Raw genomic sequence first — 72,089 nt, forward strand, 5'->3', positions numbered from 1 at the left:
GCCGCCGTGTTTTCTGCCATGGACTAACCCTCTGAACCTGTAAAAAGCCCACAATTAAGAACTTTCTTTTTTAAGACTTGCCTTGGTCATGGCATCTTTTCACAGCAATAGAACGGTGACCAAAACGCCATACTTGGCAAAGCAAAATTCAGAGGGTTTTTTTTTTTTTTTTTTTTTTTTTCGGTTTTGTGTTGCTGTGTGTTGTTTTAAGGAGAGAGGTTCTAACAAAAAATGCAAAGTTTAAATAATAAACCTACAATAGGGGAAGAAAAAAATAATCTCACCAGAATTCTAATTCTATCCTTATCTTTACCCTTAAATATTTTTAGAAATCAAAATCCAGAAAACAAAAAATTAAGAGGAAAGAAAATGCATTGATGAATGTATGTTTTAGAAAGATCGCAAAGAGGGGGCATTAATTTAGAAGTGTGTTAGAGATTCGGGCTTCAACATCGTGGAGAATCGACCTTTAAGGTGTCTTCGGGAAATTAGCCTTGAAAAAAAGGGGCGAAGGAGGACAGAAACACTTGGCTCGCTTCTCACGTGTTTCAGTGGCTTTCCGGTTCCCTCACGCTGCACTTCTCTCACCTGTAACGAACAACGACTGCACTGAAATTAGACAGGAAAATAGCACAGAAAGGCTTTGCAGCGACTCAGTCAGGCCAGCCAGGAATAAACAGCTTCACCCCAGGACAAAACGAGCCTTTCCACCAGCGGAACACCGGAGCCAAAGTCCGCGGTCCACCCTCCGGCACTAGTCCCGCCCTACCAGCCCCACCTCTCACGCATGCCCCGCCTCCCGCACTCAGCCCCTCCCATCGCGCACGCCCCGCCTCTCGCACCCGGCCCCTCCCATCGCGCACGCCCCGCCTCTCGCATCAGGCCCCTCCCCTCACGTACGCCACGCCTTTCGCACTCAGCCCCTCCCATCACGCACGCCACGCCCTTGCCCGGGTTCCGCTACACTTGCTGCGAACGTTCTGCGCCCGCACCCGAGCTTGCAGAATGGCGAACCAGGTATGGAGGCACGCGATGGGCCGGAGCCGAGGAGGGGAGCGCCAGGGTAGCTCGCTGCCCCCCACCGGGGATGACCAGCGCAGCCGCAGCAAGGCCAAGGAGGCTTTGTTTCGGCCACGCGCTTAGAGAGCAAATTTGCTTTGTGCTCTGTTCGGCCTGAGCTGGTGGGAAGAGGCCCGCGCCCTCCACACGGCATGGAGTAGCTTGCCCGGGTCGCACTTGCAGGATGGCGGAGCTGGAGCCCGGGCTGAGCTCAAAACTATCAAGCAAAGTTAGTCTCTTCCTTTGGCTTTCGCTTCCTGTGTGCAGCACCATGTACATGTTTCTTTAAATCACGGTATTGACTTTTAAGCCCATCTCCTATAAACCCAGTGACTTGCAACCTTTATTCTGTCAACACATTTCGTAAGCATCAAGTGAACTGATCAAAACCCAACATTCTTCATTAGGCTTGCCTCCGCGGTAAGGAAGGCCTACACTGAGTGTAAGCGCTGTGATAGCTCATTGTTTTAGGGGCACGATTTAAATTGCATATGGAATTTTAAACTTTCCGGCAAACACATTAAGAACACATAAAATTAGTTCTAATGGTATGTTTACCCAGCCTACTAGTCAAAACAGTATTTCAACATGTTATCAGTATTTTTAAATATTTTTACTCTTAGCCAAGCGTGGTGGCACACGCCTTTAATCTCAGCACTCGGGAGGCAGAAGCAGACGGATAGCTGTGATTTCGAGGCCAGTCTGATCTACAAAGCGAGTCCAAAAAAAAAGTTTTGGTTTTTTTTGTTAGGGTTTTTCGAGACAGGGTTCCTCTGTGTAGCCTTGGCTGTCCTGGACTTGCTTTGTAGACCAGGCTGGCCTCGAACTCATAGCGATCCGCCAGCCTCTGCCTCCCGGGTGCTGGGATTAAAGGCGTTCACACCATGCCCAGCCAAAAAATATTTTTACTCTTCTATACTTTCAAAATTTTACATTTATAGCCGATCTCAGTTCCCACTGGCCTTTTTCTTATGTTCAATAGCCACCCATGGTAAATGGCTAATGCAGTAGCTAGCACAGTTTTTAAGAGATAGTTGTGTTTTTGCATATCCCGCATTAGGATATTTCTTAGGATCCTTTCCACTGTGCAGTTTTGCAGTAAGGCAATGTTTTATAAGCGATCCCAAGGAAAAGATTATTAGGACACATAATATTAAATTTGTGATTTCATGAAGTACTTGCCAAACCTTCTGACAGAACCCGGAAAGGGGGATTTTTTTTTTTTTTTAATGTTCTTTGCTTGTCTTGCCTTTTGCTGTGTGTGGGATCAAATACAGGGCTTTGTGCAGTCACGACAGATGCTCTTCCACTGAGCTACATCCCTAGCTTAGGACCTGTATGCTGTATTCATTCTTCTCTCTCTCTCATTCTCTTCCTCCATCTTCTACAGTTTCTCAACTGTGTGTTGTGTGTGCCGGTGTGTGTTTATACACACCACATGCATGCAGGAGCTTCAGCAGCCAGAAGACACAGGTCCTCTGGAACTGCAGTCACAAGTAGTTGTGAGCATGTAAATGTGGAGCACAGAACTGAAGTCCTCTGCAGGGGCAGCAAGTGCTCTTAACCACTGGACCATCTCTCCATTCCTTCATTTAATTACACGCGCGCGCACACACACACACACACACACATACACGTTGTTGTGGTTGGTGGTGGTGGTGGTTTTGAAGGGAAAGGTTTGAGATGGCTGTCTCTGTGTAGCCTAGGCTGTCCTGGAACTTGAAATGTAGACCAGGCTGGCCTCGAACTCACAGAGATCCACTTGCCTCTGCCTCTAAGTGCTGGTACTAAAGGTCTACCTCACTATACCTGACCCTTTAATTATATATTTTTAACTATATTATTTATATGACACCTAAAAACAATTCTCCATTTCACGTAGAGGTAATACATCTTGCTGTGAATGTGCTGTTCCCTTTATTTTAGTTAGTTTTGCATGTGTCTGAGTTTGTAGTGTGTGTGAGTGTGTCTATGTGTGTTCAAATGTAGGCACATGGAGGTCTGAGGCTGACATCAGGCGTCTTCTTGCAGTTGCCCTCCACTGTGTGTATTGAATCGAGATCTTTCACTTGAACGCGCAGATCACCAGTCCATTTAGTCCAGCCAGCCAGCTTGCTCTGAGGAGCCCATCTCCGGCCCTCAGGCTTGCACAGCCAGGGCTCTGCTCACTGGGCCACCTGCCCCACCCTGGCAGACCCTTAACATTAGCATTCATCACCATCTGAACTGACCACGGAGTAATTATTAATTTAGGAGGATAAAGCGTTTACTCCTGTTTCCCCCGCTCCAGGTGATCAGGTGCAAGGCTGCAGTCGCCTGGGAGGCAGGAAAGCCTCTCTCCATAGAGGAAGTAGAAGTGGCCCCTCCGAAGGCCCATGAAGTTCGAATTAAGGTAATGTTACAGCTAAGGCACTGTGGGGAAAAGCTTACGACTAGGTCTCCGGATAGAGGAGTGGAGCTGAAGCCCACAGAGGGTAAACCCCAAAGGGCAGTCAGTGTCTGGGAGAAAGCACTGGAAGCCTTCCAGCTACAGAAAGTCACGATCCTTCTCCCACCTGCCCCCCTCCCTCACAGCAGCCCTCCCTCTGCATGTCAGCTCTGGGGCTGAGAAGCCAAACCTACAGATTAGCGGGTTACCACAATATAACTTTATAGTTTAGGTTTCAGGTGGCTTTACACGGTCCACACCCCACCCCCACCCCCGCCGCCCCCTTTCTGCCGATCCCCGTAACTCACAAAGCATGGTTGTTGGCGTTAGAACCAAAGAATAGACACAGCCTTCAGGTTTGCTTCCAGAAAACTACAGAGAGGTTCTTGGCTGTTTACGGCAATGGACAGATGAAGTTCCTGTGCCTAGAGAGCTTTAAAGTGCCCTGCCCCTGATGGTTGTGAGCCTGGCCTTTAACGGCTGAGGCATCTCTCCAGCCCTCCTGCCCCTGATGGACAAGGTAGGGTGCCCTGCTCCTCACCCTCCACTGTGACTAAGAAGTGACCCCCAGAGAGAGGCAGAAGATAGCATTCCCAAGACCTTTGACCCCTTGACATTTATAAAACTTTGTTTTTCCCCTCTGCTCCCGGCTTGTTTATGATAGAGTTAATGCTTAAAGTCATAACTGTTGTATGTGTTTGTTCCTTAACATTCTGGAAGAGTGTTTCCCGCAAGGAAAAGAGTCACGGCTCTCCTGCATCATCATGCCAGGACTGTGCACACTAGCCTGCGTCCCAACGTTCGCACGTATCCGATTGAGACACACAAAACCTTTTCAAGGCCCTTTTCAGCCAGGGTCTGAGAATCTGAAATGTTTTAATACTTTGTGTTGCTTCCCTTCCGACCAGCGGAAAGTAAGGACACGACCCGAGCGTTCTTCTCCAGGCAGTTTATTCAGGAACCTTTTCAGCAAGCTTCTTCTCCCGCTCGCTCGCTTCTCCTCCCCCAACACCTCCGCGCCCCTTTATATCCTCTGTCTCACCCAATCAGCAGCCCTTACATCGGTAGCTCCAATTGGTTCCCGACAAGGCGGGATGCATACGTCAGAGCAAAGCACGGCCCACAACCCGAATAAGGACTTGTTTACCAGGAGCAGAATTGCAAGTCATCCTGCCTGGCAGGTTGCCAGGTGCCATCTTAGTGAGGGCAATAGCTTCAGCTTCCCACAGTTCCCCCTTCTTTGTTTTAAAACGCAACAGGCAGGAGTAGAGGTCTGATCTCCAGCCTCTTCGGGGGCGTGGGTACTTGATGGTGCTGTCGCAGATGTAGCACTCAGGCATCTGCCAGAACTTGTCGCCATCCCGGGACATGTAGATGACCTCCCGCAGGTTGATGTTCATCCAGTTGTCGCAGTTTACCAGGCGTCCGTTGTACGTCTCCCCATTTTTTAGCTCCACCAGCATGGGGTGATTCTGTGTTGTCTTCAGCAGCGACAAGGGGAGCATCTTCTCAGCGGAGACACCTCCGCCGCCGCTCAGCCGCTCGTGCTCCCGCCGGCGGCCTGCCGCGCGCCACGGGCCCGGAGGCCTTGTCCACTGTCCTGTCCCTGAGCCATTCTCTCGAACGTAGGGAGGAGGCCGAGGCAACTCAGATAGAGGCGGCCCAGGAGCCGAAGGCTCCACCCTGGATTCCAGCTTCTCCATTTTCCAGATCAGCTTTTCTACTTCCTCTTCTGAGTCCTCCCCCTCTGAATCTGATGATGTTACAGATTTTGCACCTAACAAGTCCTTAAGTGCGATAAACATAGGGCCGAATGGTAAATTTCCCATTTTACTTTCTGTTTTACTTCGTCCTCTACCGGGAACCTTATTGCTCTTACCGAGTCTTTATAGTCCTAACCGGAACCTTATAGTCTCTGTATCCGAGAACTTTATTCGTCCCTCGCTTACCAGGGAACCTTATAGTCTCTGTATCCGAGAACTTTATTCGTCCCTTGCTTACCAGGTAACCTTATCGCTCGTACCGAGTCTTTATAGTCCTAACCGGAACCTTATAGTCTCTGTATCCGAGAACTTTATTTGTCCCTTGCTTACCAGGGAACATTCCAGTCGACTGCCCTGACCACCAAGAGTTCTGAGCGCTTGTAAATGACAAGCGTCCCCGTACGGGCCACCACTTGTCGCGTCCGTTCCGACCAGCGGAAAATAAGGACACGACCCGAGCGTTCTTCTCCAGGCAGTTTATTCAGGAATCTTTTCAGCAAGCTGCTTCTTCTCCCGCTCACTCACTTCTCCTCCCCCAACACCTCCGCGCCCCTTTATATCCTCTATCTCACCCAATCAGCAGCCCTTACATCAGTAGCTCCAATTGGTTCCCGACAAGGCGGGATGCATATGTCAGAGCAAAAGCACGGCCCACAACCCGAATAAAGACTTGTTCACCAGGAGCAGAATTGCAAGTCATCCTGCCTGGCAGGTTGCCAGGCGCCATCTTAGCAAGGGCGATAGCTTCAGCTTCCCACAACTTTGGGTATTTCTGTTCATGTTTGGAAGCTAAGCTGATTGTGCTTTTGCCAGTAAAGAAGGCAGCTTGTCCCAGATGAGCTAAAGATGAGTAGTGTGGCTAGCGACAGCTTCCTCCCCAGGAAACGTCTGGCTTACAGCAGAGAGTGAATTCGTAGGACAGAAGCAGAAAAGCACACATACAAACAAGATTTTGCCTTTAATTGATTTTTTTTTTTCTTCAGTGTATATGTTTATGTGCCTGTATGAGTTTATGTGTGCCACATACATGCAGGTGCCTGAGGAGATGATAGAGGGCACTGGAGCCCAGAGGAGTTGCAGGAAGTGAACTGCCTGTTGTGGGTGCCGAAAACCAAAAACTGGCTCGTCTACAAGAGCAGTAAGCGCTCTTAATCACTGAGCTGTCTTTCCAGCCCCCAGATATAATTCTTAGAAGGCAGAGAGAGGCCAATGAAAGGCTTATGTGAGTAGAAAGTGTGCATGTTAGCAAAAAGGACTCAGTCCCACCAACAGCGGTATAAGCCAGACAGGCTTCTCTCAGAAATAGTGCCGTCTTAGGCATCATGTTCCCCAAGTTCGAGGCCAGCAGTGGGATGGCCCCAGCTGTTTCCATCCTCTCTACAACTGCAGAAGGCACAGTGCTGGTGAAGCCACCAGCTTATCCCCACTTGCTCACGTTGCACCAAAAAGGAAACTAGCTGTGCTGCACCGCCTTGCATTACAAGGGTCACTACAAGGTCCTTAAGGATGCCATGGTTGTAAGCATGCTGGCCTGGGAGAAGTTAACCAGTAAAAGAAGTGTATCTACAGGTGTGCACAGTGTGGCATGAAGCACGGGACCTTTTCCTTGACTCGTGTCTCTAGCTAAATATGCATGCACACTTAGATGCTTTTCTGAACATCCTGGCAGATCATGGCCACTGCCGTTTGCCACACCGATGCCTATACCCTGAGCGGCGCTGATCCCGAGGGCTGTTTCCCGGTGATCTTGGGACATGAAGGTGCTGGAATTGTGGAAAGCGTTGGTGAAGGGGTTACTAAACTGAAGGCAGGTAAGGAAGGCGTTTAAAGCACTCTAATGGCTTTGGCTTGTTTCTGTGCGGACACTACAACTATTTATTTATTTATGAACAGTAGTCGAGGTTAATTTCACTCATCTTGGAAGAACAAGTATTTGGGTTGATTTTTTTCCCCGTCTGATTTTGTAGTATATTCGTTTTAAATACACTGCCAAAAGCAATTCTGGCAAGTTAAGCAAGAATTTATTGGAGTCATATTAGTGAGTTGATATTTTTGAAATACGTCGTTATCCTCCACAATTATTTGGAGTTTCATTTAGATCAAAAACTTTGAAACCTACTTTTGTGCATGGCTAGTCAGTGTCTGAGCCGTGTTCTCTAGTTAATGTCCCTGAAAGCCTTGAGGTTGTTCCTTTCCAGAGTCATCTGATGAGAGTAATCGGACTGCCATGGCCACTTAGAGCAGTGGTTCTCGGCCTTCCTAGTGCCACCACCCTTCAATACAGTTCTGATGTTATTGTTACCCCCAACCGTAAAATCATCTCATTGCTACTTCCTAACTATAATTTTTCTACTGTTATGAATCATGAAAATAATTGATGTGCAACCCCTGTGAAAGGGCCATTCAGCCCCCAAAGGGGTCAGGACCCACGGGTTGAGAACCACTGACTTAAAGCCAGCTACACCATTTGAGATGACAATTTTACATTTGCTTCTCAGGTGACACTGTCATCCCGCTTTACGTCCCACAGTGTGGAGAATGCAAATTTTGTCTGAATCCTAAAACAAACCTTTGCCAGAAAATAAGGTTAGTATCTTTTTATATTTGCATATATGTGTATGTGTATATATATATATACACACATACATACATATATACATAAATACATATCTTTTTTTTAATTGTGTGTATATGTGCCCATGTCTGTGATATATCCTGGGGCCACAGTAGGACATCAATGAGGCTCCTACCCCCTACCCCCTTGCCCCTGGTGTGTGGCAAAACTTTTCCTGGGAGACAGCAAAACACATCTATTCATCCCAGATATGAAGCCCACAACAGACCAAAGTTCAGCTGCCACCAGAGTCCACCTTGGTGAGCCAGCGGGTTTTGTTGGGGTTACTTAGAGGAATATGGGTGAGGGGTTCCTTAGAGGAGCGGAAACACTCAAAAGACAGCTGCATCAGCCTGCGCTGGGTCAAGGTCGCCAGATATGGCCTTGAGAAATTAAGTCAGGGCGGCTGGAGAGTCCACAGCACTGAAGCTGTTTTATTGAGAGCAATCAGATATTGTACACCTTTATCTGAAACAATATAATGGCAGTTGCCAGGATACAATGTACTTTGCAAGCTACATAGAGTACACAAGCTTAATGTCTAAGGCCAATTGTCCTGTAAGGCTTCTGTGCTTCCCTGATTACTAAGGGAACACAGAAACACAAAGAGACCTGACTACTGCCTGAGGGAGTGTGCATTGGCCTCTCGGGAGCTGGAAGGCATATCTAACCTAAAAACCCATGACACAATCAAGGCAGCAGACCAGGCCAGCTCCATGGCTCCCTTCACCAGCAGCCTGCTCAACAAGTCAGAGAGTGTCCTTTCCAAGAGGCTCCAATTTAAACCTCTCCTTCCAGCCAGCGCTCTGGTCTGAGAGGGTTCTTGGCAGCTTAGCTCTCTTGTCTGGGGGATACTCAACTTTTATTGCTTCCGCTGGCAGGGAGGGGGCCTAGTGGATCTGGCAAGTTCCAGGGACCTCCTAGTGCCAGTTTGAGTTGTTTGCCTTCCAGCTAAGGAATTTCCCTGCAGAATGAAATGTTTCAATCTCAGAGAAGACTGTCACATAGCCTCCCCAGCCCACGCCTTTGGCCCAGGGTCTCTTACTTAAACTGAAGCTCTCTGTTTCAGCTGTGCTGGCTGGCCGGCAAGCTCCTGTGTCTGCCAGGCTCCATTCCTCCCTCCCCTCAGCACTAGGGTTACAAGCACACGGGTTGGTGCCTGGTGTTTTACATGGCCTCTGGGCTTTGATCTCAGGTCTTCATGCTTGTAAGTAAGTGCTTCTAACTGCTGAACCCTCTCCCCAGCCCTCTCATTCATGTTAACTATAGTGCTAGAGCGATGGCTCAGTGGTTAAAAGCACTTGTGCAAGCTGCCCTTCCGAGGACCCAGGTTTGATTCCTAACACCCACATGGTAACTCACAACCATCTTTAGCTCCAGTCCTACAGAAAACACCGCCCTCTTCAGGGTGTCAGACACACACACGGTGCACATACATGCATACAGGCAAAACACCCATACACATACAAAAAAAAGATCTCAGTGTAGTGATTTATACAGCACATATACAGGAGATAGTTAATGCTGTCTTTAAAGGGGCCTTCCCTGCTGTCAATGCTACTGAGCTCTTTCATTTCAAGCATGAGAAAAATCAAGCCTCAGCAATCTCAGTTTGCCCATAATCACCAGCCATTAAGATATAAAACAGAAGCTTGTTACAAGGCATGGTGGCCCAATCCTGTAATCTCAACACTCAGGAAATAGAGGCAAGAGGCTCACAGATTTGAAGCCAGTCTAGAATACAGATATGGCCTTATTTCAAAGATTCAAACAAGGGGGGAGGAATCAAATTTTTCTCTTCCTGTAACAATAAGCTAAATTTGCAAGGAAAGACATGTTTTTTGAAAGTGAAATGAAGTCCTTTTTATGAGCTGTTTTATATTGTCTGTTAAAGCAGAGTAATAAAAGTTACCACATAGGGCGAATGTGACGCTTGTAGGACATAAGAAATCCCTTGACACAGAAAGGGTGCTTCTGTTGTAAGGGGTGGCCCGCCATTTGAGGACCCTCTGAGGCCCTTTAGAGCTTGTTTGTTGCCTTTTTTTCTTGATGTAGACCATGCCTTAATACAGGACTCACTGCTGTGGCCAATTTAGAAGTGTGGCCCAATAGATACTTACTACTATGCTATAGCTATGATGGTGGGTCATATTAGCTAACCCACTTTTACAATCAATAAAGAGACAGACACCTGATGTATTTTAGAGTAAGCCTTTAGCTAGGACAAGGCAGATATTACCTCCTAAACCATCCTCCAATAACTCCCAGTCTCTATCCCATTCCATCTGCTTCTAATAATTTCTATTTGGGCTACCTCCATAATCCCATCCATAATGCCAAAATTCTTGCTAATGTTCTGCATTTCTTTCCACGTGGAAGTTCAGACTTCCTCCTTCTCTGGGGCCATGTGCCTCCTTTCCTTCCCCATAGCGATTCTCCTCCTCCCTCCTCTGTCCTATCTTCTCTCTCCCAAGATCCTCTCTGTCTTCAAAGCCCTCGAACCTTAGGCTCTATCCCATTTGCCTGCCCAGGTGTGTTGGTCAAACAGGAATAAGTTTGTAGACAAGGTTGCATAGCAAAAACTTGGGGCACATTAAAAGCCAGCAAGCAGTGGTTAGCATCAAAATACACCAGACCAACCTCCAACAACTCATGGTACACAAACTGTAAATGTGCAGCCTAGTTGAATGTTTGCATGTGTGCGTACCTGCTGGATGGACAGACGCTTCTCCCAGATCCCTACCAGCATCCCTCTGTTTTCTACATGTCCCTTCCGAATTCACACCTGACTCCTGCAGAGGTCGCCGTTGTCCTGGTAGCTTTCCCTGTAGAACTTTGTAGTTGGAACCAGGGCCATGTGCTGTCAGGTTTCTTCTTCCATTCCTGTCTCTGAGCAGTGTGCGAGTTCCTATTGCAGGTCTGTGTTGTGTTGCTCTGTCATATTCCACTCCAAATAACCAAGGTTTGTTCACTTGCCTGTTGGTGGGCACGAGGTCATACCACCAAGCAGGACTGTTAACACCAGTGCTATGTTCTTAGGTGTTTCATGTTGGGTATGTGTCTACCTTCCCCTGCGATTTGATTGGCTGAGGTGTGAAGTAGACACACATAGCTCTCCATTTGTGTATTTATTCATGTTATATATGTCAAAGTGTCCATCTGAGTGTACATTGGGTTATTGTGCTTATTAGAAAGGATGAACATTGGTGGCTCAGTTGGGAAAATTCAGATCCCCAGAAACCACAGCAGAGCCACTGCGGAAGCACACATGTGTGAACCCGGCATGCCCATAGGGAAATGGGAAGAGGAGACTGGCCAGTCCGGACTAACACAGTAGCAGAGACCCTGTCTCAAACAGGGCGGAAAGGCAACGAAATTGATGTTATGGTTGGAAGAGCGATGAAAGGCCAGTAATTAGCATTAGAATACACAGCACCAGACCAACCCCCACCAAGGAAGGTTGAGAGCCACTGCATTAGAAATTAGGGAATTTTGTCCTAGTAATGCTTTTCTGAGTATTTGCTGATCATTGTTTTTAAAAGCGATTTCTTTTCCTATTGTGGGAACTGGACAAGGGCTAGCTTCCCTGAGCAGAAGCCCCCTCCCTGCCCTATGCTCAATCAGCTTGAAGTCAACTTCCCTGGGAGCTAGACCAGGGGCTCACTTCCCTGAGATCCAAACACAAGCTGCTAGACCAGGGGCTCACTTCCCTGAGATCCAAACACAAGCTCACTTTATCAGATTAGGGCCAGCTTCCCCTTCCCCAGTTGTGTGGGAGACCTGCAGTGTAACAGCTGCAGCAGATGAAAAATTTAGATAAGTGTCCCCCTGCAGCATGGCTCAAAGCTCCTCTGCCCTGTACCTTATCAGTTAAGGCCAACTTCCCCTATGCCCCTTACCCAATTATGTGACTCCAAGGCTAGAAAAGCCCCACTTGCTGTTTCTGCCTTTAAAAACCTTGTATTGGAAGGAGTCAAGGCCGCCCACCTTCCTGAGCCTCTGGGGAACCGACTGTCCTTGCTCCGGAGCAAGATCAATAAAAAAGACCCTGTGTACTTACATTGCGTCTGGCTGGTCTCTGGTAGTCTGTGAAGTCTCGTGACTTGGCCATTGCACTATAGAGTTAAGGAAATGAGTCTACGCTTCTGTTTCTTGTCCTCCTTCAGAGTCACTCAGGGCAAAGGATTGATGCCGGACGGTACTAGCAGGTTTACCTGCAAAGGAAAGTCTATCTTTCACTTCATGGGAACCAGCACATTTTCCGAGTACACAGTAGTGGCTGACATCTCCGTTGCTAAAATTGACCCTACGGCGCCTTTGGATAGAGTCTGCCTTCTCGGCTGTGGCATTTCAACTGGCTATGGTGCTGCTGTGAACACTGCCAAGGTAAGAGACCGGCTCCTGGCTTCTGCTTCTGCCTACATTCAGTTCAGTGAGACCTTGCTTGAACCCCATGGCTGGCTGGGCGGGGAGGCTGTGACCCTTCGCAGGCTGCTTACAGATGGTCTCTGACGGTAGGTGGAGCCCGGTTCTACCTGTGCTGTCTTTGGCCTGGGAGGAGTTGGATTGGCGGTGATCATGGGCTGCAAAGTGGCTGGTGCATCCCGGATCATTGGTGTCGACATCAATAAAGACAAATTCGCAAAGGCCAAAGAATTTGGAGCCTCCGAATGTATCAACCCCCAAGATTTCAGTAAACCCATCCAGGAAGTCCTCGTGGAGATGACGGATGGCGGTGTGGACTACTCCTTCGAGTGTATTGGCAACGTGAAGGTCATGGTGAGCATGTGTGCCTTTCCTTTCTGCACTTACACTACTTTTTTTAAAATGCAGTTTACTTAAGATTAAAGGTTCTTTTGTTGTAGAAGGAACAGCGTTGACAGGAACTAATTCTAAAAGCAGGGGATGGAAGTAGCTACTTGGACTACTGTGGCTATTTGAATGGGAAATGATAAAACAAGGGCTCAGGGAAAGGTGAACAAATGAAAACTGTTTCCAAGAACCAAGGACCATCATCCACGCGGGAGCCCAAATTCCCACCTGCCAAAGCCCAAATCCCCACCTGCTCCATCCCTTCTTTTTTCTTCTTCTTCTTTTCTTTTCTTTTTAATAGAGACAGCATTTCCTCTGTAGCCCTGGCTGTCCTGGACTTTGTAGACCAGGCTGACCTTGAACTCACAGAGATCTGCCTGCCTCTGACTCCCTGAATGCTAGAATGTGGCACCTGCAGCATCCTTAGCTGCCTCCTTTCCTCCATTTTCATATAATTCCCTTGTGTTGGAATCAGAATCTCAGAAGCTTGAGAAGTCTGTTTAAGCCCTTCTTCTCCCCCAGTGCCCCCCCACCCCCTCCCTTTTATGTTCTCTACTGGCCTTTTGTAAGGATTGTGTTTGACTATCTATCCCCACCACCACCAAAAAAAAAGTCATAGTGAGTGGTTTTCTTAACCGTATTTAAAGCCAATGACCAAGCTGAGGCCAGAAGGGTGGACAGCTCAGATAGCTCCTGTTCCTTCTCCTTTCATGCTGAATTCTAGAAAGTTCTTCTGCAACCATTCTGATAACTGTCGTTCTTACTGGAGTGGGTATGTTTTGGTTTTGAGTCCCTCTAGTGACTAGTGACGCTGAACAGTGTGTTCCCTGTACCTGTTTACATCTGTGTCTAGTTTTGAGGGAAAAAAAATTTTTTTTTCTGTCCCTTGCCCAGGCTGTTAGTTGTTGCTAGGTTTTTGGGAGTTTCTTGTAAATTCTGGGTATCAGCCTATTGTCAGATGCATGGCCTACAAATGGTGTGTGCAGTACCTCTGCGCTCTGTTGTTTTCTGAGATACTTGTTAAAACATAATTGCTCAATAAAATTAAAATAGCTAACCATGAAGATTGGGTATTTGTTTGTTGCTATTTCTTTAAAAGGTTCTGTGTCGCCCCTGCTCTACTTAGGTGTCTGGGGACAAGGGCGTTCTCAGTGCGGTTCATGCATTATCTCTGTGCTTGCAGAGAGCGGCCCTTGAGGCAGCCCACAAAGGCTGGGGCGTCAGTGTGGTGGTTGGTGTAGCTGCTTCAGGTGAAGAGATCTCCACTCGTCCGTTCCAGCTGGTGACAGGACGCACATGGAAAGGCACTGCCTTTGGAGGTAACACAGCGGATGAGTAGATTTTCCCTAGCCTGTTTCCAGTGGCATAAAGTAAATCCCAGTTTCATTTTCTTGTATTAACACATACCATTACGAGTTGTCTGTATCATGAATTGTTTCATGGGAGGCTTGAAGAGGCTTTCAGAATCAGCCAGTGTTGACTGCTGGTGCTGGGGCAATATTCAGCTTCTTACAGAGTACAGAACCAAACAACACAGCACACGCCGTCAACAGATGAGCAAGAGCCGGATGTGACCATGCATGCCTTTAATCCAGCACTTGGAGGCAGAGGCAGGCTCAAGGACAGCCTGGTCTACAGAGTGAGTTCCAGGACAGGCGGGGCTACCTAGTGTCTCTGAAAAAAAGAAGAAAGAGAAAGGGAGGAAGAAAGGAAAGAAAAAAGAGTTAGTGAGCAGGAAGCTGGAGTCGGGCTGGGTAAGCTGTGCCCGGGGCTTCTGCGTGGTTTCCTAGTTATCCTTTTCGCTCCTTTCATAGAGGACACAGCTGTCACTTGATGTGATTAGGCCTCTTTCCAAATAATCTTGGTTTCGATATTAACCGATACCGAGTCCTAAACTATTGACAAAACTTTTTAGCAAATTAAAAGGTTATGAAGCTGATCATTTCCCCTGGTGTGACCCTAAGAGGGGTTTGGTCATTTGACGTCATCCAACCATAGGTAAAGGTTGGGGAGTTCTTTTGTGGTGCTCAGCTGGGGAGAAGCTATTAAAGCAGGTCTCACAGCCAATGTGTGACCTCCACAGTTCTAGGCTGTCAAAAAACTGAGCATCCCAGGCGTTCTGAACGATCTGAGAGAACTTGTGTAGAGGTCTCATGCTGTGTGTTTTGCCAACCTCTTTGAAGCACATAAGAAAAGCTTTGGAAAGTAAGCTAAAATGAGGGCGTGACCAAAATTCTCCTCCTTTTGTGAGACACTGTCTACCTTAGAAGCTGTCAGTCTAACTAACTGTGCTTTCTAGTGTCCTGGACTATTTAACCAGCACGTGTTCTGGGGGCACCAGATCTCAGGGGCTGAATGTGAAACGGCCTTTGAAGCCAGGGCTGCGTATACTAGCCAAGCAAGTGCTCTCTATTGAATTGTACTGTAATTTATTTGTTTGCTTTTGAGACAGAGTTGACCAGGCTGGCCTTGAACTTGTATCAGCCTCCACTGTAGCTGGCTTTTCAGGCCTGTGCCATCAGGCCCAAGTGTTTATTAACCCTAATGTAGGAAAAGAACAACTCTAAAATGTTTACTTTTTCACAGCTAAGGATATATCTGAATGTTCTTTGCTTCGAGCCAGTTTTAGAATGTCTCATTGCCTTTGAATTCCACTTCTTCTGTAACTGCCTCTGTGTCACCTGGGAAGGGAAATGACTAAGCAAACTGTAGACACTTGTGGTGTAAGTTTTCCATAAGAATGTGATTTCTTTTAGGATGGAAGAGTGTAGAAAGTGTCCCAAAGCTGGTGTCTGAATATATGTCCAAAAAGATAAAAGTTGACGAATTTGTGACTGGCGATCTGTCCTTCGACCAAATTAACAAAGCCTTTGACCTGATGCACTCGGGGAAAAGGTGAGTTTTCAGTTCAGCTGCGTATTAAAGAATCAGTAATGACTTGACACTTAGAAAGGGAGGGAGGATCAAAATGAAAAGAATGTTGGTGATCTTAAAAGTTCACCAATTGGGACCCATGAGGTGGATCAGCGGGAGAAGGTGCTGGCTGCCGAGGCCAACAGCCTGAGTTTGATCCCCGGGACCCACATGGTAGATGAGAACTGACCTCCACAGACATGCCAAGGTACACACACACACACACACACACACACTCATAGAATAAATAAATGTAATTATTTTTTTAGTTCATCTTTCAAATTTTATTCATACTGCTTCTCTTTCACAGCATTCGAACTGTTCTAAAGATGTAAATTCTGAAGAGAACACTGTCCATCCTGTACCTTTTCCGGTGATTGGATAGGAACAGTCTGACAGATTTGCAAACTAACAGCCTCTTAAGACTTCAAAACCTAGTAGAAGGAATGTGTGTTATCATGGCTCTAATCAAGGACAAGGCAAATAGTCACTTTCTGAACTCTCCACATAATAATTGCTGCTCATCAAGGGATATTTTAACATAATAAAAAGATTTTCTGCATTGTGTAGAAGTTGAACATCTTGCCCTTTTTAAGTTGCCCAGTAAGCTGATGATCAGTGGTGTTTAGAAACAGTGCTGACCAAAAGAAAGGCTGACTTTTCATTAATCAGCATGGGTTTAGTTAACAAACCAAAATCAGAATATTCTTTCCCCACAAATACCTTTTAGAAATGTATACTATCAAGTATTCAATAAACTTTTGTTAAATTTTGTTGGTATAGTGTTATTGTGCACTGTATAAAGATTACCCTTGAGTCATTCAAATGCTGGTTTTTCTACCTTCCTTTCTGTTTGCAATCTGGACAAGGTGTTATAACGCTCATCTTAAGAAACTCATCTCAAATTTGTGTAAACATTGTTCCCCACTTAATTCTCTGATTTGTCAATAAAACTGATCAGCCAATAACTGAGCAGTAGAGAGATAGGGCTGGGCTCCCATTTCCAGCAAGAAGAGGCGCTAAGGGGATTCATCTATGAGCAGAAGTATAGGAGAGAGGATGAGAAAACTGCTGGAGCCAAGAAAGCCATAAACTGCAAGTATCTAGGAGATTTATGCTGGGAGGCTGTTAGATTAGCCTAGAGGATAAATTTAGACTGGTGTTGCTCAGTTACTGTCTGTAGAAAAATGTTGAATAGAACTTGAGGCTCTGTCTCAATTATTTGGGGCTAGCTGGGTTAGATTAAAAACTGCCAACTTTAAAATTCATGCATTAAAGTTTATTTAGGCAGCTATTTTGATAATAAATGCATACCCTTGTCTTGACAACAACCACATAGCCAGGTGAACCAGCCATGCCCGCTCCATAGGGCTACTTTTGATAGAATTCTGAGAACAAAACAGTGGGCTCAACTGAACACTGACAGTTGCATATGTGTGAGGTAAAGGTGCTCCTTGCAAGTAAAGTGCATGCAGAATGCACCAGAGGACTACCTCCCACTTAGATGTGTATTCAACGACTCCCAGCAGCCCAAAACATGAGGCTATGCTGTGGTAGCCACAGAACACGGCCCAGAAGCATGACTGTCATTTGTTCTCTCTGCTCTCAAATACACTGATTTAAGTTTAAACGGGGGCCCTGAATTAACTAGTGGCCTACCCAGCTACTGATAATATAAACTGGCCTCATACTCACATTGTCATATAAACTGTTACTAGGCTGTGCCATCAATGCACAAAGGTATAATTTGTTCCCCCAGCCAGGCAGTTCAACTCAGATCCCTGGTGTCTTGGTCATATGCTTCTCTCAAAACACCATAGTACAAACGTGCTCACAAGTTCTTGAAAACAGCATCTTTGGCTTGTTACTGGAAGTTGAGTGGAGGAGGTGGAAGACTGTAACAGGGCTTGTTACTCAAGAAAAAAGTTGTTTGTAAAGTAAAAGCTTCGCTTTTTTTTTTTAAAGCTAGACATAGGGATTTCTCTCAGTGGTCTTCACAGAAGCTTCCTGTAGGTGGCAATTAACAGACCCTCAACTGGTCAACTGGCAGAATAACTGGATTGCTCAACTATAAATGAGATGTGTCGTACCTCTCAGAGACCTTGTAGAATATGGGGTAGAATTAAGAGCCAAGGGTGGTGGGATGATTTGGAGGAAACTTCCAGACACAACCTAGAAGTTGAACATTGATAGCAATTTGTGACAACATACCGAAGTCCTGCACACACTTCCCAGTGTGAAGACAAGTGGACACAAAATCCTGTCACTAGCTGAGAAGTGACTGGCCTTTGGACGCTGCTGGGAGAAGTGAAGTCAGATTTAATGGCCTGACCCCTTCTCTCTCCAAACCCCCTTGAACCTTTGCTCTGCCCCTTCCTCCTTCCCAGGCTTCAGGGTATTCTGTTAATTTCAACCAAACAGAAGTGACTTAGAAGACTAATTAACAATAGGAAACACCCAGCATCCCTGTTTATAGGGAGAAGAATATTATACATGGTGAAGGAGTTCTAAACTGTATCAGCAAAAGATAAACATGAAGATAAGAAATGTTTTATTCTCATTGCCAAATTTGACTGGATTTGGAGTCATCTATGAGGCACACTTATGGGAGTGTCTGGAGTGGTTCCAGAGTTTTAACTGAGGTGAGAAGACCCATCCTGAATGCAGATGGCGCCAACCTATGAACTAAGGTCCTGGACTGAATACAAAGAGAAAAAAGCCAGGTAGGCAGCAGCAGCAGCATCTCTTCCAGGAGCAAAAAGTGGCCAGTACGTTGATGCTCTGCCACCAGGCCATTCCTCCAAGGTGTGCTTTGTCCCCTTTAAACTGTAAGCCCAAAAATATCTTCCCTTAGGTTCTTTTGTTGGGTATTGTCATAGCAACAGGAAAAGCACTAATACAAAGGGCAGGCATGTTTTTCTTCTTTCCAATTCAAACTACAGGAAGTGCAAGACAGACAAGAGGAAAAAGACCAGCTTACAAGTTAGCCTGGATATGTTGCAGCAGAGTAGAGCAGAGTTGCCTACTATATACAAAGCCACCAGTTCAATCCTAGCCCTGACAAAAAAAGTTAATGTTAACTTACTGTGGTTTTACAAGGATAAAAGATGTTTTGTAAACTAGCATTAGTTCAAGATTAGACTAAAGCCTACATTGTTTAAAAAGACAAAACAAAAAAACAAGGAAAGCATTCCCATCAGCATGTCTAATCATCTTTTCACAAAACTGCCAAGATTTTGTTCTAGCTCTATTTTCTAATTATGTAAACTGAACACCCCACCACACCCCAGTACTAATTCTGCTGTCAGAATATAAAATGCTCCCCTAAATATGCCATTCTTTTGGCCTTAAAAGCTCTCATGATACAACTACGCTTCAAGTGGCGCTGGCACTCCGCTGGATTAAACAACACGCAATTGTGGCACACTATTATGCCTGAAAATGCTCCAGTGGTAGTGAGTTCAGCCTGTGAAATGCCTCATTCCCATCAGTTCCCTCTGAAATCCCAACAAATGCAACTAGAGTAAGTGGGATAATCGTCCAAACTTTTAATCTCCCTTTACATATTATATTAACATTCATATTACAAGGCATTCCATTCACAAATATTACAGTTTGATAAAAACTTTAAACACACACACACCCAGAAGTCTACACCAGATTCAATCACTTTACTAAATCATTAAAATAAAGTCATGAAAACATCATCATTCTCTTAAAGCAATAAGGTGTGAGGCACTCTGGGAAAGATGTATGTGTCAGTGGTATCAAATTATATTACAATAAAGTCACGAGACACCCAGCAACCAAGGATACTCTCGTGACAACTTTATGATCTGGTGTGTCTCCACTGCACTGACTCATATTGGAACATCCGCTGAGGAGGAGAGATTCGGGCACCAGGGTCATGCCTGATGAGGCTCTAAACGGAGGTGAGGTGCTTTTGCAATACAGGACAGCAGCACCCATTCTGAGTGTTTACAGCACTGCAACAAGTTCCTTTCTCATTACTGTTTATTGTATGTTAAAACTCATAGCCACAGTGCCCGTGCTCACACCTGCGGACATTTTGGAACGCTCCCCATCGTCTGCCACAGGGCAACTGCCACTCTGCTCTGAGAATATGGAGATGTTCCCTTAGAACATAAGGCTTCTGAAGAAAGGGGGCTTCTCCCCTCACATTTCTGACTAAACAGACGTCTGAAGTAGCAATGTATTGTGAAATTACTCTGCAGCTGCCATCCATTGCCTGCAGCATAGCTATTTTCACCAAACACCAGCCCTGACAAAGTCTGATAATCTCCCAAGTGAATCTTAACATTCATTCCCTAACACAGTCCACACTGCAGGGGAGTCGTCGTCCCTACCACATGCAAGGGTAACTAACTAGCATGGGGCAAGAGGAGGCCAATTCCCAAGTAGGAATTAATCACTAACAAATTATGGATCCATTTATGACAGCAGATAATCCTGTCAAAGCAGAATCAACCCAGACCAAAGGTAATATAGTGTTCATTAATTATGTATATGGAATTTTAAATGTACGCATATATATTTCCATATATATATATATCAATATATAATTAAAAATCTGGAGCAACATGTTGCTAAAGTTTCAAGATTTCTCATCTTCAACATTCTCCTGGACAGCAGCTGGCCCTTGGCGCTGGTCTGTGGCAGTGATAAAGCAATGAGAAGCAGACTTAGGTAAAAGTACTCGAGGGGCAAAGAAGAAAACACAGTACAGAAAACTGAGGGGGTGAGGCCAAGGACTGAAGGAAGTAAGCCATGTTTCCTTTATTCTTCTCAGCTTTTTCAGACCCAAAAAAGCTCTTGAGGACACACACCAAATGCTGTAGTCCATTCTTATCCACAGTCAAAACAAAAGGAGTGATTAAAAAAAAAAAAAAAAAACTTCGTTTCTGTACTTTCAATAAAATGTACAGTACAAGATGGTGTTCAGATGTTAGGCATCTTGAGAGAAATTAAAACTGGGACATAAAATGAGGCCGAGAGGTATCGAGTCTCCGGGTGAGAATTTCACAGCCAGTGTCCGTGACCAGCAGGGTGTGCTCAAACTGAGCAGATCGCTTTCCATCCCTCGTCACTGCAGTCCAGCCGTCTGGCCAGGTTTCATCCTGCCATCCACCTTAAACAAAGCAAAAAAAGTTGCTTAGTTTTGTCATTCACATTCCTAAATAGTCTCTAGGCAAATCAAGAGGAAACAAGCAGTCAAATTCACGATCACGATCCTCTTAATACTTGGTTTTAGCTAAAGCCTTTCCAACTTCTTCCCATCTGGAGCACTAATGAAGTAACACTGTCTACACTCGTTCATATGTGTAGTAATTTGACAATTTTCTATCTCTCAATATCAAGTCAAGATGGCGCTTCCAAAATGAAGGCATCAGACTGCAAACTCCTCCCACAAAACTGACAGAAACTTAGACCGGCAACTTTCCAGGATAAGAGAGTGAACTATCCCGGTGTGTAGGTGAACCTGAGTTCCTGCACTGTCACTCCTGAAGTAACTGTCAGTAAACGGCAAGCTGAGGGCAGATTACAATATAAAATCCTTATAACCAGAGAAAGAAGGGCAAAAGGAAGTAGGTTTTTTCAAGTCTATGGAAATTATGAGGGCAAGGAGATAGCTAAGTTGGCAAAGCATGAGACCTGAGTCTGATCCCAGCACCACGTAAGCAGCGGGCAGGCTCTGGGGAGGTAGCACGGACAGCTCCTGCAGGGCTTGTGGACAGCCAGACTAGCCTAACTAGCAAGTCCCATGTTCCAGTGAGAGGCTTATTTCAAAAACAAGGTGAACAGCTCCTGACAAATAGAATGTGGGGTTGACCTCTGATCACTCAAGCACACATGAGTCTTTACACCTGGCAGATCTGGTAAGGGTGTGCTTCACCAGCACTCCATGTTGCCCTGCTTCAATGAAGAACTGGCAGAAGGATCTCCCAGTTACAGTCTCATAACAACAAGCCCACCATCACAGCCCATGCCCCCACAGAGAATCCTAACAGAATGGCTACAGAGATTAGTGTGTCTGTGATGTGCATCCTTGTGATGCTGCAGCAAAACCACAAGACGTGAGTGCTGACTGTAAAGGGCTGGGTGGCTCATCAGTCTGGCAAACTTTGCCCCACGAGCAGCTTTGTGACCTGGGCATGTTATACCCTCAAGGATCTGTTTACTCTTCTAACAGCTTCTCCATTAACTGGAATTAACTTGTACAACTGTCTCCTCTCCCCCTCCTACTGTATCAAGCAGGAACTTCCACAGAGGCTTGACCTAGGATCTTGTTATTACAACTCATCCTTTGAGAACATTTTTATGAATAGGCCCAAGATTCAGGTACTTTTAATGACAACAAAAAATCCACTATGTAAAAGTCTGACCTTGTTAGAAACCCTTAAAGTGTTCAATTCTCTACATATTACCAATCAAGATGCAACAGGGAGAAGGAAGAAAAAGGAAGCAAATAGAACCAGTTACTGACGTGATGAGTAACCAATAATACAAAATAAAAATTCAACAAATGTTAAAGTCCGGCAAGTCAGCATCTGAGGTTGCTTACCACCGTGCTGACAACCTAAATTTGATTCCTAGGCCCCTACACTGTCTGACCTCTACACCTTAAGTGTGCACTTGCAAAAATTAAATAGACAAAAATGTAAAAGAGCCAGGCGCAGTGGCACATGCCTTTAGTCCTAGCACTCGGGAGACAGAGACAGGCAGACCTCTGTGAGCTCAAGCCCAGCCTGGTCTACAAAGCGAGTCCAGGACAGCCAAGCCTACACAGAGAAACCCCGTGTCTGTTGATAAAGATAATGATAATAATAACAACAATAACGACAGCAAGAATAAAAGAAATGTTTCAAATTGTGGTGATTTGAACATGAATGTGCCCTACAGACCCACGTGTCTGAATGCTTGGTCACAGGGAATGTCACTCTGAGGACACTCAGCTCCTTCTCCAGCACCATGTCTGCTGCACACTGCCGTACTTCCGCCATGACAATAATGAGCTAAACCAGTGAACCTGTAAGCCAGCCCCAATTAAATGCTTTCCTTGTAAGAGTTGCTGCAGTAATGGTGTCTCTTCACAGCAATAAAAGACTAAGACACAAATGCAGTACAGGAACACACACTCACCTTCACAAATCATTGGCTCAATTGTAAACACGTGGCCCGACTTCATCACACCAACTGCCTTATTTTCTGAAATTACAAGAAAAAGTCTCAAAAGACACCAAAAGCCAACAGCATGAATTGATCATCTCATAGGAGGGAGCACAGGACTGACGTGTCCAACAGTTCCCTTCATTACTCTCCCAATTCTCCCACAGTCTGAGATGCGGCAGAGGCTGTTTGCAGCAGATTTATTCTAGGCCTGTGCTTTTTACAATGAAATACAGAGATGCCCATGGGCTCCAGATACAATCGCCGTTATTAGATTAGAGGAGGCAATCACTGCTGCTGTGCTGGAGCAGGACTGAATTCCCAGCGGTCAGCAGGAGGAGGGATGAAGAGATGTTGCAGGTGTTACTGACTGCCATACCCAATGCCGGTACCCATCACTTATGGAAGGGCGGGTGACATGTGTAAGGTACCGGAAGCCTCTCAGCTCTTTGGGAAGGGGAGTATGTGTGTACAGTGGGGCACATACTATAGAAACAAAGGTGTGTAAGCAACTGCTTATCAGAATGCAAACAAAGCTGTGCACAGTAGGTGTCTGCCTAAATGAGGAGGAGACATTTCCTTCTATCTGAAAATGAACTGCATCTCATGCTCTAAACTTACTCTGCCTTTGTCCAAGTTCACAAACAAGTGTTCTCAGGACCACCCACCATGGGATATGATTATGAGCGTCCATTACTACCACATTTCCAAACACCAGAATTTAAAGCTAGGAACAATCTTTTTGGAAGACCCTGACAAATATGAAGCGAAGCGTAAAAATGATGACTTTATCAGCTAAATGAACATTTGCTCAGGCTGAGGGCAAACAGGTCAGCCAAGGTTCTCGTCCTGCCAGAGGCATCACAGCAGCAGGCTCACACGCACAAACACTACCTGTACCTACTCCGGGTACCTACTGTGACAGAGCCTCACCCACATGACTTCTGTTCTAGCCCCTTCCTGGTGTGCAGGCTAAAGCCACACTGCTCCCTACTACTTTAGACTTTCCAAAGTACCCTCACTGCAAACTCCAAATCCTGTCTTCTTCCTTTAGTATTTGGCAGCCTTGTAGAAAAAACCTTTCCTAACTTGGTGAGTCTAAAATTCTGAATGCAAATCAGTATCTATCCTATCTCATCTCTATCAACTTAAGACATCTGTCTAGACCTAAACACATTTTAACCCCTGAACAACTAAGCCTAAATGTAAGACTAAACTATCTGATCTTCAACCCCATCAGAGACTTGAGAAGGAATAAAATTAATTACCTGAGTAAACAGGAAGTGCAGGTTAGAAGCTTCCAAAATGAAAATAAAATGACAGAGACAGTTTGTTGCCTGAGCAGTCACCCAAAACTCTCTATAATGTTAGAGCATCGTCTTCAGCCTTCTGGCCCAATGGATCTGACAGACATATCTGTGAGGCAGGAACTATTGAGGACTTGCTTACCCTGTCTTGGCAGAGTTTGGTTGTCAACTCTGCCAAGCTTCCTATTTTTAGGTAAAATTCTGACTGTAGCAGAAACCAAGACATTTTGCCCACCAAATCCTGTTTTCAAACTCATGTGAATCCTTGGAAGCATAAATCAATGAACTAAGAACTATAAAAATTAGGTTTTTCATGTCTAAGAATGTGAACTTTCTCTCAAAATTGCCTGCAAGTTGTGATTTACAAGCCCTCAGTGCCCTGTGTCTATCAAAGAGAAAATGTTAAGAGTCCCTGTGTGGTGTCACAGGAAACAAAAGGCATGAAGGAGTCTAGAGCTGTGTGCTGTCTGATGCTACCACAGGAACAGAGATGGACTTGTAATGTAAAAAACACTGCAGAATTAAAAAACTAAAATAGTAGGTATTATGTATCTCAATAACTTATATAGCTTTTAAATATTGGGACATATGAAGTATACTGTATTCCAAAGGACACAGAGTTAGCCACTTTAACACAGCTACTACAGGTGCTAGTAGACATAGCTAATACTCCCGATTCTGCCACTCATCACTGTTCGTTTAAAAGAGCAGTAACTCTACTACTCATGTCAGAATATTGAAAACAAGTTTTCAGCAAACACTCACTCAACAAACACAGGTTATCTGAGGGGTTGTATTATTGCCAGGTAAATTTTAAAAACTTGAGCCAGGGGGGAATGGTTCACATCTTTAATCCCAGCACCTGGGAGGCAGAGGCAGGAGGATCCCTGTGAGTTCAGGCCAGTCTGGTCTACAAAATGAATTCTAGGACAACCAGGGCTACACAAAGAAACTCAGTGTTAAAAAAGCAATAAAAATAAAAACCGTGTACCTCCTTTCCCACTACAACAATTTAAGTGTGCATGTCAATGCAGTTACTATCACTATGACTTCCATCACTAATAAGTTGGAAACATCCCAAACATGCAAAAAAAAAAAAAAAAAAAACACTGCTTCCTGTTTCAGTTTTCTTTTTAACTTTATCATAATTTTCACTTTTATTTTATATAGATGAGTATTTTGCCTACATGTATGTCTGTACAGCAAGTATGTGCCCTGTGTTTAAGAAGGAGAAAGAGGGCATCAAACCACTGAAGCTGGAATTACACACAATAATGAACTGTCACATAGGTACTGAGAGTCTAACCCGGGCCCTCTATAGTGGCAGCCAGTGCTCTTAGCCGGTAAACCAAGTCTCTATCCCTGTTTCTTTTTAAGTAAATGTTTTAATACGAAACTTAGGTATCTCTGCTATGATCACCACTACTGACTCGCCTCCTCCCACAATATTACTATCTGCAGTCTTACTAATCCATACTTAAACCAGTTTGTTGCCTCTGCACTTGGAAAGTCAATTTTACTCCCTCTCTGTAGTCTCTTACACACACAGCCCTGAAGATGAGAACAACACTTTAGTTTTGTGAGTGGAATGGACACCCAGGTTACTTCAGAGTTTAGTATGTATGAATACAGTTGCTAGTTGTTTTCCAATGCTAATGTCTTCTTTCTTTCTCTTCATTTTTTCCTAACACCACAACGATGTGCTCTACAGATGCGTGCTGGCTGATACCCTCCCTGCATGCTGTAGCACGGCAGCAGTGCAGCTTCCCCTGCCAGGCTGCCCACTCTCCGCATTTCCTCTTCAGAGTCATGCAGCTAGAACACAGTTGGCCCTCAGCACCACCTCGAGCAGCTTTCACTGCGACAACCTAGATCCCAGTGCCAATTCAGTCCTCCCAAACTCCCAGCATCATGACATTCGCTTGTACACATATGTGTGTACAGGGTTTTCTTTTTTTTACTTTATGGCAGGACCACACTTCTACACGATGCACTGTGATCACAGTGGTCCCCACTACCCTCTCATCCCCCCCGCCACTCCACCCCTTCGCTTCTTCACAGCTAGTTCCTCTCTCCTCCTGCTTCTCTTCCCCTTTCTTCTCAGACTCCATGTGAGCAGTCACAGTTGCTGTGTGCTCATGATTTCAGCTGCTGGCTTATATCTAGCTAACAGCACTCTCCCAATACATGTCTAAAGATTCCTCTATGCGCAGTCAGAACCCCGCATTTTCTTCCTGAGACTGCCTGTACTCAACCCTTAAAACAACCTCCAGCCAAGCTTAGCTTAGGTCTCAGCTCAGAGCATCTATTCAGGACTCTCTCCACCAACAGTGCTGTGTCATCTCTTCCACCACACCAAAACCTCAGCCACGCTTTAGGTAAGCCCCAGGGCCCAGTCAGCAACTACTTCATTCCTTACTGTGAGAAGCATTAAGTACAGGAGAAAAGACTGAATGCAGAGTCAGAGAGAACCCGGATCCTAAAGGGCAGCCAGAGCATGTGTTCACTAGACTGCCTAAGTCTGAGCAAATGTCTATGTGAGCACATATCTGCTTTTAAAGGTGCGGCTGAAAGAGAATGGAAACACAGCTCAGAGTTGGTGCTTGCCTAGCTGGCACAAGGTCCTGGGTTCAACACTAGAATAATAATAAGCAGAGCTGAGAAATGATTTAGAGATGTGACAATCAAATGAGAGAGTGCATATCACCATCACTGTCATACCAAACACCAAGTCCCAGGTATCAATTCAATCGTAACGATTCCTGGACGTTACCATTCCCTACTACTGTGCAAAGAGAAAACCTAACACAAAGACATTACAGAATGTTTTCATACAACTTCAGAGACAAAGAGGAAGAATGTATGTAAGTACATACACTCATGGACACTAAATTCCTTCTCTTGCTCACTTTGATGGGCAGCTTTCATTTCTAATACTAAATAACAGATACACTCCTGCAAATGGCTAATTTTCCAGAGATCTTAATCTCTGGAACACAATGTCTCAGACTCTCTCTGCTTTCCTTTCACACCACTCTCAACATGAAATAAGTACATTATTCTCCTTTATTAAACCAATAAATAATGCATGGCTCCCAGCAAACCAAGTAAGATGAACTGATTTATCTAAGGAACCAGAAGGGTGATAGCAAGACTTATTATAGAAGACAGCTGATTAGCAAAATCGGTTTTATGTTTGTCCAGCAGCACTCAACGCATTACACTCCCTATGTCCCTTGCAGTTAGATATAATTAAGCACTGAAATCCTGCAAACAGACACAAATACAGGTGATTTAAGCCAGTCCCAGGTTGGCTGATTAGAATCTCAAGCAGATTCTTGCAAGCCATCTCTGCTCCTGACACACTCCATGCTGAGCAGGAGACAAGCCAGAGTGACCTGAAAGGATGAGCTGAAGACAACAGAGCGTGGCCTGGCTCTCCTGGCCAGACATCTGCTCAGGCTGTCACAACAAAGACTTCACCTTGGCTTACGTTTGGACAGTGCACCTGGGAGGGAAAGGGGTGTGCTCCCAGCTTACCCATACTTCAGTGAACACACAGTAGGAGGCCCTGACTTGTATTTGAGTATTTGCTCATAAACAGAGACGAACAAGTATTTAGACAGTACTCACTGGCATAGTGTGGTACATTGGGGGCTGTATGGAAAAGTTTGTGGATTCCATGCCCACAATAGCTTCGAACAACCGAGAACCCGTTTGCTTGGGCGTGTTTCTGAATGATGTTCCCCAGCTCTCTGTATCGAACACCAGGCTTCACTGAAAAGAAAAAGAAAAGACCTATGAGGAAGAGCAGCACTTAACTAAGCAGCTGGTGTCCTTGTGGCAAGAACCCTGGTAAGCACTAAGCCTTCATGTCTGAATGTACATATAAGGAAACAAAGACTCAGGAAGTCCAGATGGCCTGTAAATGACAAATCTGACTCAAAAACATGAACACGTCCTTTAATGCAAAAAAAGGAGAAAGGGGGGGCGGAGGTCAAGAAAAGCACCTTTTGTTTTTCTCTAAGAATAAACACTAAAGAATAAAATGGAAAGCATTTTTTTTTTTAATCTCTTTCACTAAGGGTTTATCAGTCAGGGTCCTCTAGAAAAACAGAACTTACAGAAATACATACATGCACGCACGCATGCACGCACATGCACGAGGACTTATTAGAACAGCTAATAGGCTGGGGTCCACCTAGTCCAACAATGACTGTCTACTAACAAGGTCCAAGAATCCAGTAGTTGTTCATTCCCCAAGGCTGGATGTCTCAGCTGGTCCGTCTTCAGTATGTGCTGGAATCCCGAAGATGTAGGCTCTATTACAAGTCAAAGAACGGACTTACTAGCTAGGTGAGAGCATGCAGGCAAAGACAAAAAGCTTCCGTCTTCCATGCCCTGCACTTTCCTCTTCAGCTTTCTAAGCTACTTCACCCAAAGGTTTCAGTAAAACCTCCCCTAAAAGAGACAATCTTCTGCATATAGTTAAATGCCTGTGTAACCAGCTAGAGGGGTATTTCAGACAGCACTGCTGAGTTTTGAGGAACCAGTGTGACCCAGGGCTGAAGGAGGTGGTGCATGACCAACAAAGTTTCAAGCCACAGAGCACAGTACATATAAAATAAATCCTCATTCAGCAATAAAGGCAGAGGAACAAGGAGGAATTCTTGCCCAAATATCCAATTGGAGACAACCTAGATCTCAAAGGTCGTATCTGAAGACATGTGGGTCACATAAGGTAAGAGGGCTGGCAACTCCATCCAGTGGGTAGTCACCAGAGATAAATAGCTTATAATGAGGTAAAACACTAACAAACTCAAAATGCCATTAATAGATATACCCAAGATTTCTACTCTAGAAATTTTAATCTCTCTCAAACTTTCCCCTGGGGTAGGAGGGCTGTTAAAAGCACTGTTGGACTTTTCTTTAAATATGGGAACCCTGGCTGCATTTGTGTCATTCTCACATCAGGCCCGTGCTTATCGTCTCTACAGCCTTCCAGCCCCGTGTGCCGCCAGGGCAAGCGGTGAGGTCGAGGTGCACACAGAGGTGCCACAGCTGGCTCCAGGGCAGGCACCATCTATTCCTTCCTGACTTCTACTACGAAGGTCAGTTTCTAGTCACTTTTTGCCAAGTTCTAGCCACATGTTTCTATGAAGCACTCTAGATTCCTGGTTATGTTAGTGATGTCACAGAGGCAGAGGACAGACACACTGAACAAATTATTTGGTTAAAAACCTTAAAAATAATTGAAAACTGAAGGTCTCACAAATGAGAACATTAACGTTCTTATAATACCCCCTAAAGTTCTGAAGTTTTAAATAATCAACAGTAAGTAAGCTTAGAGGGGAAAAACCTTCCCCACACTAATACTTATTTTCATTTTAACCCATGTAGCCTTTACATGAATCAGTAAAAGCTTCTTGTATCTCAAACAGGTCACTGCACACAGTCAAAACAGATCAATATTAGACTTAACCGTGTATTTGTCAAAGAATCTCTGTTCATCACTCTGCCAATGGCATGTCAGAGTTCTGGTGAGAATAGAGCGTGACAAAAAGGATCACACAAGGAATATAAAAATTCAAAGGCTATGGGAACGTTCCAGAAAAATGCTCCCAAACTATCCTTTTACCAGTAGTTCCAATAACAAGCACTGCCTGTTCTGCCATCCCCAAAAACAATAGAAAAAGGCCTGGACACATCATCTGTATGAACAAAGGCAGCATACATACAAGTAATTTTAAAAAGCGTTTTAAAGGAGATACATCTATATATTCAGGTAAATAGACTAATTTGGAAGGATCTTTACGACGTTAGATTTTTTTAAAAATAGCAAATTAAGAGATAGCTTCTCCACAGTTGAGTGGAGAGTGGGATATGACTTTCTCACGTACTCTGGTGCCTCACAGTTGACCACATCCCCTGGAGGGGTGGACCTGGTAGCACTCAGAGGAAGGACAACAGGTTACCAAGAAGAAACTTGATACCCTATGAGCATATACAGGGGGAGGTAATCCCCCTCAGGAACAGTCATAGAGGAGGGGAATAATGGGAAAATGGGAGGGAGGGAAGAATGGGAGGATACAAGGGATGGGATAACCATTGAGATGTAACAAGAATAAATTAATAAATAAAAAAAGAGAGAGAGAGAGAGATAGCAAACAGGGGTTGGAGAGATGGCTCAGTACTCAATAGCACCGGCTGCTCTTCCAGAAGAACTGGGTTCAATCAAACGTGGCAACTCACAACTGTCTATAACTCCGTTCCAGAGGATCTGACACCTGCACAAAGATATACATGCAGGCAAAACACCAATTCACATGAAATAAAAATAAATAAATCAATGTAAAAAGAGAGATAGGACATTCTGTGATAGGCATATCCACTACCTGTATATGGCTTAAAGCACAGCAGAAAGAGAGAAAAAGACCCTGAAGGTACCAAGGATACTGGAGTAAAGAGCCATGAAAAGAAAAGAGGACACAAACATCAAGGAGGCTCCATGCCCGTACACCCAAATCCCTATCCTTGTTTTTCCTACAAGAACACAATGTTAAGTGAAAAGAACCAAAAAGGCAAATACAAGTGCCCTGAACACTGGTGGTGTGTGGTGCGTTGCCATGTGCTGCCAGTGGGTGCCACCGCTGAGGCTGACCTGCATCGATGGCTTGCATCAAGCATTCATATGTAGTCTGAACAAGTTTCCGAGCTCCTTCATCAACATCTCCAACAAAAAAGGTCTCGTTTAGATCCCCATGGTAACCATTTCGATAAAGAGTGATGTCCACTGGAAGGAAAAAAGAAAGTAGATATAGAGTCTATGTTTGTTTGTATTTTAAAAATCAAGCATAACAACTTCATGCAACAGAATGAAAACAATACCATCTGCATTCTCAAATTCACCAGTGAGTGCAGTGCTGCTAAGAGGACACCCTCAGGGGAAATAGGTCACTGTAGAGACCAAGAGCACGGTTGTACAGCACAAGACAGGTGCAGGCTTTTATGCTAGTAATAAGGTCCTTTGTGGCAAAAGAAACATTACATAGAAAACAGCTGTGAGAGATAAACAACCAGGTTAGTAAAACTAAACTGATGATGTCACTAAGTTCTGAAATTAAACAAAAAATATTTCCACTTATCTTTAGCTCACTCTTCCTCCTCCTGGGACACAAAAGCAAAGCTTAGGTTGTTCCAGGTTTTAAAAAAAAATCTCTAGGTCTTTCATCCATCTGTAAGTAATCAAGAGTCTTTATCCGGGATTGTTGTGTCACTACAATAAACTATGTGTCTATCTAGAGAACATAGTAAATGAGTGTTTTACATTACAGATTGCAGGCAACCTGTATTCACCACTGCAAAGAAGACAATTCATTCCTTTAAAATGCCACATGCTATACACATAACTAAAAGAGTAAGGGTTAGCCAGGTGTGGTGGTCCATGCCTTTAATGCCATACTGGGGAGGCAGAGTCAGGAGAATCTCTCTGAGTTCAAGGCTGGTGAGAGCTACATAGTGAGAGACTCTGCTGCAAATAAATAAATAAAGTTTATATGAAAATCAGGGCTGAATTAAAAGCTTATAAAATGTTTATAAACAAGAACCCTACATAAGTCAATAACAACATAATAAAGACAGTATTATATTTAATCTCTCCTATCTACACTGGCTCTAACATTTGGATTTTTGCTCCTTTTGATCCTAAAAAAACAAAATTCATTAATAATAAAAATGTCATTTAGAGGCCTATAGAGATGGCTCAATGGATAGTGCTCTCTGAGAAAGAATGGGGACCTGAGTTCCTATCACCAGCATCCACGTAAAAATGAAGTCACGTGTGGGGCACACACCCAACCCTGAGAGAACAGACACAGAGGGGCCCTGGGGATGCACTGGCCAGCCAGTCTAGTTAAAATAGTAAGCTCCAGGTGAAGGGGGGGTGGGGGAACACCCAAAGTCAGTCTCTGGTGTCCACCTATGTATGCACAGGTGAGCACAAACACATACAAGAACACACCCATATGCACACAAGCTTTATCTCATAAATGTTCCAATTTTTAAGCTGAGTTATATACATGTATACATTATGCACCACACGCACGACTGTACCTAGGAAAGCCTATCGGTTTTTAATATTTTTGTTTTGAGAACTTCATACATCTATATAATATTTTTGATCAAATCCATGCCCTATTCCTTCCTCTCTTCCATCCCCAACTTTAAGTGCTGGTTTAAACACTCGTAGTGCTCGTGCATATGCACAGGAGTGGGACTGTCTCCTGGAGCATGGGTAGCACCTCAGGGACCACATCTCTCACTCTCCCTCCCTCAGAAGTCAGGAACTTCATGAGCTGCCCCTCCCCCATGCTGGATTTTTGGCTGGCTTGAGCTTGTAAAGGTCCTGCATACAGTCACAGCTACCATGACTTCATGTCTCTATCACGGCCAGCAAAAGCTGTTTCACTGTAGAGGTCACAACGTCTGAGTCTTAGGATCTTTCTGTCCCCTCTTCTGAAATGATCCCTGAGCCTTGGCAGGAGTGGAGTGAGGGGGTGAGGGTATAACAGCCATTTAGAGCTAAGCATTCCAGTCTCGTGTTTCTCTACATGTTGGCTAGTTATGAGTTTCTGTATTAATCATCATCTACTGCATTGAAGCTCCTCTGATAAGAGGTGGCAGCTGTACTAATCTGTGGGTGTAAGACAAGAACCTAGGGTACTGTTTATCTCTGTGTCCACTTAGCAGAATGGGAGTGTCTTAGGTCCTCCCTGCAGCCTATGACTTGGCCAGCTATGGCTTTTGGCCCAGTAACAGTATCAGGCACTGTTTCTTAAATCAAATCAAATCAGAAAGTGGCTGGTTACCCCCTCACCCTTCAGAAGACACCTCTTGCCAAAGCAGCTGCTGCTGTAGCTTACAGGGTTTACACTGGGGCATGCCTTGGTTAGCCTTTCTCTAATCAAGAGCTTGATTTTCTCTAGGGGAGCTTCCTTCACAGATACCTTCAATCCCAAAGGGAAATGTTACCATAGCTCCTCCACACATGTAGTGTTTCCAGGACAGGAGAGTACAGAACCCTAAAGCCACTTCATTTTAAAAAGGCACGTCTGTGAGAGTTTTTCCCTTTTCTTAAGGTAGGTCTTTGTAAGTCACAACTAAGGGTTTCTCTGAAACCACTCCTAAAAACCTACCATGATCTTTTCATAACCTTTAGTAAATACTGGCAAAAGAAAAAATTATATAATAGGTTCATTATTACTTCTACACCAACATCTTTTGCTTACTGACCAGTCACATGTAAAACAGGCTGTGAAGGCATCTAGGTTGTACAGACCATATACTAGACATATGCTGAAAGCAACACACACACAACCATTAAAAATGGGTTTTCTGCCGGGTGTGGTAATGCACACCTCTAATAATCCCAGCACTTGGGAGCAGAGGCAGACAGATCTCTGAGTTCGAAGCCAGCCTGGTCTATGGAGTTCTAGACAGCCAAACCCCGTCTCAAAAACCCCCCAAAAAAGGGTTTCTTGCTGAGTGTGGTTGCCCACGCCTTTAATCCCAGCGCTGGGAGGCACAGGCAAGTCGATCTCTGTGCATTGAGGCCAGTCTGGTCTACAGAGTTTCAAGACAGGCAAGGCTCTATAAAGAGACTCTATCTCAAATAAATAGATGATAGATTGATAGATAGATAGATAGATAGATAGATAGATAGATAGATACAGACATACAGACAGACAGACAGACAGACAGACAAACAGACAATATAGAGATAGAAAGAAAAAAGTTCCTTCAATTTTGAGTGACAGGAGTTTTAATTAGGGAAAAATCAAGTCAAGAAAACAGAAACCTGTAAGTGGTCTTTGCTACTTTGTGAGTTCTTCTTTTTCCCAGCTTTTCCCCCTTGGTTTCACCCCCATCACTGGACAGGAGACAAGGAAGGATAGAGGGAAGAGAGATAGAGATCCCTGAATCTAATTTCTTTCTTGTTTCTTCTATGAGTATCAAATCTTAAACCACAACCAACCCCCCAACAACCAACAACTACCAACCCCACCTCTGACGGCCTAGCATTTATATATGCTCTGAAAAGTTCCCAGAATCCCAGATGTCACACAATCACAGAAACTATCTGCAGGTGGCAAAACCACACCTCTGCTAGACCTTTAAGCAAAGCATAGTCAGCTGCCACAGACAATTGAAAGTGGGCCCATATCCCTACACCTGGGATAAAAAAACAAAAACATATTCTTAAAATATTTCTGTGGTTTTTAAAGAAACCAAAATTCCAGAATTCTTACTACAAAAACCACTTAACAGACTCCGGAAACTTGTTTCTTTGCTCACAATGACAAATGTTACACATATTTCTCACCATTAACAATATCACCATCTTGCAAAGGCCGTCTGTCTGGAATTCCATGGCAGATGACTTCATTCACTGAGGTACAACAGGACTTTGGGAAGTTATAGTAATTCAAGGGAGAAGGATAGCAATTTCTTGCAATGCATGCCTATAGTAAATGAAAATACAGAGAAAATAATTTGGAATGTACAAAAGGAATCAGATCATAAAATCTGAAGAATTTTATGATGATGCCACCATTAAAAAACTGATGAAAATAGTGATGGGTGTGCAGGTCTACGTATGTGTGTGCACGTGTATGAACTGTACAAGTTAACACACACAGAAACACCATGTTGCTGCCATCCAGGCTTTCTTAAAACTCATAGGCCATGAAACTGGAACTAAGGAATGTGAGATGACACCATGCCTGGCTGGCAGACATAATCTTGTTCAGTATCTAGCAGGCTGTATGCCAGTTAAATATAGTGTGTGTAAAGCAGTTTATTGACCTTCATGTAAAAGAGAATCAGATTCACACACTACAACTATATACAAGTGACACATGAAGATTCTACTCTGATCCAACTACTATTTGTTAAGTCATATTTTCAGTAAAAATAGCACATATGAATAGGCACTTTCAATAATACTGCCTTATATTAAGGCCAATTAAATCCCTATAACCAGAAAATGAGTACATGTATAATTAAGATATAGTAAAGAGTTTCTGGAACATTTGATAATCACTACACTCTGTCTGATCAAACAGCTCTGTTTGAAACTTTACACACTGGACATGAGTGTGCTGTAAGTTCTGTGTCCTCACTACTGTGTGGTTTTCAGTCCAGTAACTTTCTAACAGCTGCCAAAATACTATGGAATGGTCTATAATTTTACTAGCAATTCCACTACTTCCAGAAATCTGTTAAGTAATATGGCATTCCCTCAGGTAGAAAATACTCTCACAGCAAATAACTGCATCCCTCCGGTACTGGCCTGGCATGTACCGTGAGACTCCTGTGAGTCTCACTGTTGGGCTTCCGACCAGGGACAAGGAGCTGAGGTGCCTACTTAACCAGGTTCTCCCAGCATCCCTCAGTCCCAACCTGAACTTCCCAGGCCAGAGGCTGGGCTTCCTCTCCCCCAGAGGCTCTTCACTGTATACTCGACATTTTGGTTCCTCTCTCTCTGGATTTCCTTTCTTCCCTCTCTCCAGGCCCCCTTTCTGTCTATCGCCCTCTGCATGAGGACTTCACTGACCGCCCCCTCCTGTGAGGTTGGTGAACAGCCTCCAGTGAGCCTGCCTTATATTTAATTTAGCTTAAACTGGCTCATTTCATCAACAGAGAATACCTATCAATCATATCAGTTTTCATCCTCTTTAAGTTACATGACCTTGGATAACTATAAAATTGAGATGACAGTAGCACCTACTTCCAGAAGATGCCGGCAACATTAAATGAGCACATTTCAAAGTACTTTAAAGACCTACAGGAAGTGCTCAAAATGCTTACCCATGATATACTAATATACACAGTACCCTAAATCAAAAATCATCTAAGTCTGCATAAACAATCCACAAGAGGGAGGTGGAGGCACTTGCCAGCAGCCTGACCACCTCAGGACCCATGACAGGAGAGAACTGGGTTGCTTTTTTACCCCCACCTGCCTACACACACACATCTAACTCCCACCCACACAAACCAAGCAATAAATTTAACAAATTCCAAAGTGTCAAATAATTTTTAAAGCATTTTTTATGAGTTCAAGACATACGGTCGAAGTCTTTCAGGAAGGTTGTCCCATTTACAATACCAGTATCAATTTCATCTTTACCTAATAAATAATAATAAATTGTCCATGTGCTTAGACTACTTAACCCTTTTCTAAGAACGTAGACGTATGATGTACGCACTAGTCTATATCTGAAAGACTCTAATTGCCTTATTAGTGATATTAAAGATATCCATGGTGGCTTGAATTAAGCCCCATAGGCTCATGTATTTGAATGCTTAGTCACCAGGGAGTGGAATTCTGTTGGGTTAGGAGATGTAAGTCTGTCATTAGGAGTGGGCTCTCTCTCGTCTCTCCCTTCCCCTCCACACCTACCTTCCTCCCCGGCCCCCACCCTCACCTGCCTGTATGCTGCCATGCTCCCCACCATGATAGTAATGGACTAACCTTCTGCAACTGTTAAAAAAAAAAAAAAAAAAAAAAAAGAAAAGCCAGATAAAATGCTTTCTTTGTTAAGAGCTGCTGTGGTCTCTTGCCAGCAAAAGAACACTAAGATGGCATCCTCCTATCTGATCTACTTATTGCCCTTTTTCTGTATGTACAAAAGGAAAATTGATTTCTAATCTAGTTTCTGCAGCTTATTCTGTATTACCGAACACCTGGCATAGCAGTAATAATTTATTGGAAGCACTGGTTAATCAATTCTCTAGAAGCTGACCTAAATGGCTGAGGTTTCAGAATAAGAGGCCTCAAGCACCCTTGGATCTCAGCATAACAGATACAATCGTGCCTAAGTATCTATGGAGGGCTCGACCCTCAACTCCTAGCTGGCTACCAAAATCCATAGATACTCAAGTTCTCTACACAGTGTAGTGTAGTGTTTGCATATGGCTACACACATCCTCCCATTCACTTCAAACCATCACTTTCGCACTTACTACTACACTTTAACACTTTCTGTTTAGATAACAGTATAAAAAAATAAGGAATAAAAAAAAAATAATAATAGTAAGCATGATTGTGTTTTTCCAAAGATTTTCAAATGGAGTTGGCCAAATGCCTAGCTGCCCAAGCTCTAGGAATACACTGACTGACCACTGTAATAGCTATAGAATGTTCCCACATTGGAGACAATACAAAAGTAAGCTTTCAAATTAGCTTAATAAAGTTACTTTGAACAATCCAAAAATTAAAGAAAAAATGTGACAATGTGAAGCCTCTGACATAAGAAAGTAAAGCTCTTACTAAGTGCACAGCGTGATCAATCTCTTCAGTAGTTACGCCTGCTTTAATCATCCCAGCAGCTATGTCCAAAACTTCTCGGGCAAGCTGAAAAGGAAAACTAAGTACATTCAAGGAGAAATAAAGTACCTATACTCTGTACTGTTTTTGATTTTTGTGAAAAATTAAAGTCATTTGATATCACTTAGTATGCAATATTAAATGTCAGAAATATATAATATGAAAGTACATAAAAACAAATTTACTTAAAAGTTGAGATAAACAGACTTGTAATAAGTAAACTTAATGAAGATGTATTTCCTAAATTAGGTAAACAATCTACTAATGAAGGTCTAACTTGACATTTCTAAAACGGGGGGTCATGAAGGGAAACACAAAAAAGATTAATAAATTTCCTCCAAAAAAATCATAGCAAGTGAAAGAAATATAAAATTCTCCATCACATCACTTTTCAAGCACTGCACAAAAGTTTTAAGTCAACATCTAAGGATTGTTTTTTCTTTAGAAAAACATAAGGCTGTGATTTCTTTTGATTAGCCCCTCCCACCCCTCCATCCTGAAAGCGTAAGTATCTCACAAGGCTTTAGTCTAACTCTGCGTGAGCCTTGGGCTTTGTCCTGGCCTAGAACATCTGTAAACACAGAACAACAAAGTATCATAAAAAATTTCACTCTTAAAAATAATGTTGCAAGCCAGGCATGGTGGCACACACCTTTAATCCCAGCACTCAGGAGGCAGAGGCAGGCTTCCAGGCCAGCCTGGTCTACAAAGAGAGTACAACCCTGTCTCAAAAAAACAAAAAGCAAAAACAAAAAAAAAGCTGCAAAAACAGAAACAATATCAGGTGTAGTGGCGTAGGCCCTTAATCCTAGCACTCCTGAGGTAGAGGCAGGCGGATCTCTGTGGGTTCAAAGCAGCCTGATCTAAATAGTGAGTTCCAGGACAGCCACGGCTACAGAAAAGAGACTCTGTTCATTAAAAAAAAAAAAAAAAACAAGATACAAATAAATAATAATAATGCTGTAGAAGTTTTTGAGGGTAGAATACAGTCATGTTCATCTTTCAACCTTCGTAACTCAGCAAGTGTTTATGTAAATGAACCAACATACAAAGGTGACCAAAGAAAATGACAACTACAGATGACTTGCTCAGTTTTATTCTAAATACACTAGATTTAAATAAAGTATTATTTAAATGTAAAAAAAAAAAGTTTTGAATATTGGTGAAGAAAAGGGATGGCTTGTAACAGCTGACAATGTTAATACTCTTACAGCCTTACGGACCACAAATCCCAGGCTTCCTGTCTGTACTCTTAGCCCTGTTCTACCAGCAAGGAGAAGGTACCACTTACCCTACACACAAGCCGCATCCCTTCTATGTCTTCAGCTGAGAGGAGCTTAATCTGAGACGTCCCTTTAAGAGCCTGCTCAGATTCAGACATTCCTGGAATGGAGAAAGAGTGAGTAAAACCCCAACACACAGGGGCAGGGACAGCACCCAGCAGCTCAGCACCCTGACATCACAGTTACACCGATTCTCCTTACGCACAGTACTATTTCACACTGACAGAGTCCAAGTTAGTTTTTGGGTTTGTTTTTTTTTTAAATATTTTCAACACAAAAAAAGAATAAAAGAAACTGTAAAGAAATTTTTTCTAAAAATTCTACTAGGTATCAGTCAATGTTTTTGAGTACTTACTGTATGCCAGGCAGTGTACTAATAAATTCACTAAATGACACATCTTGTAAGTTCAGCACAACGTACAAACTTTTCATGACCATGCCACAAAGCATCTACGCACCAACAACTAATCATCAACTATACTGCTGTTCTAAAACACGAACCTAAGTCTATGTCACTCAAACTACAGTTTATAACTTTACTCTTTTTGTCCTTTTTTTCCTTTTAGGTCCACGCGCACAGGTATTCTGCATGCATGCCTTGTGGCCTTGGAGGCCAGAAGAGGGCATCTGGTCCCCGGGAACTGAAGTTACAGGAGGTTGTGAGCTATGGGGGGGGGGATGGGGGGCTTGCTATGAATTGTACCTAGGTCCCCTGGAAGAGTGTCAGTGCTCTCTTGAGCGCTAAGCCACCTTTCCAGCCGAGTGCGTGGCTTTTAGCAGGCTATAGCTTACGTTTGGAAAGTGAAGAGAGGGATGGAAAACGGCAGACTCTGTATTATACAGCCCCACATAAACGCTGCTGCAGAATAGTTCATCATTGCTTTCTGGTTTGGAGGAGAGTTGTTTGTTTTTGAGACAGGGTTTCTCTACGCACCTTTGGCTTTCCTTGACTCACTCTGTAGACCAGGCTGGTCTAGAAATCAAAGAGATGCACCTGCCTATGCCTCTGTGCTAGGACTATAGGCATGGACCACCGTGTCCAGCTCTCATTATTTTTATGCACACAGATTATCATAAAACTCACTTCTCACTCAGGGTCATAATTAAAAGTTTGGGAAATACTGACCAAATAGCTTTCAATAATTAAAGTAGTCTAATTCAAGTTTTACATAAACTTTAAAAAAATAGTCAATATAGCAATTATTTCAAAATTTTGGGAAGGGGCAATGTAACACATTATCAATACTGTTTGCATTCTCTGAAATGGAAAATGCCCAAACAAACTCTTGTACAACTGTTTTATGTGTATATCAAATGTGTGTGCTGGTACGTGGGGGCCAGAGAGAGTGCTGGACCCCCTGGAACAGGAGTGGGTGGCCACTGGGTCCTCTTAAGGGGCTGAAAGTGCTGTCAGCACTGTGGCAGCTCTCCAGCCCCTAATCAATGTTTTTCATTACCATAAACTAGGAAAAGATTCACACCAACATTAGAGAATACAGACAGCTGGGCATGGTGGCACAGGACTATAATCCCAGCACTATGGGAGGCAGAGGAAGGAGAACATTATGAGTTCAAGGCCAGCCTGGTCTACAAAGCATGTCCAGGACAGCCAAGGCTACACAGAGAAATCCTGTCTCAAAGCCAAAAAGAAAGGAAGGAAGAAGGAAGATAAGTGACTATCCAAAATGATAATAATCCTCACAACATGGGCAACCACCACCTTAAAGTATAACCTTCAAGTCAGAGCGAGCATCACTGCTGTTCTCGTCTGCTACAATGCTGCACTGGCCGACATAAGTGCAGAACAGAAAACATAAAGCTTAAAGGATAAAAGATTTATCAATTTCAAATATTACATAGCCCTAAAACAAAAGACTCATCTGGTAAATGGATGAAGGTAAAAATTTAGCAAGTTAACAATTAAGATGTCCAAAGTAGAAACTTTACCATAACACAAACAAGCTAAAAACTATTAAACAATAAAATACCCAGAACAAATATAGCAATAAAAAAATTCCAAAGCAGAACTCTGAAAACTCCACATTAGATACAAAAGGAGATTAATAAAACAGAAACTATACTCTAATTTTAGATAGAAGACTTGAACATTATCAAGATATCAATTCTTCTAAAAACCAATCTGTAAATGTAGTATTATCCCAATAATGAATGCCAACAAAATATTTTTGGGAACCAAAACAAGCTTATTATAAACTAAATTCAGAAAAAGAAATATGCAAGAATATTCAGGAAATTTGTGAAAAAAAGCAAAGGTGATAGCAACAAGGCCTATAAACCCAAAAACATATCCAATGGTGAAGTTTGGCAATGCCATGCAATTACTCAAACATGCTAATCAAACACCAACCAAAAGACATGTGAGAATTAAGTATAATACAAGACACATTCGTCTTACTATGCATATAAACACTGAAAGTGTATCATTATATCGTGACAAAATGTTAGTGTTCAGATGAAGAAAAAAATTTTACCATATAGCTCAGAGTGTTAATATACAAAGAACATTTTAGAAATTTGAGGGGAAAAAAAAAATCTAAAAGTCCAACTGGGAAAAAGGGTAAGAATATAAAGACATTCAAAAGAAAAGAAAACACAACTTTTAGTACACAGATGTTAAACCTTATAATTTAAAAATGCACGCTCAAAGAATATATACTTTTTCAACCTTTCAGATTTATAAAGTATAAACTTTGATAACAAACAATGCAGATGACAACTGAAGAAAACAAAAATCTCCTGTTTTGTTTTTTAAAACTTGAACTACTTCATAAAACTGTATGTCATCATGCCACAGGGATCATGACAGTCGTCACTGTATCGTTCCAATGTTAGCATATATTCTGTCAGAGCAAGTACACTCATGCTTTTAATGAGAGTAATAATTGGCAAAATGCTCTGAAATTTTTAATATCTCAAAATAAAAATGCATATATTCTTTGATCCAAACCAATACTCTAGGCTATTAACCAAAAAAAAAAAAAACATTTTACATCTCAGCAAAGATGAAAATACAACAATAGAAATTACAATCAAATTCACAGAAGCAAAATCCTGCAAATAAGTTAATCTAGCCATTCATTAGTAAGGGCCTAGATGATAATTATGATACATCCACACAACGAAATTAAAATTATTGAACTGAAGAACTTACATGAACTCATATATGTCCAAGGTAATATATTTACATATTAAGAAAGAACAAAAAGGTGTGTATGGTATGTTCACTTTGTATAGAAAGCAGATCTAGGTCTGCTGTGTACTCACTAAAGACTCTTCTTACACCAGCTACCTCTAGAGGGCAGGGTTTCTTTTCAGTGCATAGCATTCTATTCTATTAAAAGTTATATATACTTTTTAAAATAAAAGTTGTTACTATATTCAAAAGAGAATAAAAATTACAAGTTTCTACATTATTGTATCATTCCTATTGTCTTTTCCTTAAGTTTATCTACAAAGAATTTAACTAAAATTTTAAATTACATATAGAAAAATAATACTATGGTCTTTTTGAGTCTTAAAACTAAACTTATATTCAGTCATACATGGTACACATGGCAGCACAGACATGTAATCCCACACTCAGGAGGCTGAGGCAGGATAACTGTACAACTGAGGCCAGCTTGGGCTAGGTAGTAAGATGTCTCAAAGACCAAAAAATATTTTAATGTTTTAAATTTAAAAATAAACAAATAAATCACGTAAAATCGCTGGTATTCAACCATTTCTCATTTCTGACATGCAAATCAGTCAACCCTTAGTCCAAGCTGAATCCTGTACGAGTCCACAGGTCAGAGACTCCGTCCACTGACCTTTGTGGAAATCACGCATCTCTGCATACCTCACTCTTATTGTCTATAAAATAGAGAAGACAACAGAACCTACCTCAGAAGTGTTCAAAGTATTAAATGGAGTAACACGCGCAAAGAACTTAGCACAGCCTGACACATAGTTAAGCAGAAAATAAATATGAGTTACTATTAAAGCATCATCAGCACCATGCCCATCTCACACCAGCATCGCCACCATCACCTATTCTTTCTATTACTGCTACAGCCCAAAGTGTTTAGTGAGGCATTCACTCAGGCCTTCACAATCCACTTTTGCTTAATTTAAGTAAGAGCAAAAGGAAAGATCAAAACTTTTCCCTCCCATCTGGCAGTTCACTTAACACAAAACACAGTATTTTCTGAATGTAGCCACATAAACACTGTTTCCAGAACTGGATAGATTCCTAAGGAGGGGAAATATCTTTATCTTAAATGCTCTCATGTGGCTTTTTAAAAAGAAACAACATTTACATTACATGTGCAGCACTAAAACCTCTGCAAGAACACTTCTTGCTTTGCTGTGATGTCAAGGCCAAACTGAAAACTGCAGAGCTGAGCCAATCAGGACTTACCTAAGGGATGATCAGCATAGTCAGGCCTTTGGATATAACTGGGCACTGGCCTTGTTGGCATCTAAAAACAATAGTGAGATCAGTTCAACGCCTGCTAACTAGTACCAAAAATAAAACTGGGAGTAAAACTCAAGAGTGGAGTTCAAGCCAAAGCTTTTAATAGTTAGTTTCAGTTGACACGTTATTATCATAAGCTTACTTTCTAGCATTATGTTTGAGAAAGAAGGAGAATGATCAAGGTGTCCATGCTTTAAGATTAGACACACAGTCTGGAGAAGTGGCTCGGTATTTAAAAAGGACACTCATCATGCCTCTGACATGAACTCTGGTGCCCCAATGTGACCACTTCCCCTTGGTGGGGAGGCCTGGCAGCAGCACACAGACAAAGGGGAAGCAGGCTATCTGCATGAGACCTGGAAGGCTGTGGTCATCTGGGTGGGGAGGAGGTCCCCTCTGTCAGAGGTGTAGGGGAATAGGACCAAGGAGGTAGGGGCAGGAAAATACAAGTGAGGGGATAACAATGGGGATGTAATCTGAATATGCTCATCAGGTGGCTTACAAACACTGTGACTGTAGCTCCAGAGAGCCTGGCACCTCTGCTCTCTGCTGGCACATGAATTCATGTGCTCATACCCACACGGAGATATAAACACGGATTTAAATAATAGAAGTGGTGACCTTAAAAACAGCAACAAAAGACTAAAAATCACCAGGCACCTGCTGTTTCAAACTGGCAAGTGGGTGACAATAATAAAGTGGCATTTCAGAGTAAAATTAAACATTCCTAGACATGACTACTGGGGGGTGGGTATACAGAACTTTCTTATGTATCTGGTAGTTTTCCAATTTTATATTAAAGACATATTCATTTTATTAAATGTCAAGCCAGGCAGTCCCAGCACTCGGGAGGCAGACGTGGATCTCGTGAGTTTGAGGCCAGCCTGGTCTACACACACACAGACACACAGACACACACACACACACACACACATCACTCCTGAGTCCTGTGGAGAAATCAAGCTTTACTGAAATGGAAGCTTCATCTACTGGTTAGCTTTCATAGTTCTGGAAAGCGCTGTGCGTGCTCCTGACAAGGGAAAGTAACCAACAGCCTTACTGAGCTATGAACCCTTCCAGCTATAGCAATGACCAGGGTCTATTTCTCCTTGGATTTAAGGCCTTCCCCTCAAGGCAGAAACTGTGGACATGTTCAGTAAAACAACACTTACTGTACATGAGAGGGCTGCTGCAAACAAAAAGTGACTGCATGCACAAGACATGTACAAGATCAAACCAGCCAAAATTCTGGTATGGATGGGGGAGGGGCTCATGGAGTGCCACGCACAGCAGAGGCGCTATAGGCAACTGATGCCTGCTAGAAACGTGAGTCAGTTTTCTTGGGTTGCAGCCCCTGAAAATTTGCCTATGTTCTAGTGGACAGCCCTACACCCACGGCAGCATGAAGTAGACTCGGTAATTTTTTTGTAAGTACATGAAGTAGAGAAATAGGGGAGCTAGAGGGGAGAGAGGAGCTGCAGGTGAGTCTGATCAAAACACATTGTGTTCATATATGTAACTCTCAAACAATTAATTTTTGAATACTACAGGAAGGGATAGGAGTAGTACTTAAGCCATGGTAATTAGGCTACAATGTGTCACATTTAAAAAGTATAGAAAAGTAGTAACATACACTACTCTCATCCCAGCCATAAGAATATTAATCCCAGGGCTAGAGAGATCGCTCAAAAGTTAAGAGTGCTGGCTGTTCTTCCAAAGGTCCTGAATTCAATTCCCAGGAACCATACGGTGGCTCATAGCCATCTTAATGAGATCTAGTGCCCTCTTCTGGCATAGAGGCACACATGCAGGCAGAATACTTTATAAAGAATATTCATCCCATTCTTTTATAAAATTAATAAACTTTTAATCTTTACATCTAAAATTTTCTCCACTTCTTCTACAACTGCCAATTATCCCTTCTAGCTCCCAAATAATATACTCTGAGAGCTAGAGTATGCAAATTACAAGCATCAATTTCAGAAAACTGAAAATTGGTTTAAAGACAATGTTGCACTCTAATTACTTTCCATACTCACCAGTGGATAATGCGGTCTGAGTTTACCCGTATACCGATAACCTGCCCATGGGTCAGTGTTAATATCACCTTCCACAGTCCAGGAACACACTTCTCTTTTTGCCTTTTCATCTTCTGGGAGAAAGAGATGAATATGTGAAAGAGAGGAGAGAAAGGGACGCTTCGCTCATCAGGCTACTGAACACAGCATTAGTTGAACCAGAGAGCCCAGACACAAATATCCAGCAATCATCCTATCTAATGTGACAAAGCAGCTTCTTTCCTGCTCTGCTCACAAGCCTCCCAGACCCTCTCAGATCTCAGTGCTTCTCCGGAAAGAAGCGCTACCTAGACACACGCTCTACACAATCTCAAGCAGAATGGCGTTCAATGGTAAGCATACGCTCTCTACAATATGAGTTCACACAAACTTAATTTTAAAATATCGAATATAAGCAAACTTTCCCATCTGAAATCAGACTTGAGGGCTGAATTCTAGGCTCTTCTTTAAAAACAGTGATCTTAAATCATCCCAAAGCAAACTTACATAAAAACAACTTCCATTTAACCATTCAGTGGCTTTTATATGAAGGTTTTTAATCAATACAAAACTATTTCTGAACTCAAGACAAGAACAGACTCCATTCACTGTCACTAGATTCAAGCACTACTGACAACTCCTCAACACGACACATGAAGACCACCGGGAACAGGAGCCTCTGGGATGCGTCTCTTTAAAGCTAGGATGGAAGAATCATGACCCAGGCCTTTGCTAAGCACAGTGGTACAAATCTGTAATCCCAGCAGCTGAAAGTCTGAGGCAGGAGGATCATTAAGTTCAAGTCATACAGGCTGTTCCATCACTAGATTCCAGGGCCGTCGCGATGGCTCAATGAATAAAGGAGGCACTTGCCACCCCAGCCTAAGCTTGACCCCTAACATCTCATCATGGTAGAAGGAAAAAATCGTATCCCCCCAAAAGTTTCAACTTCCTTTACTGATACAGCATGTATTCATGCATGTGCATACACGAAAATACAAAAAAAATGATAAATGCAATACTAAATCTAGATTCTGTCTCAAAACAGATTCAAGATGGCTTTTGCTTAACCATACTCAGGAGAGGAAGCAAGGAAAAGGAAAGGAAGTAAAGCCTTTCTATCTAAATCTCCCTGTTGATCTGCATTCCTGCCCTTCTATGAACAGTATTTTCAAAGGAGAATTGAAGCAGACTTCAAACAAAAAGCACAAAAGCCATCAAGGCAAACAAGGCTAGAACACAGCTAATTCCTTTCTAATCTCCATAAAGAACTCACTAGAAATTGACACCTGAAAATTTAAGTAAGCGTACACTTCAGAACCCATTAATTCAAGGTCCAAATGCTAGATAAGCACTGGATTCCCAGTAATCCTGAAACAAGCTAAGGCTGGAAGCAAACTTTTTAAACAACTGTGAAAGCAAAGGACACGGTAGGCTATTTTTCAAAAGCCATGGTGCAATAGACCCAGATAAGATAGAGGCAGTGTGCCAAAGAGCATCAGACTGCGATGTACAGCCCAAAGTACATGACCTTCAAAGCATGCACTTCTATTAATGGGAGCAAACCAAAAGCAGTTCATCTCTTCCTTTATGTTTTAATGAACTTTCACTTACAGTATTTCCCACTCGCATACTACATTTACTCCCATGGATAACCCAGAACTCCCATGAAGCACAAATATCACTTTATACCACCATGAAAAAATACATCTTTTTAAAATTTTCATTTCCTTTTCTTTCAAAGGTGATTTGGCTAACTTCAGATGCTTTGGTAAAGCAATCAAACAAAAATTATTAGACCAACTAACTCCTAGAAAACAGGCAGTTGTATACAAGGCACCAAAATCATAAGACAGAAAGTTTATACCAACTGCCATGTACCACCTGCCATGCCTGCGTCCATCAGAGGGCAATGCTTTATGCACAGCAAGTCCTTGTCAATTTCCAGGTAACCATGGCAGGATGTCTGAGGTCAGCCACACTAATGACTAAATTTACACGATGAGGAGCTGATACAGAAAGGCTATCTTGAAAAACTGCCACTCAGTGTGGCTGAAAACAGCTAAGAAGCAGTTAATAGTTTCATTTTGGGGGCTCATATAAGACACCTCCATATCAACAGGGTATGGTGACACATGCCTATAATCCAGCACTTGGGACGTAGAATCAAGAAGGTCAGGAGTTTAAGACCATTCTCAGCTGCAGAGTAACAGAGATCTGGCCAAATAAAATCCAATAGCCCTTGTGTCCTCAGCCTAGAATGTGCAGATACTTCTACCAAGACAAGAGGGTGTCAAAAGATTAGGGCACTGTCAGGTACTAGCCAAGCTAGATCCACCTATCCTAGCAAAAATCTCATGTTTTCATATTAAATACACGAAACAAGATTAATCAGATATAACTTAGACATATTTTATGCATGCTACCGAAGATTAATAATTCCGGATGTCAGAATTATGCTTTCAGGACACTCAAACACATACTTTCAGAAGTCCCAACACTAGCACAAAGCTGCACAAAAGGCAAAGGGCCTAAGGATACGCAACATTACTCACTTGCTTTCTTATGCAGTAACTTGTGAGTCGCCCAACTTCCTTTAAAGCATTCCTAAAAAAGCAAACAAGGAAATCAGTTTCAGGCTTTCCTTAATCAGAAACATTTTTAAGGACTGCTACACAGGAGAAACAGTTACTGGCCAGGCATGGTGGCACATGCCTTTCATACCACCCCTCTGGAGGCAGGGACATGCAGGTGGGTTCCAGGCCAGCCAGAAGTACACATTGAAACACTACCTCAAAAATAAAAATAAATAAAAAGACTAAAACACATGGGTTTGCAAGATAAATGTCTAGAGAAATCTTAATAAATGATATCAACTCATCAAGTCAGAAAGTAATCCACAGAACGGCAGAGCATTTGCATGGAGTGTGAAGAGCCTTCAATACCTATTATGGGTACCCCTCGCCTACCTCACCCAGTACTGTGTTTGAACACTTATTCTCTAGCTATCAGTACTATTTGGGAAAGTTGCAGAAACCTTAAGAAGCCCTGAGGGAAGAAGTGGTCCTGCTTCCTGACTGCAGACACAATGTGACCAGCTGCCTCATACTTGGCCCACCAGCTTTCCTCACTGTAATGGACTATAATATCCCTTCTTAACTATAAGCAAAAACAGCCAATTTCCTGACAGAAGACGTATTTGTCATTGCTATTTTGAAAGAACTACTGTATTTTCCAGTGTATAAGATGATCACCAACTTTAACTTTTCCAGTTACAATATAGCTTGCAGCCCGAGTCTGCAGTACAGGCTGTGCGTTGGGAGAGTTTGGGAATGTATTCACTGTATAAGACTACATCTCTTCCAACACACACCCCGTGCAGCAGACTCGGGCTGCAAGCTCTACACTTTAACTGTAAAAGTTAAAGTTGGGGGTCATCTTACACGCCAGAAAATACAGCTGTTATAAGAATTTGTCAAAATATAAATTAGGCATGGGCCTGTAATCCCAGGATAAAAAGCTAAACTAGGATTGCCACAAGTCCTTAGGGAGAACCTGGCCTGAACTACATAATGAGAATGTATCTTAAAATAAAAATTTTACCCAAAATTTTTTCTGTGTAATAACCCTGGTGGCTTTGTAGACCAGGCTTGCCTCAGAACTCACAGATTCATTGGAATTAAAGACATGTGCCATTATGCCGTTACCCAAACGTGTGTGTGTGTGTGTGTGTGTGTGTTTGTGTGTGTATGTATGTATGTATGTATGTATGTATGTATGTGTATATATATACATATACATATATATAATTTATTTTTATTTTATGTATACTGGTGTTTTGCCTGCATGTATGTCTGTGTGGAATAGGAGTCACAGAGAATTGTGAGCTGCCATGTAGGCGGTGATATTTGAATCTGGGTCCTCTGGAAAAGCAGTCTTCTCTTAACCTCTGAGCCGTCTCTCTAGTCCCTACCCAAACGACTTAAATGATACTTATTCTCAAATATTTTAAGCTTTCTGTAGGTCTGATTTCAATATATAAGGCTGGGACCAGAGCAATGCTTCTGCAGGTAAGAGCATTTGCAGAGGACCCTAATTCAGTTCCTAGCACCCACACGGTGGCTCACAACCATCCTTAACTCCAGTTCCAGGGGATGACAGCTTGACCTCCTAGAACACCAGGCACATGGTACATGTGCATACATGTAGACACAAAACTCTCACATGTGGTAAATAAAGTGCTAAGCATCTTGAAATCACTTACCAACACTAGGTTAGGCTGTTTACATCTTCTTGTTATTCACCCTCTTCCCAACTCTAAGAATGGTACCATCATCCATCCATCCACCGAGAGGAGCAAAGACTGAAAGTAGGTCTCATTGTAAGTGCAGTCTCCTCCCACTTAGCTACCATCACTGATTTTCTAAGTTCTGATGGACACAACAAACAACACATCATTTAGTTCCTTCTCAGCTGATTATCTGGCTCAGGATAAGACAACAAACAGCACAGAACCTTGTCAAATAGCAGCAGTTAAGAAACTGAAATTTTGCCAGGCGTGGTAGCACACACCTTTGAGGCCATCCTGGTCTACAAAGCGAGTCCAGGTCAGGCAGGGTTACACAGAGAAACCCTGTCTCAAAAAACAAAAACAAACCAACAAATTTTCAGTTCAGCCATAATTAATAAATGACAGTAATTAATAGACACCTTTGTCCAGTATATTATCTATCCTTCAAAAAGATAATGGCGGGGTGCGGGGGGAGAGGGCGCAAGTAACAAGCCTTTAATCCCAGCACTCTGGAGGCAGAGGCAGGTGGATCTCTTAAGCCTAAAGCCAACCTGGTCTACATATGAGTTTCAGGACAGCCAAGAGAAACTCAGTCTTGAAAAACTTTAAAAAAAAAAAAAAAGAAAGAAAGAAAGGAAGGAAAAAGATAATATAAGTGTAGAATTCCACTTTCCACAAAAGACCCATTCCTACCTTCTTTCACTTAATGAACTGAGCACTGAGCACATACTGACAAGAAACCTCAGAAAATACAATGAATAAACCTCAAGCCCCATCTCAAAAAAAAAGAAAGAAAAAAAAAACCTCCTACAACTGAAGGAAATAGGCACATACTATTACTTTAGTAAGATGCTCCAACATCCCAGCCTTTGGAAATTTTAAAGATAACGGGTCTTAGCCAGGCAGTGATAGTGCACATCTTTAATCTCAGCACTCAGGAGGCAGAGGCAGGAGGATCGCTGGTCTACAAAGTGAGTCCAGGACAGCAAAGGCTACACAGAGAAACCCTGTCTCAGAAAACAAAAATACATATATATAAAATGGGTCTTATTCCTTTAAAGGGGAAAAAAATGAAACAACTCAGATAAAAATCTTTTTATGTTTTTAAACACAAATACAGCATTACAGTGAATAAACTATTATTTATACAGCTACTTTTCTAGTGGGTGCCTTACCTGCTCATTTCACCTATCAAAACCCTATGACAGGAACTATTAGTGGCCTCCTTTTCAAAAAATAATGAAATCTAAAAGTTATACACATGAAGTCACACAGCAGAGGAGCCTCTGTTGTGCCTTTTCCGTCACTCATTCATTGATGTGTTGACTATTGCTGCATACAAAGTGCCGTACAAGAAAATGAGAACTCAGCCGTGACAATGACAGCTCACCTTCTGATCAGAGACACTGTTTAACAAATAAGGTCATTGCAGGCCATTAAAATGCTATAGCAGTGTTATGGTGTTATAAAAAAGGTGCCTGTCTAGTTTGGTCTGGTTTGGTTCCAAAGACAAGCTGGCCAGTATTAGGGAAGAATGAGAGGTAGAGGAAAAAACTCTGAAAAGAACATGAAAGGAGAAGCCTCAGGCTCAACACGGATGTAAACTGTGTTTAGAAAAAGTTACAGGGACAAAGGACAAGTGACATTTTGGGTAAGTAAAGAGTATAAACAGCCCATGACTACAGCAAGATAACCCGGCTCGCCTGGGAAGAGCTACACTAACTGTGAAGCCAGAACACCAGAAGCAGTAAGCACCTCATGACTAAAACAAGTTCGATCCAACTGTGGAAGCGCTGTCCATCTGATCTAGTGTGGTTCGGTTTGAGTGGTTTGTTTACAAAGTGAGGCATCAGTGGAGAAATGGATCATCTACTACAACTGACTCAGTGGCAAATTTTACAAACTGGCCGTGGGAGGTAACAATAGGAATGAGAAAGGCAGCGTAAGCCACTCTGGATATTTGACTGCAGGTATTAACAGTAATACTAGTAATATACCTACAAACTCCAGCCCAGGTCACACTCATTCCCCCACACTGAATAAATGTTGATGCTCTGTCAACTCCAAACTAAAACAATTCATTATTATTTATAATAGAATCCAACTATGCTTGATGAACAGTTTTCCAAAACCTCTTAAACACTTAATATATTTTTAATTAAAATATAGTTACATCGTTTTTCCTCCCTCCAACCCTTCCCATAACCCCCTTGTTCTTTCTTAAATCCATGGCCTCTATTACTTTGCAAACACACGCATATGTGGATTTCTAAACATATAAATATGACCTTCTCAGTCAATTTAATGATCCTTGTATGTGTATGACTTCAGTGCTCACCATCTGGCATTGGATAATCAACTTGGGAGCAAATGTCAGTGTTAATGTAAAGGTTCCTCCCTCCCTGGTTCAATTCGGTTTGTCAGCACCAATGTTAAATATGCACCACACACATGCAAGGTAGAACATTTATTGTAGAAGCATGGGAGAGAAGGAAGGGGGAGGGGCAGAGACAGAGAGATTGCAGAGAGAAAAGAGAGACAAGGTTGCAGGCTGGCCCTTTGTGGTCTGGTACACCCTGAGGCTGCAGGCAATGACATCACAGGCTGCTAAGGAACCTAGAGGCAGGCCGTTTATATGCCAAAAGTCAGTAGTTATTAATCCATGCATCTTTACAAAAATGCCACCCAATTATTTTTAAGATTTTTTAAAAATATTTTTATTTTAATTTTTAATGTATGTGTGTTGGTGTGAGGGTGTCAGATCTTGGAGTTATAGACAGTTGTGAGCTGCCATGTGGGTGCTGGGAATTGAATCCGGGTCCTTTGGAAGAGCAGGCAGTGCTCTTAACCACTGAGCCATCTCTCCAGCCCTATTTTTAAGATTTTATTTCTATTTTATGTATATGAGTGCTTTGCCTTCATGTGTGTGTGTGCACCATGTGCGTGTCTGGTGCCTGAGGAGACCAGTCGAGGCCTGGTGTTACAGGAGGTTGTGAGCTGCCATGTGGTACTGTGCACTGAACCTGGGTCCTCTGGAAGAGTAGCCAATGCTCTTAACCAGTGAGACATCTCTACAGCCCGGCTACCATTTTCTTTTTCTTCTTCTCTCTTTTTTTAAGACAAGAGTCTCACTAGGCAGCAAAGGCTGAACTTGAACTCACTATGTAAATCAGGTTGGCCTATTAGCACTCTATAAGCCTCTGCCTCCCAAGTACTGGGATTAAAGGTGTGTGCCACCACACCCAGCACCTCCCAGCTTTGAACGCTTGTATAAACTAAATTAATCTACTCAGATGGTACACAATTTTCATAGCAAATTTTTGCTTGAAGTCTAAGTTCCAAACAGAACTCCTAAGATAGAACTGGAAAATATTAAAGCTACAAGAGGCCCTTTACCGGGTTGACAGCCCCAATGCTATTTTTAAATCAAGCAATGCTTGTCTTCCATGTGCAGCGTTTTGGAAAATGATATCAGGGTCAAGGATAATCTACACTCTAAAAAAACAAGGCTCATACAACAGCGAAGGTCTCCTACAATGGCTTACCTATACTTAAGGCTTTTAATTATAGGCTTTATATTATATTTATCTTTTCAAGTGCTTTACACTTGAAAATAGTTGGTTTTGCTGCTTTCACATAACCACCACCACCACCACCACCACCACCACCACCATAGGTTTCTCCCGGAAATAGGTTTTCTCTGTGTAGCCCTGGCTGTCCTGGATCTCCCTCTGTAGACCAGGTTGCCCTAGAGATCTGCCTGCCTCGGCCTTCCAATGGCTGGGATTAAAGGCGTGCACCACCGCCTCTGGCCACATAACTACACTTTCGCAACTTTAGCTATCAGTACTAAACTGTACTGGAATCCTTTAAAAAAAAAAAAAGTCTCAAATTGTGGGGCTTCCGGGTCTTAGCTTAATTTCAGTGTCAAAGAACCTTATGAAACACAGAAGGAGGCCGGGCGTGGTGGCACACACCTCTAATCCCAGCCCTCGGGAGGCAGAGGCAGCCGGATCGCTATGAGTTCGAGGCCAGCCTGGTCTACAAAGTGACTCCAGGACAGCCAAGATAACAGAGAAGCCCTGTCTCGAAAAACCTTAAAAAAAAAAAAAACAGAAACACAGAAAGAAAGCTATCCTACCCCCATTCTGTCTGTACAGGGTAATTTCACTTAACTCAAGGAATTAGCATACCGAGGCCTTAGGACAATTGATTAATTCCCTTCTCCCAGAAACCTGTCAGTTTACTAGCCCTTCTTCAACAAAATCTTAACTAAGAGCCTAGTAGCTACTGCTGCCTTATTCTTAGTCGCGAAACGCAAAGGAACACCAATACTGTGCAGTAAACACGCACTTCTGTGAGGGCCCCACTCAAGAGCTGGGTTTGCTCAGCTGCACAAAACTTCTACATCAGAGCCTTAAAGTCCTGCGTTCCCTTGAAGGAACTGTCCTTTCTACTCCGTGGGAACTTCAGTAACAGAAGTGACTCATCTCTTTACCTTACCAGTTCTCTAAATTAAATAATTTGAGATGCCAACGGAAAAGAATGAATTACACAGACTGACCCCCCCCTCCACGCCCACTCAAAGTTGCTTAAATGTCAAAGCACGGTAGTAAAACACAATAGAAGTGAGGCTGAAACCAGCTCTCCTCTCCGGGGGGCTGCGGCCACCCCGAGGCCCTGGCGGGTCGCTTCCGTCTCCGTCCCGGATTGCACAGGCTCCGGGGTGAAGCCCCGGGGAGCACGGCCCACGGCGTCCAGACCCGACCCCGGGCTCGGGCGGAGGGCATGAGCTACCGGTTCCCGCGCGTCCACCCGGCCGCCCCCTCCAGGCTGCGGACGTGAGGCCCGAACTCGCAGCAGGTCAGCTTCCGCCCCCCGCAAGGGCCGGCGGCCGGCTCCGGAGGCCCGGGCAGCTCGGAGGCCGGAGGGGGAGGCGACAAGGCCCAGGGGAGGAGGGGCCGGAGGGGCGCGGGGTGGGTGGCTACCTGCGAGCAGAAGTACGAGCCCTGGATGCCCAGCTTGATGCAGGTGGGACACTGGAGCTTGGCCTCGCTGCTGCAGCCGTCCGTCTCGCACACCCGCGTCTCCACCGCCGCCATGCTGCCTGGCTGCCGGAGGAGGGAGGAACCGCCGGAGGGAGGGGAGAGAGACCCAGCCGGGGAGGAGCTCCGCCCGTAGGCCTAGGCGCCGGACAGAGAGGAGGAGAAGGAGGAGAAGGAAGACCCGCCCCTACGCTGCGCGCCCCGCCCACACCGCGCACGCGCCCCCCGCGCGCGCTCGCCTGCTGCCCCGCCCCTCCCGCGCGTCGGGCCGGCCCCCGGCAGCCCCGCCCCCGCCGCGCACGCGTAGTGCCGCCCCGCCCCCCCTCACCCTGCCTCTCCCTGTCTTCCTATCCCGGCTCGTGGCGGCGGCGCCACGTGAGGTCCCCGGACCTCCAAGACCCCACTTCCGTTCTCTGGAACGTTCGCCTGCCGGCCTCCGGGGTGACATCGGACACGGACCGCGAAATTCCTGAGCCTTCAGTGTTTCCCGCGCTCGCAGGTGGTTGTTGGAAAGGGCGTAGGTGCCTCTGCTCGGTTCACCTGGAGCTTCTTGGAAAGTTATTTGCATTTGCTGAGTTCCAGAAGCTTGGCTCTGTCAGTGCTTGCCTCAAACCTGATCCTCAAAAAAAAAAAAAAAGCTCATTCTCAAAAAAATGCAAATGGAATCTGCCCTTCCTCATTTCCACCCCGCTGTTGAAATACATAGTGCTTGTAACTGCCAGATTGTTCAGTACCGACTTTTTTTTTTAATGTGATTTTACGGTTTGAAACCATTCTAATCAAGAAATGTGGGCGTTAGCCGGGTAGTAGCGACACACTTAATAGCCGACACTAAAGATCGGCAGGCAGGCAGATCTCCGTGAGTGCGTGGCCAGCCTGATCTACAGAATGAGTTCCAGGATAGCCAGGGCTACACAGAGAAACCCTGTCTTTAAAATCCCAAAAAGAAAAGAAATACGACAGTTAAAAAGCTTTTAGAAAAAAAAATAGAGAAAAAAAAAAGCTTTTAGAATTTATCAGATACAAACCTGTGGCCTAAATCTTTCAACTACACATAATCAGTAGACTCCAGAACTACCGTTTTCTAACTTGTGTTTGTCACTAGAGGGGAAAAAAAAAAAGAACTGATTTTTATTTGATCATCAACTAAATGCTGTGGGGGTTTTTTAATCTTTTCCATCTTTATAGACCAGAAAAGCTCATATCTTCTTTAATAACTTTTGCTGTATAACCACCGTCAAAACTTTTAATAAAAATGTACTTATTTAGGCAAAAAAAAAAAAAAAAATCAGTGACTGCTGTTAGCATAAGCTGCTGCCTCTGTGTTACTTAGTAACCTGTAATGTCATCACCTGCTTGGGTCAAGTGGTTGCCAGATTATAAAAGGGCCAATCTGTCTCTCTTATCCTCTCTAAAGTGGGCCCCTACTTTCCCAGTTTTCCTCTATATCTCTCTCTCTCTCTCTCTCTCTCTCTCTCTCTCTCTCTCTCTCTCTCTCTCTCTCCCTCCCTCCCTCCCTCCCTCCCTCCTGGATGTCCTGGAACTTGCTCTATAGACCAGGTTAGCCTTGTACTCAGAGATCCACCTCTGCCTCCTGAGTACTGGGATTAAAGGTGTGCAGAACCACAGCAGGCAAGATTTCTTTCTGAAGAATATTGACTAAGCACATATGTCTCATTAGCAATGTGGATTTGCTTTTATCTTTAATAGAAAATGTTGTGGTAACATTATAGTAGGGGATGGAGAGATGGCTCATCAGTTGAGAGAGCTTTTTACTGCCCTGTAATCCCAGCACTCCGGAGACAGAGGCAAGTGGATCGCTGTGAGTTCGAGGTCAGCCTGGTCTAAAACGCCAGTCTACGATAATTAAGGCTACACAGAAAAACCCTGTCTGAAAAAAGAGAGAGAGGGGGAGAGAGAGAGAGAGAGAGAGAGAGAGGGAGGGAGGGAAGGAGGGAGGGAGGGAGGGAGAGATTACTGAATTCCGTTCTTCACAGTCATGTCAGTAGCTTACAACTGCTGTATCTCAGTTCCTTGGGATCCTGCTCCATCTTCTGACTCCCATGCTCGTCTGTACACAAGCATATACTCACACAGACACATGAAGTGAAATATACAGAGATATAAAGATATTTTTTTAATTACTCTAAACGAAAAAAAAATTTTTCTTACATTAGTGTTTGTGTGAGTGCATGCATGGGTATATGTTGGCCCATTCATTCCGGGGTGGGGGGGCATTTGGAGGTCACTGGACAGGTTGCAGAGTCGTTTCTTTCCACTATGAGTCCCAGGGATGGAATCCACACTGACTGACTTGGCATCATGTGCCTTTACCAGCTGAGTCATCTCATTGGTCCTAAAGAACTGAAATAAATGTCTTCATGACTTACTGTCCATGAATGTCTGATTTGTATACTGTGGTGTGTACCTCTGTACTTAGGATTGTGTAACTATTCCTCAGGCAAAAAAGGTCACAACTGGGAATGATTTATCAAGTCCTGGTATGTATAAAGTATAATGAGGGGACAGGCAAGAGGGCTTGTTGTGTAAATCCCTAAAATACATTTAAAAGGAAGGACAATAACTGTACAGTGGAGAAACACGTCTAAGGGAAACAGTACAAATCAATTCTGTGCATTTTCTTATGTGAACAATGAATAAGTTCGAGTGTCCTCTCTGATTTTCCTATCCAAAAATATATAACTGATCCTAATCAGAAGGCGATATCAGTGTAACTGATCTATTCTCTTCAAAATTCACTTATTTCAAAAGACAGAAAGCTATGGATCATCACCTGCAATGTTCAGAACATGTTTGTATATGGCTCTGTTTCAGTTTATGAACCTCTTCTGTCACGATTATGTTGTGGCTTGGTTATCGTGCAGTGGCTAATTACCCAGTTGTCTGCTGAACATATTGCAATTCCATTCTTAGAGTGTCTTATCATTCCATTCCCCTGACCTGAAGTATCTTTTTCCATTCTTCCTCATCATCATCATCATCAATTGGCAAGGCAGCGTTTACTTTAGCAAAAGAGTGCATTGCTTGATTCAAGCAGCAAGCACATAGCGGGAAACGCGATAGGTTTTTATCCCGACTCCAGAGTACTGTGTCTTTTTCCCACTGGGTGGAGTCCAAGCACACAGGCATTCCAAGTTGCCTAGCTTAAAAAAAAAAATCAGAGGGATAGAAAATAAGGCACCAGGTCAGGCCCTGCAGGCCACCATGCTTCAGGAATGCAGCAAGGCCTGTAAAATTCTTTGCATACAAAACACTTAGATTGCGTCCATTACCCTCAGTGTCTTAGTCTCATTAATAAAAGAATTTAGAAACGGACTCAAAAGGAAACTTGAGAATAACTTTATTAAAGAAAAACAAGGCAGGAAAGCTGCAAATGCTGGCAGCTGCCAAAAGGGAAATGGAAAAGGAGAAGGGAGAGCAGCACATGCCACACCATCTGCCACGGAGGGCTCTCTACGTGGCAAAAGAATAAGAGGCTTAGGAGGAATAGTGACAAAACTCAGAAGTGCCAGGAAAAGCATGCTTAGTGCTGGGGGTGGAGGATAAGCAGTGGAACATGAAAAGTTACATTCTTCTGCGTTAGGACTCAGGATAGCTACCCCATTTGATCCTTTCATGGAATGATTGATGGATACATTTTTTTTATAGATATGTTCTAACTCTCGCCAGAGCTGGTATTGAATTATGACAGTCCTATTTCAATCTCTCAAATGTTAGTATCTCAGACATGAGATACCATACCTGATTCTATTTCTTTAAAGAAGAAGAAAAAAAAAAAAAAAAAAAGATCCAGCCCTGAGGCTGGAGAGATGGCTCAGCGATTATGAGCACTGGTAGCATTTCTAGAGGTCCTGAGTTCGATTCCCAGCAACCACATGGTGACTCACAACCATCTATAATGTGATCTGGTGCCCTCTCCTGGTGAGCATGAACAGAGCACTCATATACATAAAATTAAAAACTAACAAACAAACAAACAAAAGAGCCAGCCCCAACACCACTTAACCCATTAAATTGTTGCTGACCTCTTGCATTCCAGTCAATCTAACAGTGTTTACTGTGCTATTTTTTTAAGATTTATTTATTATGTATAGAGTATTCTACCTGCATGCCAAAAGAGGGCACCAGATCTCATAGATGGTTGTGAATCATCGTGTGGTTGCTGGAAATTGAATTCATGACCTTTGGAAGAGCAACCAGTGCTCTTAACCTCTTGAGACATCTCTCCAGCTCTAAACCTAGCACAAAGTGCCATTGTTAACAATTAAAATTTTTTAGATAACATTTATTTTAAAAGATCAGGGGCTGGAGAGGTGACTTCAGAGCTAAGAACACTTACTACTTTTTCAGAGGACTCATATTAGGTGCCTCACAATTGCCTGTAACTCCAGCCTGTAACTTCCTGATACAGGGGAAATCAGGGTACCGTCTTCCAGGTTCTCAGGCTCAAATGGAAGCCCAGGGGCAATTTTATTAGAGTTTCAAAGAGAAAACCTCAGGGCAATCAAGATATAAACTTCAGCAACTGCCCATAAGAGATAGGAGAGAAGAAGAAGAAGAAGGAGAAGAAGAAGAAGAAGAAGAAGAAGGAGAAGGAGAAGAAGAAGGAGAAGAAGAAGGAGAAGAAGGAGAAGAAGGAGAAGAAGAAGAAGAAGAAGAAGAAGAAGAAGAAGAAGAAGAAGAAGAAGAAGAAGAAGAAGAAGAAGAAGAAGAAAAGCCATGCTATTTACGCTGGCAAATCAGACACATTGGGGCAGGGTGGAGATGGGGGCAGGAGTGCTTTAGAAAAAGAGCAAGGAAGGCCAAAATGTTAGAAAACCCAAAGGCTTAGTGAAAGTTTGTTTCTAAAAGAGAGAAGAAAAGAAAACGCCATACTTTTCTGGAAATTTCTTTTCCCCATTTGTTCGATCTGAATTGTTCTGAAAACGGAACAAATGGAGTCATAAAGCTAAATAACTGTAGCCAATAAGCTAGCCGCAGACTCCTGGGAAGGAAAAGTACAGTACCAAATCTGGTCTTTCTGTCCCAGATTTCTTCTTTAACTCTCTCATGTTGTTCACAGAGGCTTCCATGGCGCTTTACATCCAAGTCCCTTTCAGCTGATTCTACCCATCCCACTTGGCCATGCCCTTGAGATCCCACAGCCCTGGCAGATCTGTGTTTATGCTGTCTGTGTCTTTCTGGAATGGCTGGAGTTGAGCAGCATCTCGTTGACGTTGACATCAGTTGACGTCATCTTGAGGCATTTCACCTCAGGCTATGAAATTCAGCCTGAGGCATGCAGGTGAGGTAACCTCAATCGCAGGCATGATGGTGCAAGTGCACACAGAACAGGCAGTAACCTGAGACTGGGGGACTTTTAAAGTGATGTATGTTTTATATTATGGTACTAATTTATTGTATTGTGTTTTTAAGTGTGAGTGTTTTGTGTCTACAAAGGTCAGAAGAGGGTATTGGCTCCCCTGCCACTGGAGTTATAGATGGTTGTGAATTCTGTGTGGGTACTGGGAATTGACTCCTAGTCCTCTGCAAGAACAGCGATCTCTGAGCCATCTCTCCAGCCCCGCTGATACTAAGACTGTGGGGATGAACAAGAAAGAAAATGTTATGGATTAAAAAATGATGTGTTTGAGTGTCAAGTTGACAAGTGGTCAGTCAGTGTTAGCGTATAGGCTTGCCTCTAGCTTGCCTTTTAGGGGGCCTAGTGACCTCTGATGTTATCACCTGCCAGCAGGTGTGTGCTGGATAGTCTCTCTCTTCAGTCTCCCCCCCCCCCCACATGTGTGTGTGTGTGTGTGTGTGTGTCTGTCTGTCTGTCTGTCTCCTGCCTGAGGATCAAGATGTAAAATGTGGCCTTCCCTGGCCCAGGGAAGGGAGGGCAATGGGAGCAGGGGTGACAGATGAGGACACCCCTCTTCAGGGAGGCAGGTAGATTTTATTCAGGGTGAGTGAGGGTGATGTAGAACTTTGGGGATGGGGTAAGGATATCCAGGGTGGGCAAAGGTCATTGGTTGAAGGGCTGAGGTCCTGAGATGCCTCATTTATGTGGGGAGGCATTCCAGGAATCCTGGGTGCTTGCTGAATGGGTTCTAATTGGGAGAAAGGGGGTTGGACCTGCAATTTCCCTAAGGACTACCTGACAGTCTTCAGGTAGAGGTAGGGGGTGTCCAGGATCCCCAGACAGAGAAAAAGAAGCCTCACCAACAAAGGGGGTCCTCCATTTTATGCCAAGCTTGGGCTTTCCAGTCATGGCAGACTGTGACCTTAGCAGCAGAGTTTCCCAACAGTAAAGCTCTCTGTTACCTCTCCAGGATCGTGCGTGCTTGCCTACTTTCATACTTCCGTGCTCCCTGTCATGACAATAATGAACTAAGCCTCTGAAACTATAAGCAAGCCCCAGTTAAATGTTTTCCAGCCTCTGAAACTATAAGCAAGCCCCAGTTAAATGTTTTCCGTGGTTGCAACTTAGTTTCCAAGTTGCCTTGCATATGGTGTCCCTTCACAGCAATAGAGCATTGACTAAGACACTGTGTTAATAACATCTACTGCAAGAGGAAGCTTCTCTGATGCTTTACTGATGCACTGATCTATTAGTATAGCAATATGTCATTGAGTTGTTTTATTGCTATTTCATTTAGCAGTGTTAATTTTAGTAGGTTTTCCCCCTGGGGGAATCTTTCTAGTCTCAGGTTCTTGGTCTCATTAACAGTGTCAGGTATGAGTCCTGTATCATGGATCAGGCATTAAATCCAATAAAAAAAAAAGTAGTTCATCACTCCCACAACATCCGTGCCACTATTGCCCCAGTGGGTATGTGTTGCAGGCAGGTTGTTATTGGAGCTCACAGGATTCATAGCTAGGTGAGACAGATGACTACTTTTCTCCTCTGGTAGCATGTGTATTAATTACCTCCAGCACTATGAACACAAGTCACTAGTGATGAAGCTTCAAGTTGAGCGGCAGCTCAGCTTCTCCACAGTTGATGACATAGCTATGTGATGGCTTCAGCAATAGGGTCTTACTGTTGAAAAGCTCTAGCCAATGTGACTCCGTTTTGTCAGCGGGCACCATCTTGAGCCTGTTCCTAAGTTCATTTCTGTTGCTGGAAAAACCACAAACTATTCCAGGAAAAGAATAGGCCTGCGCCAATCAGGGGACAGCAGAAAAGTACCTAACGTTCCCAGATGATAGCAATAGATTGTCTAAGCTTCTACGGTCAAGTCTCGACCAATCCCCTAGCGCCAACCCAACCTTGCTAAATGTCAACCAATCCTATAATTGCCAAACTGGAAACTCCCGTTCCTTCCTGTAACCACAATAAAACCCTTCCTAATGATGCCAGTTCAGGGCTCTCACTCCCGGCTAACACTACCGATCTGCTGCTTCCGTGGTGTTTGAGGGCCCTTGAGCTCAAGTTTGAATAAAGGTCCCTTGCTTTTTGCGTATGTTTTCAGTCTGCTGGTGATCTTTGGAGAATCTAGCGATCTGGGCATAACAACCCTTAGGTTGTGGAGGTAACGTTGGCAAGAGCTTGTAACGTGTCAGTGCATCTGTGGGATACTTTTGGCCATCAGCTCAAAAGCATGTAACCCATTCTTAGTTGTAGCTGCTGTCTTTTGTTTTGCTTTTGTCTTTCCAGACAGGGCTTCTCGGTGTAGCCTTGGCTTTCCTGGACTCGTTTTGCAGACTAGGCTGGTCTCGAACTCACATCGATCCACCTGCCTGCTCCTCCCTGAGTGCTAGGATTAAAGGTGTGCACCAACAAACCTGGCTCTGTTAGGTATTGTCTTAAAATGAAGGAAATGTCAGAGAAAAGATATGGTTTAACTTAGGTAATATATTACCATTAGCAAAATAAACTCTACATGTTTTTATCCAACGTTTCTTACTTCGTTTTAATTCATAAATTTCAGATTTCAACTGTTATAAAAATTTGCATCATACAATTTTTAGGAGTAAGAAGGCCTTGGACCACCCACTCCAGCAAGGACACAAGAGCAAGAGAGAAGCCCTCGGCTGCTGAGGAGTCCTTGTTCCAGCTCCACCGCTGACACTGAGCAACTCCCCTCAGAGTTTCCATCCTAGACCCCAGAATAACAGGAGGGGCTCAGGGAGCCCTACTCTCTTGAGTACCATCAATAAAGCTCACTGTGCCTTTAAAAAAAAACAATGAAAAAAGGTATGGACTTACAAGCCAAAAAAAGCTCTACTTTTCTCAAAAAAAAAAAAAAAAAAAAAAAAAAAAACAGGCTTCGGTCTACAATTCAGCCTTAAAATTAATTGACTCAAATTTTCTGTTAAATGCAACTCTGTCATCTGAAATGCAATGCTGAAGATAAATGTCAGCCAAGCACTGCAAAGTTTAATTGGAAATATGCATTCACATCTGGTTCCCCTCTATGCCATCAAGCAAATTACAATGGCAAGTGGCATCATCTGGCCCCCTGTGAGGTTAGCAAGGGACGCCGAAGATTTGCTCCCTCTCCACACAGACGACAGTGAATTACAGCACGACCCCAAGATTGATTATGGACAAGTTGAACTAAAAGTAAGTTTTCAAGTGGGTCTGCAGCTGAAGTATGAAATCAGCCCCACTCTGGTCTTCTGTCCTGAGTGTTTGTAATAAAGTTGGGAAACTCTGAGTCACTAGAATTAGGCAAAACTGTAGGATATTTGGCATATGCATTAATATCATAGCTTCAATGCAAAATTCAAACTTTCTTATTTTAACCATGAAAGATATACATCATCTATAGGGTAGGAGGAACTGCTAGAAAGTGACCCTTGATTACCCAGAATCATAGCATTTACATGTGAGGAAATGGTCTTTTACAATCTGTGTTTAGTCACAACAATCTTTTAGCAAAGAGCAGCCCAGGCAAGAGGAGAGAGGAAACGCTACACCTTTTCACACTTCCAACTTGGCTGCTAGTTGCACTAAGGATTTGTTACTTTCCCCAAGTAGACAGAGTAGATAACCACACAATACTGAGTCAGGTTGGAAATAAAAGACAAGCATCTATTTGGTTTATATATTTACCAGCTTCCCAGACTCCTCTGCGGCAGCCCTACACTGTGTGGTAATGTTGAGCTTGCTGGGTTCCATTGCTTCCTTTCTTAGCAAAGTGGTCCTCTTCTGTCACTGCTTTCTGGTTGGTATGTGCACAGCTTTACATCTTTCAAAAGAACACACACCACGTAGCATATAAATTAGGACTTTGATAGTAGGCATTCATCGGCATTGATTTATGGCAGGATTGCATTTCAGCTTTACTCGGGGCATGTCTGAAAGCGATGCATGAGTTGAGATCCATGGGGAACTGGCAAAGAGGGCTTGAAGAAGAGGTCAAGCATGCTACCGAGGTCAGGATGCCTTTGTCAGAACACGGCTTCATCCAGCTGTGAGTACAGCTGCTCCTGTTAGAATGGCCTTGGTGACTATGCAATGCTATTTAATCAAATGCTCTTGGTAATTCAAAAGCTAGCGAGCGACAGGCAGCCTTGGATTGCACCAGCCTTCTACTTCACTTTGTTTTAGCCTCATCAGCGTCACAATGAATGATGCAATTCAAGCTCCTTTTCCATCTTACAGCAAAATCATGTTTCTCTTCAAAACACTACATTTAGGCAAGTTCCCGTTCAGTAACAGTCTTTGTAACAAAAATATCAGTAATGCATCTCTAGGGATTCTCAAGTGATTCTGTGTTCATTATTGTGATTCCATGTGTTCTGATGGGTTGTATTTTATATATATATATATATATAAAATGATGAACAGGATTGGATTCTAAGTCCTAGCATCACTTTTTATTTAAACCATTGGCATTATTTATAAGTACTTGATCCTGGGCTTCTATAAACTAAATAGGACAAGATGATAAAGAGCTTTTGCAAAACCCTGAAAAGTCCAATATTAATAAAACGGCCTTCCTGGGGCTTTCATCTTACTTGAAAAAAAAGAAAGAAACAGACCGTGAACAGAATAGTGTCATGGCATACTCTGGGGTGACAAGTAACAGAGAATAAACTATTTAGAGGAATCACATCACTGCCTTCTATTTCCCTCAAGAAGAAAGTGTTTGATAAATGTATGGATTACCAGCAGAACCTTCTGTGAGCACTGTCAGCAACAGGCAAAGACTGAAACAGCTAGTGGCTCAGTGGGGACATTTAACTGAACTCAGAGAATCAAGCAGCAGAGATGCTGCCTGTGGAATCAGCAAAACAGAATGTCTGTGTGCCCAGTTTAGAGAGGAAATTCAAAGGTTCAGCATGTTGACTCTGATGGACTGTGTACTAGTTTGCTAACGATGCCATAACAAAACAGTACTGCCCATGGTGCTTAAACAACACAAGCTAATTTCTCAGAGTCTTAGAGGCTAGAAATCCACAGTTATGGGGTTGGCAGGTTTGCTTTCATCTGAGGTCTTTCTTTTTGGTTGGTAGGTGACCTTCTTCTTCTTCTACTTCTTCTTCTTCTTCTTCTTCTTCTTCTTCTTCTTCTTCTTCTTCTTCTTCTTCTTCTTCTTTGGTTTTTGGTTTTTGAGACAGGGTTTCTCTGTCTCACCTTGACTATCCTGGACTCACTTTGTAGACCAGGCTGGCCTTGAACTCACAGTGATCCGCCTGCCTCTGCCTCCCAGGTGCTAGGATTAAAAGTGTGCACCACCACCGCCCAGCCAATGATCATCTTCTTGCTGGGTCCTTCCAATGTCATCACTAAATCTGTACTGTCTGGGTTTGAATCTTTTCGTAAGGGCACCAGGAATGAGATGAAGGTCTGCTTCTAGGACCTTGTCTTACGTCTCCTTAGTTCTTGAAAGGTCATATATTTAAATGTAGCCAGCCGTATTGTGAGGTGCTGGAGATTATGGATTCAGTGTATGAATTTTGGTTGTAACACAACTCAGCCTATAACACTGGAAGATATGCTTTCTAGACCTATCAGAATTAGGACCCATGAAATGCAGAGGTTCTTCACAGTATTTCTCAATGAGCAGTCCTTATTATTCAGACAAAATACTGGGAGACCCGAAGCAAGATCCTCTAGTACCTCTTCTAGCGTACAGCATACCTACTCCCATATCCATCCATATGGAACAGAAGAGCTCATTGTTGTTGCGATCTGTTAGTCTTTAGTGGAGACCCGTGATCATTTACAGTAATTCCTTCCCAGGTTTTTGTCAAAGTTGTTGATGGCATTTCAGTGTCTATATCATTTACATAATTAGACCACCTCTATTTGTCAACAAACTATTATATTATTCTTAAAGGGAGTGTTTTCATCTTATGTTTATTGATTTATACTAACTACTATAGCCATTTTTTAAATCTCAATACTTTACGCTTTGTGCCAGGAACGGTGGTGTACACTTGCAAGCAGAGGCAGGTACATCTCTGTGAGTCAAAGACCAGCTTAGTCTGCAGAATGAGTTCCAGGGATATGTAATAGAGAGACTGTCTTAATAATAATAATAATAATAATAATAATCTGGAGAGATGGCTTAGTAACCTGCTCTTCTAGAGGTCCTAAGTTCAATTCCAAGCAACCACATGGTGGCTCCTGACCATCTATAATGAGATCTGCTGCCCTCTTCTGTAAAGCACTCATATGCAATTAATAATAATAATAATAATGATGATAATAATAATAATAATAATAATAATAATAATAATAATAATAATAATAATAATAATATAAGCTTAAGAATTTATTTCTTCCTTACTCTAAGACGAGTACACATTTGCTTGGTCAGTCCTTCTGGGCAGGTCTTTAGCATGGTCATTCAATTGCAGGCATTTTGAATTCTATGGAGTTACAGTCTTCATCAGATGAGCTACAAGGTTACGGAGGGAGGACTGAGCAAATCACATCCTTGGCTTACAAGTGAGACACAGTGGCGTTGCTGCCATGGGCTAGTACCAATACTCCTCCCACTTAGATCCTAAGAGGAACCAGTGATGAATTTGTCAGGTCTCCATTTTTCTCTTTGAAAAATGAAAACAAAACTGAGACCATCTGGGATGCGGCTCAGGGGCAGGGTGCTTGCTAGCACACATGAGGCCCTAGACTTTGTTCCCAGTATCACAATATTAAAGAAGGAGAAGAAAGCAATAACGCCCACCTCATGGGGAGAAAATTCAGTAAAAATAATGTGAAGTGGCAATCACCTAATATATAATAACTGCTCAATAAATACGCATCTGCCCTCTGAGCTATGTGTCAGTAGTAGCAATAGGTGGCAGACAGGCGAATCTACCCCACCCCACCCTCCTTGCAGGGGAGTGAAAGCTGCTGTCCTCCTCTGGGATGGTTCTCAGCTGGGTATATACTTCCCAGTTACAACTGGATACAGCCAGCGTAGAATTGGGGTCTTTGGTGGTCTCTTACCCATCATTCTCCACCACACACAGAAGCTCCAACAGAAGTTTTGTGAAGTTCACATGCATCACAAATGCAGTGGTCCAAAGCTAATAAATGAGCTAAAGTTCTAGGGTTGTGCTACTGGATACATGATCCCAGAAACATTGCTCCATGCTAATCATTTCCTCCTCCTCTGTGAAGTGGGAACATCATTTCAAAGTACTAATGCTAAAGTACTTGAAACAATTCTGGACCACAATTACCACACTGTAGAAGCTGTTATTTTCATCATCGTCATCATCATCATCATCATCAGTAGTAGTAGAGGAATGTTAATTCAGAACGTGGCTGTTCTGGCAAGAGACCACATCCAAAGATCTTCTAGGTCTGTGTGATCCACTGGAATACAAACACGCCTTTAATCCAGGAAACAGAGGCAAACAGATCTGAGTTCAAGGCCAGCCTGGTATAGAGTAAGTATCAGATAAAGAAAATCTTAGGTCCAGGTGTGGTACATGCCTTTTATCCCAAACAAAGGTAAAGTTACTTTGCAGAAGGAAGTGCCCATGTTTGAAAGTGATATCTAATTGACTGGCAGAAAGGGTAATGAATCAGAGAAGATTTGACAGAATAGGATACGCCCAACTCTCAAGAGAACAAAAAGGAAAGGGAAGCTACTTAAGAGGCAATTTTACCAGGACAGTAATAGAGAGATGGGTTGTAGACATAATCAGGTGAAGACTGAGTAAGCCATAACCTGAGAAGAAGCCAGAAGATTAGAGCAGATTGGCTGAGTTAGTTTGAGGCCAAGCAGAGCAATTCCAGGCCAAGAGAGAAGCCAGATTAAATTAGTCAACTGTTAGAAGAGTTTGAGCCAGAACAGCTGAGTTGAGCTAGACATCCCAGAGCTCAGTCAGAACAAGAAAGGGCAAGCTTATTAAGCAGTTAAGTCTCAGAGGCTGATAACATTCTAGGCCTGAGTTAGATTGTGTGGAGGCTAGAAGCTTCCAGGACTAGGCCTCGGCTAGCAGAAGGCGGTAGTAAGCCTCCCAGACAACAATTGAGCCAGGAGAATAAAAGTCGCTTTCACAATTATTAATATCATCATCATCACCACCACCACCACAACAACAACAATACCCATAGAGTCAGCTACAAACACAATCCCTTGTGAGATGGGCTCAGAAAAGCTTGACAGCCCCAACCCTGGCCACAACTTAGTTTTAGGAAAAGTGTATGATTTGGGGTAGTAGCTCTGCCTAATAGAGGTGCCCCTAGTGACATAAACACATCAGTATTCTCTCTTACAAAGCAGAGTAGGTAACACACAAAGAAAGTCAGCAGTTTGACAAGCAGGGTTCATAAAGCAAAAAGAACAAAGGCAGAGAAAAGGCAGTGATCAGAAGCTATGGGACAGTAAAAAGTCAAGAGTAGTCAGAAACTGTGAATGGCTGGAGCTAAGAAAGACAATGGATAGAAGCCAGTTCACTGCACGGCAGCAGGAACAGCAGCGATAGAGAGTGGCTGAGTCGCCAGAATGGTATAGGATGACATTGGGGACCACAATGGCAAAGACTGCTAATGATGCAAATGACCATCTGGCTTGGTTCTAGCTGGGGAAGGGATAAGCCCTAATACAGATAACTGTCTTCTTTCTTCTGGGAGGATAAGTTTCTCCTACTATGTCCGTACAGTTTGTGATTTAAAAGAGCCTGCTGTTGCAGCCACTGAGATTCATTAGAAACACAGAAGTGAGCTTGGTTCTTTTCTCATTATTGGTAGCATGTGAACCTCAGGGCTCAGATCTAGATGTAGAAAAGATGTTCTGCCTCAGTGTAACTTGAGTACTGTCCACCCTCTAATTCTACTAGATACTTTATTCTTAGAGTTTGACAGAAACCTCTCCAGGATGCAAAGTACATGTGACCTCTTCCATAAGAATGGATTCTATCTAACCAATGCCATAAATCAAATGGATCTAACAGATGTGTACAGAACTTTCCACCCAAACACAAAAGACTATACTTTCTCCTCAGCACCCCATGGAACCTTTTCCAAAATTGATCACATAGTAGGTCACAAAACAAGCCTCAACAGATACAAGAAGATTGAAATAATACCTTGTATCTTATCAGATCACCATGGTCTAAGGCTGGACTTCAACAACAACAGAAATAACAAAAAGCCTACTCACACATGGAAACTAAACAACTTTCTACTTAATGACACGTGGGTCATGGAAGAAATAAAGTAAGAAATAAAAGACTTCCTGAAATTCAATGAAAATGATGGGACAACATACCAAATTTGTGGGACACATTGAAAGCAGTGCTAAGAGGAAAATTCATAGCACTAAGTGCCTTTAAAAAGAAATTGGAAACATCCCACATAAGCAACTTAACAACACATCTGGAAGCCCTAGAAAAGAAAGAAACAGAATCACCCAAGAGGAGTAGACGTCTGGAAATAATCAAACTCAGGGCTGAAATCAATAAATTAGAAACAAAAAGAACAATTCAAAGAATCAACAAAACCAGGAGCTGGTTTTTTGAGAAAATCAACAAAATAGACAAACCGTTAGCCAAACTAACTAAAAGGCAGAGGGACAGTATCCAAATCAACAAAATCAGAAATGAAAAAGGAGTCATAACAACAGACACCGAAGAAATACAAAGGATCATAAGATCCTACTTTAAAGGCATATATGCCACAAAATTTGAAAATCTAAGGGAAATGGACATTTTTCTTGATCGATTCCACTTGCCAAAATTGAATCAAGATCAGATAAACAAATTAAATAGGCCTATTTCTCCTATAGAAATAGAAGCAATCATTGATAGTCTCCCAACCAAAAAAAGCCCCGGGCCAGATGGTTTCAGTGCAGAATTCTATCAGACCTTCAAAGAGGAGCTAATACCGATACTCTTCAAGCTACTCCAAAAGATAGAATTGGATGGAACATTAACAAATTCTTTCTATGAGGCCACAGTCACGTTGATACCTAAACCTCACAAAGACCCAACAAAAAAAGAGAACTTCAGACCAATTTCTCTTATGATACTCAATAAAATACCCACAAAACGAATACAAGAACATATCAAAGATATCATTCATCATGACCAGGAAGGCTCCATTCCAGGCATGCAGGGATGGTTTAATATATGGAAATCCATCAATGTAATCCACCATATAAACAAACTAAAGAAAAAAAACCCACATGATCATCTCCTTAGATGCAGAAAAAGCATTTGACAAAATCCAACACCCATTCATGTCTAAAGTGTCAGAGAGATCGGGGATGCAAGGCACTTATCTAAACATAATAAAGGCTTTATACAGAAGGCCAATAGCCAATGTCAAATTAGGAAAGATACTCAAGGAAATTCCTCTAAAATCAGGGACCAGACAAGGCTGCCCACTTTCTCCATATCTCTTCAATATAGTTCTTGAAGTCCTAGCCAAAGCAATAAGACAACACAAGGAGATCAAGGGAATCCAAATGGGAAAGGAAGAAGTCAAACTATCCCTATTTGCAGATGATATGATAGTGTACATAAGTGACCCCCAAAATTCCACCAGAGAACTCCTTCAGTTGATAAGCACATTCAGCAAACTGGCTGGTTACAAAATTAACTCAAAAAAATCAGTAGCCTTCCTATATACAAATGACAATCATACAGAGGAAGAAATGAGGAAATCTACACCCTTCACGTTAGCCACAAGCAATTTAAAATACCTAGGGGTAACGCTAACCAAGCAAGTGAAAGACCTGTTTGAAAAAACTTTAAGTCCCTAAAGAAAGAGATTGAAGGTGACTTGAGAAGATGGAGGGATCTCCCTTGTTCGTGGATCGGGAGAATCAACATAGTAAAAATGGCCATTTTACCAAAAGCAATTTACAGATTCAATGCAATCCCTATCAAAATACATACACAATTTTTAAAAGACATTGAAAGGTCAATTCTCAACTTTATATGGAAAAACAAAAAACCCAGAATAGCTAAAACAATCTTATACAATAAAAGATCCTCAGGAGGAATCTCCATACCTGATCTCAAGCTGTACTATAGAACAATAGTAATTAAAACAGCATGGTACTGGCACAGCAATAGGCTGGTTGATCAATGGAATCGAATTGAAGACCCAGATATGAATCCACACACATATAGTCACCTGATTTTTGACAAAGAAGCCAAATCTATTCAATGGAAAAAGGATAGCATCTTCAACAAATGGTGCTGGTCTAACTGGATTTCTACATGTAGAAAAATGCAATTGGACCCATACTTGTTACCGTGCACAAAACTCAAGTCCAAATGGATTATAGACCTCAATATAAAACCAGAGACACTAAATCAGTTAGAAGAAAAAGTGGGGAAGAGCCTGGAACACATTGGCACAGGAGACAACTTCCTGAACAGAACACCAACAGCCCAGGCCTTAAGGTCAACAATTAATAAATGGGACCTCATGAGGCTGAAAAGCTTCTGTAAAGCAGGAGACACGGTCAAAAGAACAAAGCAACAGCCTACAGACTGGGAAATAATCTTCACCAACCCTGCATCTGACAAAGGTCTAATATCCAAACTTTATAAAGAACTCAAGAAATTAAACACCACCAAACCAAATAACCCAATTGAGAAATGGGGCTCAGAATTAAACAGAGAATTCTCAACAGAGGAATATCAAATGGCTGAGACACACTTAAAGAAATGCTCAACATCTCTAGTCATCAGAGAAATGCAAATCAAAACAACTCTGAAATTCCCTCTTACACCCATCAGAATGGCTAAAATCAAATATTTACGTGACAACACATGCTGGCGAGGATGTGGAGAGAGAGGAACACTCCTTCATTGCTGGTGGGAATGCAAACTAGTACAGCCACTTTGGAAATCTATCTGGTGCTATCTCAGAAAAATGGGAATAGGGCTTCCTCAACACCCAGCTATTCCACTCCTTTGAATATACCCAGAAGATGCTCCAGCACACAACAAGAAAATTTGCTCAACCATGTTCATAGCAGCCTTATTCATAATAGCCAGAACATGGAAACAGCCTAAGTGTCCCTCAGTAG

General features: G+C 43.0%; 2 protein-coding genes and 1 non-coding gene across 4 annotated transcripts; 1 reads left to right on the forward strand and 2 right to left on the reverse strand.

Moving 5' to 3' along the window:
• Positions 1-3,307: 3,307 nt before the first annotated feature.
• LOC127206359 (alcohol dehydrogenase class-3) lies at positions 3,308-16,163 on the forward strand (the record flags this gene model as incomplete). The annotated part of the gene is made up of 8 exons (XM_051165646.1): positions 3,308-3,451; positions 6,920-7,061; positions 7,749-7,836; positions 12,031-12,250; positions 12,383-12,643; positions 13,860-13,995; positions 15,433-15,571; positions 15,900-16,163. Coding segments are annotated over 8 exons (1,155 nt in total), but the record flags the coding sequence as incomplete, so codon positions are not given.
• Positions 16,164-20,362: 4,199 nt separating this feature from the next.
• On the reverse strand, positions 20,363-54,763 carry Metap1 (methionyl aminopeptidase 1). Of its 2 annotated transcripts, none has more exons than XM_051165455.1 (11): positions 54,571-54,763; positions 47,847-47,898; positions 45,274-45,383; positions 43,178-43,238; positions 38,766-38,857; positions 37,418-37,501; positions 34,466-34,604; positions 30,746-30,877; positions 27,718-27,861; positions 22,751-22,816; positions 20,363-20,738 (listed from the first exon to the last, which is right to left on the reverse strand). In XM_051165455.1, exons 1-11 carry the CDS (start codon positions 54,682-54,684, stop codon positions 20,575-20,577), a joined length of 1,158 nt encoding a protein of 385 aa, XP_051021412.1. In that variant the 5' UTR covers positions 54,685-54,763; the 3' UTR covers positions 20,363-20,574. The 2 variants fall into 2 exon arrangements, with proteins under 2 accessions (XP_051021412.1, XP_051021411.1); XM_051165454.1 differs by having other exon boundaries at positions 45,274-45,386; positions 54,571-54,761.
• On the reverse strand, positions 41,528-41,632 carry LOC127206789 (U6 spliceosomal RNA). The gene has a single exon (XR_007832880.1). It is a non-coding gene; the product is annotated as a U6 spliceosomal RNA (small nuclear RNA).
• Positions 54,764-72,089: the final 17,326 nt, after the last annotated feature.

The sequence above is a fragment of the Acomys russatus genome, chromosome 23, assembly GCF_903995435.1.
Source record: "Acomys russatus chromosome 23, mAcoRus1.1, whole genome shotgun sequence".
Classification (NCBI taxonomy): Eukaryota; Metazoa; Chordata; class Mammalia; order Rodentia; family Muridae; genus Acomys; species Acomys russatus.

Bases quoted from the DNA above. Each gene is read 5' to 3' on its own strand.
- Metap1 (XM_051165454.1), bottom strand. From the start codon at position 54,684: ATGGCGGCGGTGGAGACGCGGGTGTGCGAGACGGACGGCTGCAGCAGC. The intron at 38,858-43,177 runs GTAAGTCCTGAT...TCTCCATTCCAG, and splicing joins CTATGCTGATCATCCCTTAG to GAATGTCTGAATCTGAGCAG. The intron at 30,878-34,465 runs GTGAGAAATATG...TTTTCCTTCCAG, and splicing joins AGATGGTGATATTGTTAATG to TGGACATCACTCTTTATCGA.